This window comes from Dromiciops gliroides, chromosome 6, assembly GCF_019393635.1.
Source record: "Dromiciops gliroides isolate mDroGli1 chromosome 6, mDroGli1.pri, whole genome shotgun sequence".
Classification (NCBI taxonomy): Eukaryota; Metazoa; Chordata; class Mammalia; order Microbiotheria; family Microbiotheriidae; genus Dromiciops; species Dromiciops gliroides.
The window spans coordinates 278,722,399-278,783,871 of NC_057866.1; the positions used below are offsets into that span (position 1 = coordinate 278,722,399).

General features: G+C 39.2%; 1 pseudogene; it reads right to left on the reverse strand.

The window, feature by feature from the left end:
* Nucleotides 1–15,244: 15,244 nt before the first annotated feature.
* On the reverse strand, nt 15,245–48,435 carry LOC122732322 (annotated as a pseudogene).
* Nucleotides 48,436–61,473: the final 13,038 nt, after the last annotated feature.

Below are 61,473 nucleotides of genomic sequence, written 5' to 3' on the forward strand. Positions count from 1 at the left end.
GAAGAGACTGGATACGCTTTACTCTAGCTCCTTATGCTCCCCCAATTCTGGGAAATATACCTTAAACAACGATGAGGTGTTGTTTATATGGCACTACAAGGGGCAGTGGTTCGAGTGCTGGCCTTAGAGTCAGGAAGACCTGGGTTCAAATTTGTTCAGACATTTCCTTGCCTGGTGACCCTAAGTAAGTCACTTTAATCTTTATTTGCCTCAGTTTCCTCCACTGTAAAATGGTGATCATAATAGCACCTACCTTCGAGGGTTGTTATTAGTATCAAATAAGATAAAATTTGTACAGCTCCTGGAAGATAGTGGGCTCCTAATAAAGCCTTGTCCTTCCCCTCCCCCACTTCCCCCGAGGCCTAGGTTCTTTCCAAAAAGGGAGTAGTCAGATTCCTTCTAGAAAAGGGCTAAATGTATGAAATAGATATCAGGTATAAAACAAGTAGTGCTTTCAACAACCAAAAAAGAAATACATAAAATACAAAATTCCTAAGCAAACTTTAATAACCCCATGTAACTTATCATAATTTCTCCAAAAGGTAAAGGCACTTTCTGGAGCTGCTGAATAGATTTTTTTACTTTCACCCATGACCATTCCTATCTATGTAATTAGCAAATACAGATCCCCTAAACAACCGGGATTTCTAGCTTAGGCTTTCTTAGTCTTTTCAGCTGCAGCTGCCTTCTGGCAATCTCACATCATAGGGATGTGTTTTCTTGAAGAATGGAAGGAAAGGAGATTTATTATCATTATGGAGTGCCTACCATGTTATAAACACTGTGCTAAGTTCTTTATGAATATTATTTCATTTGATCCTCACCACAACCCGTAAGTTAATTGCCACTATTTTTTACATTTTATAGTTGAGGAAACTGAGGTAGACAGTAGTTAAGTGGTCAAGGTCAGATGGTTGTTGACAATATTTTATAAATTGTTCAGGCTGTAGCTGATATATAACTGTTACAAATTGGAAAGGCTCAATAGCTGTTGATAACGCTATACATTGTTCACATTAGCTATTGAGGAAAGGTTCTGATATTTTCCAATAGATACTGAAGGCAGGAGGTTACAGGAGAAGAGTCATCAGCTCTGCAGTTGAGAACCTGGACTCAATGACCATTTCAGATACTTAAACACTTGTGTGACCTTGGATAAGGTGTTTCTCTACTTCATTTGTGCTCGTAGTTTTGTTAACATATAACTGTGCATAACATTCTGATTATACTTTTGGTTTTCCCCGTTTTTCTGTGATTTCACCTTGCTCATTTTCTATCTTAATGATTTGATCATCTGCCTTCTTAGCTAAAGGTGATTTTTTTTTTATTTGTTCTTTGACTCCATTCATTGTTGTCTCCATTTGGGTCTGTGAGTTTTGTTTATGGTCACTGAACCAATGATTGCTTTTATTGTGTTATGTTCTGTAAAGCATATTTTTACTATTTCTACTTCTTCATATTTGTTTGCAATATCTCTGTGCCCTAATAAAGAGTCAGTTTTTGTAAAAGTTCCATGTGATGCTGAGAAATTTGTATTTTTTTTTTGTAGTACCATCTGGAAGATGATAGAAATATTTTAGCTTTAGTTTCTTTAGCAATTTGTTCAGGGATATAAGGGTGAGCATGGGAATTCTACTATGAAAGAGTGTCCTCTATGTCAAAGTTTCTTAAACTTTCCATCTTGACTCCATATGGGGTCATGTAACTCAATGTGGGGGGGTCGCAAAAATTTTGGCAATAGTAAAAGGTTATGTATGTTTATTTTATATACATATATACCTGGGGTCACACGAACATTTCTTGGGCAAAAAAGCAGTCGCTAGTGGAAAAAGCTTAAGAAGACTGCTCTATGTCACTTGCAGAAATTGGCATTGTTCTGGGAGTGAGGCACAATGGAAAGGGGGAATCTGAAATGCAAGGTTGACAAGGCAGTGGTAGAAGATGCCTGGGGGATAGCCCAGAATTAATATCTCAGAAGTTTAAAAAAATACAGAGACTAGAGAGGGACTAGATAATAGAGGGGTCATGAACCAAAGAACAAAGATCTAGAATAGAAAGAGAGGAAGAAAATGAAGAAAGTACGTGAAAGGGATGCAGAAAATGAAAAATTTAAAAGCAATGAATAGAACTAGTTGAAGTGGAGCAAAGGAATGATGAGCATGGGCAGTGGTGGAGGAGTGGGTGCTGAATGAGCTCAGGGTAGGTGTCAGTTAATTTTTTTAACCTTCTTTTAGGTTTTGGATGTTCTAGACCATTATAATGGCTGAAATTGCTTTATCTTTGGCACATCCTTTCTGTTTGGGAGAGGTTTGAAAGATCATGGAGATCAGAGAGATCTAGTCCTCCATTTCACTAGTCAAATGACCCAGAAGTCTGCAGCAGCTTTCTGATTGCTCTCACTACTCAAGTTTCTTATCATTCTAATCCATTCTACCCAGTGCTGCCAAGATATTTTTCCATGAGCACAGACTTCCCTACTCTTCTAATTCTAGTCCCTTCCTAATGGCATTAAGGATAAGAGATAGAACCCGCTGTTTAGCTGTCAAAGCCATTCATGATCTTTCCTCAGTCATTTTTCAACTTGGTTGAGCATTATCCCACCTCCTTTTGTCTGCAGTCTAAGCAAAGGACTCTTCTTTCTGTTCTTAACACATAACAGGACATCTCCGGTGACTGAGCTTGTGGATTGGCTCTCCCACATGCCTGGAATCCTTTCTCTTTATAGAGTGTCTTTCTTCTTTTACAGTGCAACCCAAGCACCATCTTCTTCATTAAATTTTTCCTGATCGTCCCAATTGCTAGTGTCTTCCTCCCAACCTCCATTGTATTTGAATACTTTGTATTCTGTATGTATTCATATATGCACTTAATTATCTTTCCCTTGAGATTATAAATTCCTTGGAAGTAGGGATTGTTTCATTCTATTTCCTTGTATCCTCTCAATGAGCACTGTACTTGGCACACAGCAGGTGCTTAATAAATACTTGCTGTTCATAGATTACAGACCTGGGAGGGACCTGAGAGGCTGTTTAACCCCACCTCTTTATTCTACAAATGAAATGCCAGAGGCTCACAGAGGTTGGGACTTGCTAAAATCTCAAGCTGGGATTCCAGCCCAGTCCCTCTAACTACAAATCCAACATTCTTTACATCTGCTGGAGTTGTGCTCCACCAGCTTAGACTTCAAGAACCCAGCATGGTGTCCACACCAGGAAGCCAGCATGGAGGAGCAATCAGGGGCTTGTTAGGAGCTTTTTGCTACATTGAGCTGAATATGCTTCCCTTTAATTTACAGTCAACACTCCTGTTTCTTTTTTTCTGGGTCCAATCCCTCCCTCCAGTGTGACAGCCCTTCAGACACTCAGAGACAACTGTCATGTCCTTCCTGGAGATGTCCTTTTTTTTTTGTTTGTTTGTTTGTTTTTTTTAGTGAGGCAAATGGGGTTAAGTGACTTGCCCAGGGTCACACAGCTAGTAAATGTTAAGTGTCTGAGGCCGGATTTGAACCCAGGTACTCCTGACTCCAGTGCCGGTGCTCTATCCACTGCACCACCTAGCTGCCCCGAGATGTCCTTTTAAGGAAGAAATTTCTTCAGGTCCTCAGATCATCATGATGTGGTTTTTGAGTGTTCTCTGGCTGAACATCATGATGCACTATAGATATATAGCCTAGACATGGGGAGAGTGTGTGTATAGAGAAACACTATAAATGCCCAGGTCTATTCAAGGAGACACATAGCAGATGAATTGGGGTTGGTTCATTCACTATTTAGGTGCCCAAATAGTTACTGCTTCATCCAAATTGGGCAACTTTTTGTCCTGTGGGCCACCTTTATACTATATCTGTCTCCACATCTTTACTCTTATTTCTCTCTCCTTGGCTAGAATATCCTTCCCCTTTTTGCCTGTTGATTCCTTGTAGTCTTTCATAAAACAACAAAAAAGCATCTAGACATGTTTTCTAGAACTCCCTGGTTTATCTCCACTTAGTATTACTTTTGTTTCACCGTTCTCTGATGCACTTATGAAATACTATCTTTTACAATTATGTTTGTTTTCTCTGTAACTCTGGATTAGATGACCCCTATCAAAGAGATGTTAAAATGGAGAATTGGTGTGCTGGAATTTGGGTATGCTGACATGTAAAATTTAACTCGAATTCTCCAAGTTTCCAGGGCTTTCAACCTTGACTAAACTTTTGTGGAGAAGCCATGTGTTGGCTCAGAAAAGGAGGGAGGGTGCCCCTATCTGATTTCAGATTTCCTCTGCCAATCATGGCAAGGAATGTGGGATGAAAGTACTGCCCTCCTGCCACAGAAAGCTGGAAACAGTGGAGACAATCAAACTGGGAGTGGAAGTAAGGTCAATCAGTCAGTCAATAAACATTTATTAAGTACCTATTATGTTCCATGCACTGTGCAAAGAAAGGAAAAAAGATATTCCCTTCCCTCAAGAAGATCACAATGTAATGGGAGAAAGGCAACCCCAAAAGTAAGCTTCAAGGCAGGGCCTGAGAAGTCTTGTAGCCAGAGTGGGAACTGATACAAGTGGTCTGAGCATTGGAGCTGAATACATCTTGCAGAATTATGAGTTTCTGAATTTCTTGAAATACAGGAAAGTAGTCAGGTGGGAAATGATGAAATTAATTCTTGGGGTGCCCTTTAGTTAGTAACTAGACCAGATGTAGTGAACCCTCGTAGACATGAATGGGTGCAGCCAGAGTGGTAGAGAACAGATTGGCCAAACCAGCACCAAGAAAGTCAGTGAGAGTTAAGTGCAGTTTATGAATCTTTCTTTCTCCTCTGCTTCCCTGTAGCATCAGGGGTGGTGGTGATGGTAGGAATGCTCACATCTAATGAATTTAATTTCTGTTCCTCCCAATGGATGAGGAAGAGTAGGAGAGAAAGGAAAACTCAACTCCAGGTACACTTCATGTTATAGCCTGCTATATTGTGTGTAATGTCTACCTCTATTTTCTCTATTATTGATACTATTAATAAATTATGTGGTCATTACATTGATTTTTTTCTAAGCCATTAAGTTCATGACATGAATGAGAGAGGATATGGGAAAAAGTTTCTTCTCATCTTCAACCAGAATAGAGGCAATGAGCCCATTAGAGAGTTTCTTTGATATTTAAGAATATCAAGGCATTCATACTAGACTGACTTTGAAGAGAAAGAGAAGAGAAAATAAGAAAAGAGGAGAGAGAAGGGAGATAAAGAGAGGAGAGAGAAGAGGGGGGAGAGAGAAGGAGAGATAAGGAGGAGAAGGAGAAGAATATAAGATGATAATGAAGGAAGGAAAGAAAAAGAAAGAGGGAGGGAGGGAGAGAGGGAAGGAGGGAGAGAAAGAGAGAGAGAAAGAGAGAGAGAGAGAGAGAGAGAGAGAGAGAGAGAGAGAGAGAGAGAGAGAGAGAGAGAGAGAGAAAATTCATAAGGAAAAGAGCCTGTAAGGAGAAAAGGGTATCACTGTGGTTCTCCCTGACTGCCCTTTTTGGCACCAGTCCTGCCACCCACCCTTTCTCGGCATTAGGTGACTCACCACAGACACTCCCATGGGCACCCCTATAGGATTCCTTCATTTGCATCTCTTATTGGATTGTAATGTCCATTATGGCAAAGGCTTTGTCTCATCTTTGTACATTCCCCAAACTCACTCAGTACAGTATTCTGACTATAGTAGGCACTTGATATATGTCATTTGAATGACTAATTGAATGCTCTATCCCAGTTTTGCTACCTTAAATGAACTGTCTGCAATGATGTTTTCTCTTTACATAAGTCTGCTGTGACCCAGTAAGAGTTAAGGTGAGGGTTTGCTATCCTACTTCTTTTTTTTTTTTAAATAAAAGTGTTTTATTATTTTCCAGTTGCATGTAGAGATAGTTTTCAGCATTTGTTTATATAAGATTTCCAATTTCAAATTTTTCTCCATCCCTCCCCTCCCTCTCACCCTCCCCTAGACAGTAGGCAATCCAATATAGGTTTTATATATATATGTATGTATATATGTATGCATATATATGTACACACAAATATATATACACACATATATATGTATGTATATATGTATGCATATATATACACACAAATATATATACACACATACATATGCATAACAACATTAAACATATTTCTGCATCAGTTATGGTATAAGAGAAGAATCAGAGCAATAAGGAAAAACTCAAAACAGAAAAACAACAGCACCAAAAACAAAAGAAATAGTATGGTTCAATCAGCATCCATATTCCACAGTTCTTTTTTTTTCTTTCCTGGATTTGGAGAGCCTTTTCCATCATGAGTCCCCTGGAACTTTCTTGTAACATTGTATTGGTGAGAAGAATCCAGTCTATCACAGTTGATCAACACATAATATAATGATATAATAATATAATGTTCTTCTGGTTCTGCTCATCTCACTCATCATCAGTTTATGCAAGTCCTTCCAGGTTTCTCTGTATCCTACTTCTTTTAAAAATTACTTTTTCTTTTCAGGGCAATGAGGGTTAAGCAACTTGCCCAGGGTTACACAGTTAGTAAGTGTCAAGTGTCTGAGTCAAGTGACTCAGGTCCTTCTGAATCCAGGGCTGGCGCCCTATCCACTGTGCCACCTAGTTGCCCTAAAAATGACTTAATTATCACATGGCAGGCACCTAAAGACAACTGACTGTCAACATGCTCACTGATTTTTCTCAGTGTGTCCAAACTGGACATTTCAGTTTAGTTTGCAAAGATTCTCTTGGCACTTGGTTTTGAATAATGACATTAGGAACCATCTGGATGACATTACCGTATTCAGAATACCCAGTGACACTTGGGTTTTTTGTTCCATCAAGAATGATCCACAAAATTGATGACTTTTTGGCTTTGTAAATATTTGGCGATAATCTTTGCAAGCCAGAAGCATGCCCAGCGGGAGGAAGGGGCAGAAAGATCGAGGGATAGAGGAGCTTGGGAGCTGTTTTTAGATCTCACAAACAACCATCATTTCATCCTTTTGGACAGAGGCTGTAGGTATACAGTTTGCCATCTGGTAGCTGCTTCTCTGTACTTACCCAGATAGGCGGGCTCAGTGCTCCAACACCACCCATTGTTAGGCCTGTACTGCATCCCATCCCTTTGGTAGAACTTGCCAGAGCTCACACTCCAAGGATAGACTTGGAGAACACAGGGTCTCTTCTGTACCGAGGAGGAAGTACTGGGATAGAAGGCCAGTGGAGGTTGTGACAAAGAATTCAGGTCAAAGATGCAGCCATAAATGGCAGCCACCACACAGAAATGGCTTTATTTTCTGCCCAGTCATTCCCCAACTGGGCTTCCTTCTGGGCTCTGGCCTCATGCCTTTGATCCTTCTACAACCCAGAGCTCAGATGGTTGAGCTTTACCTTACCTTGCCAAGAACCCAGTCATTTCTTTTCTCTTTTTTTGGTGGGGCAATGAGGGTTAAGTGACTTGCCCAGGGTCACACAGTAAGTGTCAAGTGTATGAGGCTGGATTTGAATTCAGGTCCTCCTGAATCCAGGGCCAGTGCTTTATCCACTGCGCCACCTACCTGCTCCCTACCCAGTCATTTCTAAAGCACAGTTCCAGGCACATTACCACCTCCTTCCCCATTAAATTCCCCTTTGTTGATTGTCTTCTCATTAAAATAAAAGTTCCTTGATGGTAGGGACTGTTTGGGCTTGCCTGCATTTATATCTCCAGGCCTAGCAAAACTTGGAACATAGAAAGTGCATATATATATATATACACATACATACATATACATATGTGTATGTATATATATACATATACATACATACATATATATATATATATATATATTGCTGAGGCAATTGGGAATAAGTGACTTGCCTAGGGTCATATAGCTAGTAAGTGTTAAGTGTCTGAGGCCGGATTTGAACTCAGGTCCTCCTGACTCCAGGGCCAGTGCTCTATCCACTGTACCACGTAGCTGCCCCATGCTTCAAAATATTTTTTCATTGATTTCATGCTTGGGGGAGCACACTGTGTTATGAGAATTGTGGAATAAGTGACCTTGAATAAGTATATTTCCTTAGTGTTGCTTTCATTTAAGAGTATTTCCTTTGAAAAGTGTCCTCAAGGCAAAAGGACGGAGCCCAGGAGTGGAAACTCCCAAACTTTACTTTTCATTTGGTGTATGTGACTCAGTCAGACAATTAACAAGCATTTATTTATATATGATAAATTGGAGATAATCATCAGAGGGAATGTACTAGAGTAAAAAGGGGCTGGGAAAGGCTTCCTGTAAAGAGTAGGATTTTAGTTGAGACCTGAAGGAAGCCAAGGAGGTCAGGAGATGGAGATGAAGATGGGAGCATTCCAGGCATGGGGAAGGGGCAGCAAGAGAAAATGCCTGGAGTCTAGACATGCAGTGTTTGTTTTTTTCTTGTGAAAACTTTTTTTCTTGGTTGTGTTTTATTTTTTTTTCCAATTACAAATATGGTTTTCAACCTATATTTCTGTAAGATTTTGAGTTCCAAATTTTTCTCCCTCCCTCTCTTCCCTCCCGACTCCTCCTCAAGAAGCAAGCAATCGGATATGTTTTATATTGTATTTTATGTAACATATATTTATAATATATATTATATATAATTATGTTATACATATTTCCATATCGGTCATAGTGTAAAAGAATTAAAACAAAAGGGAAAACCACAAGAAAGAAAATATAACAACAAATAGTGAAAATAGTGTACTTTGATCTGTATTCAGAGTATATATAGTTCTTTTTTTGGATGTGGAGAACATTTTTCATCATAAGTCTTTTGGAATTGCCATGGATCATTGTATTACTGAGAAAAGCTAAGTCTTTCACAGTTGATCACCACACAATGTTACTGTTACTGTGTATGGTGTTCTTCTGGTTCTGCTCACTTCACTCAGAATACATTTAAGTCTTTCCAGGATTTTCTGAAATCCACCTACTCATCATCTCTTACAGCACAACAATATTCCATCATATCCATATACCACAACTTGTTTAGCCATTCCCCAATTGATAGGCATCCCCTCAATTTCCAATTTTTTGCCATAAAAAGCAGCCAAAATACTTTTGTGAATGTGGGTCCTTTCCCCCTTTTTATGATCTTTTTGGGATATAGACCTAGTAGTGGTATTGCTGGGTCAAAGGGTATGCACAGTTTTATAGCCCTTTGGGCACAATTTGGAATTGTGCAGTACCTTTTTAAGGCTATCCAGGAGGAGGCTGGTGACACTATATCAAAGAAGGCATTAAGGGAAAGGTGCAAGAAGACTGAGATGGTAGGAGATAGCTAAGTTGTAAAGGAAACAAACTCCTGGTACTCCTTATGATTTCCATGGTCTCTGAATTCTGCCAGTTTCATGATCACATCCTGCTAAAGAGCCAACCAATCCTTCCTTCTCTTCTCCCTCCAAGCCAAAATGAGGAAAGAAAGGTAAGACTTGTAAAAACAGATTGATGTAATGAATGAGTTAATGGCATTTGTTACCTGGCCAGTGAAGTATCTAATCTATGACCAGAGACAGCATTGCATAAAGGGACTGAGAGAGGGTGAAACTCATTGCCATGGGGTATCAACCAGTTTATCTTTTGAAAAAATCACAAAAGGGTAATTTTGTAGAATTGGTTTGAAACGCTTAACCTGAAATAGCTCTTGGACGATTATCATAAATGTTCTCTTGATTCCATTTCCCCGGTGTGGATAAATCATGCCCTTGAATGGAAAGAGCCAGCACCACAGAAACCAATGTGGATTTACAGTGAATGTCAGGGCATTTTCCTTCTTGGCCTTTCCTAGATTTAATGTCCCCAAGATTCTCCAACATCTAATTTACTGGAAATATTTCCACCCCTGAGTGCAGACTGAGTGTGTGAGATCAGCCACTTAGATCTGTGGGATTTATTCATGACAATCCCATCTCTAGCACCATCTCCAGGCTGACATGTGGATACAGTGAACACACTGTTATCCGGGGTTTGCAGAAATCTGTGCTGAATTTTGAACAATTTCTGCTCTTTTCACATGAGTTCAGAGCAGATAAGGGTATCCACAAACCTCTCCTGAGATCCCATTGAAAGGAGAATTTAGAAATCTTTTGTTTCAACCAGCTGGCATAGCCTGCTTTTCCAATGGATTCCATTCATTTGTGCAAGGGGACCTATGCTGGATGCTGCATATATAAAGACAAAATTGAAACAATCTCTGGCCTCAAGGTGCTTTGATTATCTTGGTCCTTTAAAAGTTCATAAAAATCTAAGGAAGCATACTATGGAAAAATACATACACATATAGACATTACACATTCCCTTCTGCCCTCTATCAGAATGGTAGATTGGCAGACTGTTTCGGCTGAATATGCTTATCCATTCTGGGAAAAAATTCCCAATGGCCTTTCACCTTCCTCTCAGGAATGGAGCCAATAGAAATGCTCCTCTAGGGAATATTGATGCATTCAGTCCATGTACCCTGAAGCCTTTGGTTAATACCACTATGCCATACACTATCTCCTGCAACTCTTCCCAGACCCAGGCAGATGGCCACACGGAGAAGTCCTAGATTCTATTGAGATGAGTAGACTCAGTGGCTCACATCATGTCCAAGTAAGGAGTCATAGCACTAAAGTCGGAAGGGACCTTAGAGGTCATCTGGCCAGTCAGTATTGAGTATCCTGAGGGGCCAATGTCTAATCAGTCAAAGGAATCCATGACCTGAGGTATCTTGGCTGCTCTCATATTCCACTCTTAGGGCAACCTGTAGCAACTGAGATTGAGAGGCTGAGCATGAGCTGGCCAGGAAATCTGCCACAGTGAAGACTCAGAGCCAAAATACCACTTATGGGCTTTAGGAAAAGGCAACTCCATGTTGGTTGAGGGCAACTTCTTCTTGTATTTTTCTTCTTCTCCTAATTAAGGCACACTTGTGACTCCTGGGTGGCAGCAGCCTGTCTAGAACCCACTCCCCTAAGCCCATTAGAAGATGGTCAGAAGAACTACCTATGTTTGCAGCAGGTGGAAAGTGGCTTTCCACAATCCTGCCAAACTTTGGTTGCTCCACCAACTTTGGAAAAGATACATACATTTCCACCCATTTTGCATTTCTAGATAGTTTCTATGGTGGTTAATGAATCTACCAAACAATATTCCATCTCCCACTGGTATTGGGTAACAGCCATAACGGGTCCTAAAACTTGAGGGTTTGTACACAGTGTGGGTGTTTGTACACCATGAAGTTTGAATCAAGGTATCTTTATAAAATCATGTTGTTAAAAAAAGCTATAGGTTGGAAGTGTTGAAAAATAAAAAAAGTTAGAAATATTCAAAGATATAACACTTGGGGGGGATAGTGATTTTACGAGGGTATAGGGGTTTTTTGTTTGTTTGTGTGGTTTATTTATTTATTTTGGGGGCAATGAAGGTTAAGTGAATTGCCCAGGGTCACACAGCTCATAAGTGTCAAGTATTTGAGGCTGGATTTGAACTCAGGTCCTCCTGAATCCAGGGCTGGTGCTTTATCCTCTACACCACCTAGCTGCCCTGCGTATAGAGCTCTTTGTGAAGTGATGCCCTTTATCAGTACAGTTTGGCAACAGCTTTGTGACTTTAATCTTGTTATATAGCCTAAGGCATGGAGAGGGTAAGTGAAGTATCCAAAGTTCCACTCACAAATGGTGTGTGTCGAAGGGAGATCTTGAACCCAGAGCTTCCTGCCTCTGATGCTGGCCTTTCGTTCCCTGTGTCACATCACCTCTTTTGTTATAGACAGGATCTTTTTGAAAACAAAATTCTTCAGAATCTTGGACTCTCACATTTGCTACAGTCAGTACTAAATAACCAATTTTTACTGTGCAGTCAAGAATCATTCCCCAAGGAACTGGGTATGCACATCCAGAACCACTTCTATGTAATTTGATTTATTCCTGAAGAATGGCACATTTTGTTTCTTGATAGAAAGGAATTCATAAATACTCGAACACTGCTAAATGCCCTTGTCAGATCATATGAAATGAAATCAGTCATGAGCTGATAAATCAAGGAACTTGGACACTTTTGAAGATGCCCTAAAAGGTTCAGTCATTCCAAGGTCTTGCCTCGGTTATAATTGAGAGTGATAAAATCATTATGAGGGAAAAAAGGCTGACCTTGCAATTCCGAGTTCCTCCATTTTTATTCTCAGTCATTCCTGGATCTGCCTAACATGCTGAGTTCCAGGGCCATGATCCGAGGCAGTCAATGTCTCCATAGTTTAGCAATCCCCCCTCCCCCAACATCATGGATTCAAGTAAAAGTTCAGCTTCCCCCAAAGGGAAGATGAGGCTTATTGAGAACCAACAAATACAACCACGACTTTTTATTCTGTGTACTCAGTAATCAAGCCAAGTTGAAGGATGAAGAAGGGAGACCCAAACTTATTTGATCCAAAGTCTTTCTCCATGAAACCAAGAAAATGATATTGGGGAGGGAACACTGAATCTGGAGTCAGAATTCATGGACTGAAATCTTAGTTTCATAGCTGGCTACATATGAACCTTTGAGTCAGTTCATCTGTGTGTGCACAGACCTGTAAGACATGGAGTTTTCTCATCTGGTTAATGAGAGGGGCAGACAAGAGAACCTCCTATGTTCTTCCTGGCTCTGGAGATGTCTTGAGTAAGATGCCATTAAGAAGATCTGGGGGCGGCTAGGTGGCGAGGAGGATAAAGCACCGACCCTGGATTCGGGAGGACCTGAGTTCAGGTCCAGCCTCAGACACTTGACACTAGCTGTGTGACCCTGGGCAAGTCACTTAACCCCCATTGCCCCAGAAAAACAATAACAAACAAACAAAAAAAGAAGACCTGGAACTTAAGATACCTCAGAGGATCAGTGTCAATTCTAACAGTGTTGGTTTTTTTAAGCCATAAGACAGAGAAAATATAGAACGAGCAGAACAGAAAATTTTATTTCTAAGTAAAATGACAAAATCTGCTTGTAATTATTTGTATTTAAAGTGCATTTGAACAAGGAGGAACAATGGTAGATTATTTTAAAATTGTGTCAATTGACACTCCTGATGCTTTGAATTATGAATATATCTTTGAGTGTCTTGATTGTGACAAGTACTTCAGTAATCAAATAGAACATTTTACAGAGACCCCAAATCCTGGAATTTCAAGTTGAAAGGTACCTTGGACATTTTTTTAGACCAACTCCCACAGATCATAAACAAGGACATCCATGACAAGAGACTGCTCCAAAATTTTATTTGTACACATATATGTGCACATGTATACCCTATATATTCATTTATAATGCACATGTGCAAAATACATGTGCATATACGTATACATACATGCACATACACATGGACATATATACATATGCACTCACAATATGTACATACATACACAAGAAAGGTCAGATTTGAACTAAAGACTTCAATTTTAAATTCTATACTCTTTCCTCCCATACTATTATCTACCAACAACCCAGAAGGCACTTCTTTCAATGTTCTGTTATTTATTTGGTAAAGCTCAAGAAACTCTCATTCTAGATTTTCTGTAACCCAACTCAGTGATAATTAAGCTTCCAGGAAGGCTGTCCCATATGCTGAGGTGTCTTTTACACAGGCAAGGACAGTGCTACATCTAAAAGGCAGGATCCAGAGGCAATTGTTCATAGGATTATCTCTGGCCTTACTCTCTCAATTCACACTGAACTAGCAGGCTGAGTCCCGACAGGGTGGCTGGCTACTCCTCCACTCAGAATCCCGGGGGTAATTTTGAAGGGCTGAGAAGTTTCTAGTGCTATTGCTCATGAGCCCCCATTCATTGTGATCCCCAGTGATTGCCAGCCAACTAGAGTTAATAGCTTTTAGAAATGGCCATCTAGTAACATAGTAAAGAAAAGTTGCTTTAAAAGAAAACATTCACCTTCCCTTCCCCACCCCCTCCAAGCCAAAGTGTAATTCATATTCTTCCACATATACAGAATCTAGGGGATTTGGGCTCAAACTTAGAGAACATCTGTGGTTAAGTGGCAACTTATAGCTCCTAGATGGATAGAAGTCCTTTTCTCCTGTTGTGGAGTCCTCATGGAATTTCCCTTAGGTATAGCTCTTTGCTTGGCTCAAAGGGTTGATACTTTTACAGAATCCTAAAGCTGCCTTCTCTTTGCCCTAAAGAAGTCAAGCATTGAACATTTGTAAAATAATCCTCCCTCACACAACACAAATATCTAGGACCTAGATATAGTTATAAGCAAAAATGGAAAGGTTCACCATTGCCCTTATGCTGTTGGTAGGAGAATGGCTGAAGTCCATCCTGAACGTGTTTTATTTAGCCTCCATATTACCCAAGTCGAATCTGCAAAACTTTTAAGGGTTTGTTCAAATCTTTTCAGTTTTATCTTGACAGGATAAAATGGAATACTCAAGCAGTTCAAATATATATTCTCTTAAAGCATATGGTGGTCAGCAAGATTCCATCATGGCTAAGGGTAGGCACATAAAGAGGTCTTAGAATCAAAAGCATTCAAAGTATTGTCTCTGTTGAAGGTAGATAAAGAGAAAATAGCATTAAAATGCAACAGGAAGAATTTGGGAGATAAACATATGCAAACAAACATAGAACATACATAATAGTGAGCATTTTTATGTTTTACACATACCTGCAAAATACCTCACATGTATTAACATCATTTTTTCATTCATTCATTTATAGAGAGATATGGATGGGAACTATGATTGTATTGGTATAAGGAATCCAGAAAGAGGATGCTCCTTGTACCAATGTACATGAGCTTCTTCTCTTAAAGTCTTATAGTATTGTGGTTGTTCGGTCATTTCAGTCATGTCAAAAGCTTCTTCTTCTTCTTCTTCTTCTTCTTCTCATAGATTTTATTTTTTTCCAGGTATGGATGGGAAAATCATTGTGATACCCAGCAAGACTGGGACAATGACCCTTGCAGTATCAAGGATTACATCTATGTTGTGCCAGAATCCAGTATGTCCCACTTTAGCTGGCTAAGGTCAAGGAGCCCACACTCACTCATTCTCAGGAAACAGAAACCACTTGAACTACTTACTCATGGGTGTAAGAAATGGGAATTGTGGGTCTCTTTCCTTGGAGTCTCCAATTTCTTCATCTCTTTGGTGATGGAAAGATTTATTACCCTGAGTTAGCTCTTCTTTCATAGAATAGAGAAAAAGATCTCTCTGGTCAGGAGATAGCTGGTGCCTTCTTTTGTATCTATGGGAATTCTATCTGTGGTAAGCCTGAGCACTTGTGCCATTCAGATACACTCCTTGGTGATGGGCCCAATTAATATGGCCATGTTAAATAATTCATCCTGCACTGGATTCTGTTCATTTTTGAGACAAGTAAAATTCACAGTTATGTGGCTGTTTCTCTTGTTGGAAGGAACTGGAGGCTGAAGCAAAGTGGTGAAATCTATTTCAATCTACTTGTGATATTTTGTTTCTAAATTCAGACTGTATTTCAAGAGTGAAGGAGTTTGGTGATCTGAAACAAAATGGGCTGGAACATTCAGACTCCTTTACAACTAGGTGGTACATGCACTTAATGATGCAAGAAGAAAGTGAGTTGTTTAAAGTCTAGCAAAACAGATTTGAGGAAATGTTCAAGGGCAGGAAGATGGTCCAGGTTAAGCAGCAGATCCATTGATCGAAGGACTCCTGTGGCTTGGTCCCAAGAGGGCTGTTGATGCTGGGCAAATGGGGTGAAGAGATGGCCAGTGTTGCAGAGGTGACTTCTGTCAGGCTTACGACTTCCTTCCTTGGTGGCATATGCTTTATAAAGCCTCTTCATGTAATGCAGGGTCTTGAGTCAGGTTGTAGCCTCAGTGCCCCAGGAAGATGGTGGTTAGCTAAGACCTTGAGGAGGCTGTGGAAGGATACCAGAGCTATTTTCTCCATCTAGAGGCTGATCCCAGGGCAGAAGCTTAGCCCCAAGGGAGGCTTCCTCATTTGTTAAAGTTACAGCTTCATCCTCAAGAGTTTGAGACCCAAAGCTAAGGAAGGAAAATATCTAGGCAGAGAAGCAAAGGTAGAGTATGAATCTGCTGTTCATTTCCACAGGTTGGGGAGATTTAACAAGGTCCCACATCTCTCCATGCCTGGAGTGGTTCATAACTTCTCTAGGTCATTTTACAGATGAAGAAACGGAGGCAAAGAGGATTAAGTGACTTGCCCAGGGTCACACAGGTAGTCAGTGTCTGAGGACAGATTTGAATTCAGGAAGATGAGTCTACCTTACTTCAGGTCCAACACTCTATACACTGTGCCACCTAATTGTCCAGTTTTACAGTGGTGCAGTACATAGAGCTTCGGGATTGGAATCAGGAAGACCTCAATGAAAAAACAGCCTCATAAATTTGTGTGACTCCGGGCAAGTCCCTTTAACCTCTGTTTTCCTCAGTTTTCTCTTATTAAAATTTTAGATGAAATAATAATTTTAAAGTGTTTTGGACAGTGACTGGCACATAGTAGGCACTATATACATGTTAGTTATTATTGTTGTTGCTATCATTCATCATCAGCAGCAGAAGCAACAGCAATGCCTAGAGGATTAAGAACATTTGTTAAACAATCCTCACACAGTTACCAGGGTCAAACAGTCAGTATGGTTTAGAGGCAATACTTCAGCTCAGGTAATTCCTAGCTCTAAGAAACTAAGTCACTAAGCCATGTTGCCTCTTATCATATAGCTATATCTATATTTATATTCATATCTAGACATCATTTATCTTTCTCTATCTTTACACTTATACAAATATATTCAAGAGGTATACATGCTCATACACATATGAGCCTGGACATGACAATAACTTCCACCTCTCTCCTGACTGTATCTCTCTCTATCTCTCTGTTTGTCTCTCTCTCTCTCTCTGTCTCTCTTACACACACCCCTACCACTTCTGGAAGTTGGGGTATTTTTCTGAAGGAGAGCCAAATGGCCACTATTCTAATTCTCAGGGTCCTAGGTGTGACCCTTGTGAATGACAGTATCCACTGATGTTATAGTTCAGGAGCCTCAACAGTGTATTTCCTACTAGCAAATCTGCCAATAATATTAATTTAACCTTAAAATATTTCAAGAAAAGGGAAACAAAACACAATATTTATATAACATTCCACCCATAAACCTCAATTATACTCTTCCACTAATGTACTTAGTGCCTGTGGGGAGAGTATGTGCACATCTGAAGTCCCAGAGAGGAAAGAACATGTGGTAGGAGAGGGTAAGTTTGTTGTACATATGGCCTAGACATTTTACAATTCTGGGACAATAGAATTTGGCATCCTCTTCCTGTCTTAGGAACTGTCCATAGAAGTTCCTTTATGAACCTCGGTTTTGTGTTGAATGGGTATTGCCTCTGCAAGCTGAGGTGGTTCATACTGTGAAGTATTGTCTGACACCTCATGTGTTAGTATGACATCTCATGGACTAGTCAGTCCTGTGGGCTTTTGCTCTGATGCTCTGCTTCTAAGCTCTTCCTCTGTTCAACTGACTGTACTCTTTTTTTTTTTTTTTTGGTGGGGCAATGAGGGTTAAGTGACTTGCTCAGGGTCATACAGCTAGTAAACATCAAGTGTCTGAAGCCGGATTTGAACTCAGGTCCTCCTGAATCCAGGGCTGGTGCTTTATACACTGCGCCACCTAGCTGCCCCCATAGCTGTACTCCTAATAGCAATTACTGTTTCTGAATATCTATCATTTCTAGCCTCACACTTAGCTGATGGATTAGCTGATGGATTGTTTGGTTCTTTAGGAAACGGCAATAATCACCCTAAAATTGGAAAAATCTTCTCCAACTCTACTCCTTTGTAGGATTACAAAATATAATTTGGGCCCTAATAAGGGCCTAATAAGGTAATAACCTCTCACCTGAACTATTTCAATAGCCTCCCGTTTGGTCTCCCTGCCCTAAGTCTTCCCCTTTCTCCAATCAATCCTCTATACACTTCCAAAACATGTCTAGCCACATCATTCCTTGCTCAATAAACTCCATGGCATCCTCATTACCTCTCAGGTCAAGTGTAGACTTGTTTGCTTGGCATTTGAACTCCTTTATAACATGGCTCTCACCTGTGTTCTGTCTTTATAGAATAATTGTACGTTATTCCCCTTTGTGTACCCTTTGGTCCAGCCAAAGTGGTTTTGACATTCACCCCTCATTTCCCAAACTCCATTACCCATCTCTGTGCCAGTGTAGAAGCTGCCCCCACCCCCATTCCTGGAATAGTCTCTTGATTCCTGACTCCTTTTTAGAATTCCTAACTTCCTTCATCTTTTCCTTTAATCTTTACCTGCCTATCTCTTATGCAACTCTCATCCATGTTCTTCCATACATCCTTCACAGACACTGGGCCTACTTGAGGTTTTGGGACTTCTTCTGGATGTCTGAACATTTTTGTGGATACTGATGGAGCACCTGGTAGTCACTCTCACCATTTGACTGGCCCATCTTTTTATTTCTATTATTTTTTTGTGGTGCAATGAGGGTTAAGTGACTTGCCCAGGGTCATACAGCTAGTAACTGTCAAGTGTCTGAGGCCAGATTTGAACTCAGGTCCTCCCGAATCCAGGGCTGGTGCTTTACCTACTGTACCACCTAGCTGCTCATCTTTTTATTTTTTAAAACATCTTTGGTTATGTATTTCTTCCAAGACATGGAGAAACCATCCCAACCAAACTTTGTATTTCCTCCAGGACTGTACTGGGTGTTCCCTTCAAAGTAGGTTCATGGCTTACTCACTGCTTGTCAAATTGAACTGAATTCAAATCATTCCTTATTGTCTTTCATTGATTTGAATATTATTCAGAATTTATATGTTGTGCAAAAATGAAAGAAAGAAGTGAAAGAAAAATGAATTAAGTTTAAAATGAAGCCAGGGCACTATAAGGAATTAGTAAGTGAAAGCTTTAATTGGTTTTAAACTCAAATGAGATAGTTCCCATAAATCCAAAGTTATTATTAATAAAAGAAAACTCAGCAGACTCTGAGAACATTGCCAATTTACTTTTTGACTTTTAACTTTATATCTTTCATAATATGGATTTATGAACTCAATTGCCTCTTTTCCATGAGTCCATTTGGAGGCAATGAGATATGGTAGAAAAGTGCCAGTCTAGGAAGGAGGGACACCTGTGTTTGAAACCTATCTTTGACATTTACCAGGGGGATGATCCTGGACAAATTACTTCACCTCTGGGACATGAGTAGGAATGAGGGACCAGGTGATCTCTAAGGTCTCTTCTAGGGCAGCTAGGGGGCACCATAGTACATAGAGCACATCTTCCTGAGTTCAAATCTGGCTTCAGACATTTACTAGCTGTGTGACTCTGTGAAAGTTAATTGACCCAAAATTTCCTGATTTGTAAAATTACCTGGAGAGGGGAATGCAAACCACTCCAGTATCTCTGCCAAGAAAACCCTCAATGGGGTCACAAAGAGTTTGACACAACTGAGAAATGACTGAACAAAAGTGTCTTATACCCTTCCATCCTGTGATTTTAAGTATTAGAATTATTAATCCAGAAGAAACAACAATAAAAAAACGCAATAAAATCCCCATCTCTTTCATCTACAGTGTATTTGTGTTTACACTTCATGCATTGAAATGGCAGCCTTGGGGTTATCAAAACATTTGAGTCTCTTTCTTTTCTTCTTAAAAATGCCTCATTGGACCATATTAATCAATTATGAGCTCCCACCAGGAGACATGAGTGTCCATTATTTCATGCATTTTTCAAGTTTCATATAATTTATACTGATATTGTTGGCATAAATATAACAATTCCCTTACTTTTAGCAGAGGAAGGATTTGCAGTAAGGGAAGAGAGATATGTTGGACATTTTATTCTAATTACCTGATGAAAATGCTTCTATAACCTCTTTATTATATCTTTAGTCACTCATTCAACTAACATTTAACTAACATTCATGAGACAACTTCTATATGTAGAGCCCTGTGTTCTGTGAGGGATGGGTGATTTTGTCTGTGGGAGAATTCAAAGTGTGAAAATTCCCTCTACTAATATAAGAGTGTTGGAAAGGAGAGAAGGAAGGGAGAGAGAGAGAGGAAAAGAGGGCATGGAAGAAGAAAGGCAGGAAGGAATATAGGAAAGAGGAAAGGAAAGAAGGCCAATGGAAAGGAAGGCAGGAAAGAATAAAGTAAAGAAAGTGGTCAGGAAGGAGGAAAGGAAGGAAGAAGGAAAGAAAGAAAGGAGGAAGGAAAGAAAGGAAGGAGAAAAAAGGAGGAAAGGAAGAAAGGAATGAAGGAATAAGGGAAGGTAGGAAGGAGGAAAAGAAGGAAAGGAAAGGAAGAAAGGGATGGGAGGAAAGAGAAGGAAGAAAGAAAAGAAAAAGTCCATGTCTCTCAGGGAGGATGAAGTGAGAAGGGGTTAGGGAGGTATAAAGAGATCTCTTACAAAATTCTTTTTCTACAGCATAGATCTGACCATGTCACCCCCTACTCCCATTAGTTCTAAGAATAGATATAAAGTCCTCTCTTTGGCATTTTGAGCCCTTCACAACTTGGCTTCTTCTGACATTTTCCAGCCCTTTCTTCTTTATTCCCTTCTAAGTACTCTCCGATCTGGTGACACTAGCCTTTTTGATGTTCCCTGTGAGCCATTTCATCTCATGCATCTGTACCTTTAAACAGGGATTTCCCCATGCTCCCCTGCTGGGAATTCCCTCCTTTCTCCTTTCTACCTCCTGGCTTCTCTTTGAGAGTCAACTCAAATCTTCCCTTCTTTCCTTTCCTTTTCTTTTCTTTTCTTTTTTTTTGGTGAGGCAATTGGGGTTAAGTGACTTGCCCAGGGTCACACATCTAATAAATGTCAAGTGTCTGAGGCTGGATTTGAACTCAGGTTCTCCTGAATCCAGGGCCAGTGCTCTATCCACTGCACCACTTAGCTGCCCTCTTGTCTTTTACTTTCACTGCTGGTGCCTTCCCTGAGATTACCTTCCATTTTCATTAGATATATCTTGGATGGTTGGCTATTTGCACATTGCCTCCTCCATTAGGATGGGAACTCTTTAAGGGAGAGGGACCACATGTTTGTCCCTCTATCCCCAGCACTTAGCTTGGTTTCTGGAACAAAGGAAGGAGTTAAATGTTGTTTGTTGAAGGAAGAAAGGGAAAGCAAGATGAATAACTAGGCCACATTTGATCGTTGGATTCTTTCTGGTGAATTGCTTGCTACTTGTATAAGACATAGAAGGAATGTACCACTATAAGTGGTGTCCTAAATATAAGTATAATATGTATTAAAATATGTATTAATATAAGCATAACACAAAGCCAATGTGGCAAAGAGTACCATTCCATTGGGAGAAAAGGCTGGAATTTCACCATAAATAAATTAAGCCTTGGTTGACCCAAGACCCCAGTCAGCAAACAGACATAACAAACAAGTTAGCCTAGAGTCAGAGACAAATGACTAAATGACTTTAAGTAAATGTGGAGGAAAGGCAAAATGTTGCAAAGAACTACAGCGAGTATGCTATGCTTGTATTCCTGCCACTGCCCAGTAAATTCTATGTATACACCAATTGCAAATTGGTCTACAATCCAAGAGGAAAAGAAGAAAGGGCTGGATGTGCACCTTTTTACTCGGATGAATTATTATGGTGAATGGAATCTTTCATACTTAAATTTCTGCCTCATTCATATGTGAACAGTTTGGTTCCTGAAAGGGGCAGAAAAAGATCTTTTGTGGTGAAAAAATCATTAAAACCTCAGTGTAGGGGCAGCTAGGTGGTGCAGTGGATAAAGCATTGGCCCTAGATTCAGGAGGACCTGATTTCAAATCCAGCCTCAGATGTTTAACACTTGGAGCTGTGTGATCCTGGGCAAGTCATTTAAAAGAAAACAAAAACAAACAAACAAAATCCCTAAGTGTGAAGATACCAACTTTCACAGATAAAAAATGTGCAGACAAAGACTGTTAGGAAAACCATACAGAAAACTACTCCTCTGATGAATGTTCAGAAGGGCCTAATTTGAGGTCAGAGAAAAGACTGAGGTGGAAGGACATTGTGGCTCCACAGCTGATTTTCATATGCCTGTGTTTGGAGTTCTAAAGATGTTAACTGAAAAGATTATAAAGAGAATAACTGCTTGGAGCCTGTATGAGAAATAAATAAGGGCTACTGAGTTTATGACTACAGAAAGAAGCATTTCTTGGCTTTTTCCTCCTAAGGGAAAGAGGAGACATTAACAACCAGGAGATTCTGATTTAGGACATCAGAAACAATTAAGAATCCAGCAGGAGAGACAAGTGACAAGAAGGCTACATCTGCTGTGGTGGGAACCTGCTGATTAAACAAGGTGAATTGGCATGTATCTTGGTTTAAAAAGATTCTGGATCAATTTCTGGGAACCTCATTGGATTCTACTGTAGTTTGAGCTATCAATTTCTTGTGTCATTTATAGGGTGAGAGATGAAAAGCCTTTTAGAAGTTCCTGGTAGCTCTCTACTGCGCAGTCTAGTTTGAGAGGGAGAAACAAAGGGATTTTGAGCTGTTTAAACAAAGCAGAATCCTGTTGAGAGAGGAGCCAGCTAGGCTTCTCTGTTTCCCTGAGAATCAATATGAAGAATTTTGTTAAGATCTTCTTTGCTTATAGAAGAAGCTGAGGAGTGATTAGACAAAGCAGAATTCTCTTGAATTTAGCTGAGTTTGTCTTCTTTGCCCAGAGACCCAACCAGAAGAACTTTGCATTTCTCTAACTCTCCATTTTCCAATCTGAAAAAAGTTAGGATCCTCGATTTAGATTAGGTTTAGAACTGAAAGCTATGTAATCCCAAATCATCTAATCCAATTCCCTCATTTTATATATGAAGAAATTGACACTGAGAGGAAGAAAGACCAGTGAACACTTGGATCTGAGTAATACATATGATGATCTTCCAGGGAGAAAGCTGAACCATCTCATAGGAAATAGATTTTTTATATTTCAAGGGATGATAGGGCCAACCACAGATGCCAGTATGTGAGGGAGTGGCCATCTAGTAATGGTCAGAAGAAGAGGGAAGTCATAGTAGATAATGACTTTTTGAAGAGGTAGCTAATTATCAACATATCATAAACAATAAGGGGTCTGCTAGCTCCCCAAGGCATTTGTCCAAGACAGGACAGAGAGTATCCAAAGTTAATAAAACCTGATGATAACGATCCACATGTTTTTGAAAAGTGAATCCATCAGGAAGAATTCATATTCTATTGCAAAGGACAATGGAATCATGGGCCAAAAAATGAAGAGCCTTAGCTAAATTCACAGGTAGGGTTTTAATCATTACTGTCAATGGATGGTAGGAGAATAATGAGAGATTAAGGCAGTTTGAGAAATAAAGAACTTGATAAAATGAGCCCATCTGAGAATGGGACATGGACTTCCATAGGTCTACAATATAGAAATAATAGGCTCTTGGTCTGGGATAAAGCACACTTACCTATCAAGGACCAACAAAAATATGGAGCCATGTGAATCTGGTTTACAAGGCTGTAAGCTGAAACTGCAGGGAGAAGGGGGGAAACTACCCACAAAAATTTATAATGCTTAATTGTGGAGGAAAGCATAGGTGTCATCTAGAGGCAAGAAGAGAATAATATAAGACCACGAATTCATAAAAGACAATAAGCAAGAAGAAAACCATTCCCTAATTGGTGGGCTTTGTTCCCAGTTCTTTTCAGACACAAAAAAGTGCTGCTACAAATTTGGGGACACCTATGAGGTCTTTCCTTCCAAAAGTGGGAGGCTATCCTTTACTTGATTCCTGTAATCTCTCAGGGATACCAATGCAGCCCTGACACTGTCCATCTGCCATCTTTTGCTCTGTTAACAGTATCTGCTCCGTTCATTGTCTAGTTATGCATGATCTTGCTAATAAGCTTTTTGTGGCATTTTTGGTACACCCTCACCTATACCACACACACACATACACACACACACATCATCTCAGAAATGTGCTACTACCTGCTCACACAGACCATGTCCTTATTTCATTATTCTGAACTTCACCTCTATTCTTCTGAGATTGAGTGACAAGAGGTAGTATCACTAGGAGACTCTTACTTTTCAAAAGGTGCTGTTTTGAATCATTGTTTGATTGTGAAATGTGAAATGTGAAATGTGAAAAATAACTCAATTCATTCAATAACATTAAATGTTACATCTTACTCCTGTTTTCTTTTCCAAAATTGCAAAAGCAATTTCTGGGGACATTTAAATAAGTCTGTTTTTGGTTATGAACTGACACCATAAATGGTAAATAGATGACAAATTATGTGTTTTCTTTTAGGTTCTTGTGATTAATCTCCACTCTTCATGTAAGGGAAGAGAACCATTTTCTTTTAGTGAACTGAAATCTGATGCAAAGGAATGGATTGTTATTGTCAAACTGTCCACATACAGAAAAAGGCAAGTACAGGGCTCCATGAAATTTTTATGACATGAAGAATTGCCAAGACCATTGCTGTAAGAAATGTGTATGCTTTTTCTGTATGGGAATTATGTGAGCACACTACAAAGAAATCCAGTGTTTTCATGAGTGGTATTGGTGAATTCTTCTAATTCAATTCATTGGACACTCATGTTCAGAGTAAAATAACCTTAAGTGAAATATTGGCTTTAGTCATTTAATTGGTCATTGGCTCATTTTAAGTTGCCCTTTTTTACCCTTGATTTCAAATGTTCATTCATCACTTTTATGTGAAATCATTAGAATAATTTTCAAAAAGTACTAAAAATTACAAAATTAACTGAAAATTTATAAATCTATTCAACATATATATGGTCTCATCAATGTGGGCACCTCCTCCCATGGAACAGATTGCAACTCCAGTCATGGCTTCCCATCTTGCACAATTTTTGTCCATATTGGCCCATAGGTTTTCCCTGGAGGCTGTACCTAGCCTACAAGGAGCATTCATCTCAGCTTCATTCATTTTGAGCCACATTGGTTTAGCACCTTCTATGTGCCAGGAACTGGAGATAAAAAGGTAGAAAGGAGAGAGTCCTTGATCTCAAGGAGATGTCATTCTATTGTGGGGCCATAAGTGATGCATATGAGAGTGTAGAAACCTGGATATATAAGTAACTAAGTAACCACAGAATAATTTGAGGATGGAGAGGTTTCTATCATGTTGGAGAGGGAAGGGAGAAATATAATTCTCCTGCATACTTAGTGGAGATTTTGCAGTCAGTGACTTAGTCACTAAATACTGATTAAGTACCAGCTATGTTTCAGGCACTATGCTAAACTCTGGGGATAAAGAAATCTCTCCAGCTCAATCAAACAAGTTGAGTGGATTCTACTTACAGGTCATTTCATGTATCCATTCTCTTGGATACTTGGATGTCCATGACCCAAGCTGAAGGCCTCATCACCTCTCACCTGGCTATTGTAATTCATTGACTAATTGACCACAGGGCTTTGAGACCCTTCCCTCTCCAATCTACCCTGCACCCAGTTATCACAAATCAGCTTCCTAAGGCATAAGTCTTTATGTCACTCACTCAAAACACCAAAACAAGACTTCTTCAATGTCTCTAGGGGAAATTCACCTACAAAAAGAGTCCATTTCTTCCAGGTCATATCTTTTCATATCTTCCTACAAGGCATAAAAAATTATAAATAAATGTAAAAAATACTAATCACATTCTTTAAAGATGATAATGCAATAAAATAGTACTTCATAAAAATATACATCTTAATTCAGACTTAATAACAACATCTTGAATGAGTTAATGAATTAATTATTTTTTTAAAAAGGCTACATGAAAGAAAATGATGATGAGAGAACATACCATGTTTGGGGGATGCACAATCCTCAGAGGAAATGTAACTTTGAAAACATTTATTATCAAGTAGTATGAGAAAGAAATGTGAATTTAAAAATATAGACTATGTATAGAATAATATAGAATATATTATTCTCTATATACCATACTATAGATTATACAATAGATTCTCTATATAGAATAGAATATATAGAATATATAGAAGACTAATAAGTAGAACAAAATGAGCAAAGCCAAGTGAACTTTGTATACAGTAATAGGAATATTATTTCAAGTACCACTTTGAGTGAAATAAGCTATTTTGACTATTTCACATACCCAGATTAGTTACAAAGGGCATATTAAGGAAGATACAAAAGAGGAAATCTTGAAAATAAGGGGCCACATAAATAAAATGGAAAATAAAGAGTGCATAATTCATAATTGAAACTAAAATATGTTTCTCTAAAGAGATACCAAAATGAAGAGCATAGCCCCTTCCTTGGCTTTCTCATTGGATTAATCTCTTTTCTGCTCTTTTTAGCTGCCTAATTTCAAAGTAACCATATAAATCCTACTCCTTCAAATATGCCATTCCATTTCATTCCTTCATTTGGAAACCTCCTCTACCTTAGAATCTCTAGGTTATCTCTTTATTGGCTGAACTGGTATAGCTAGGAGGTGCAGTGGATAGAGCACTGGGTCTGGAGTCAAGAAGACATATCTTCTGAGTTTTATTTTTTTTTTTAGTTTTGAGTTCCAAATTCTCTGTCCCCTTTCTTCCACCCTCCTTGAGGCAGTAAGCTATCAGTTATAGGTTATACATGTTCAATTGTATAAAACATTTCACTATTAGCTATTCTGTATAATAATACTCCAATAAAAGGGAAAAATTAAAGAAATAAAATAAAAAACTATCATGCTTCAGTCTGTGTTCAATTAATATCAGTTCTTTCTCTGGAAGTCTTGGCTCCTTTTTTGACCATGGCTTTTAGGTAGTCCAATAATTTTAAAATTATCTCTCCTGGATCTATTTTCAAGGTCCATTCTTTTTTTCCAATGGCATATTTCACATTGCCTTCTATTTTTCATTCTTTTGGTTTTATTTTATTGTTTCTTTATTCCTCATAAAGTTATTAGCTTTCATTAGCTCAATTCTAATTTTTAAGGAATTATTTTCTTCAGTGAGCTTTCATACCTCCTTTTCAATTTGGTCAATCCTATTTTTTAAGGAGTTTTTTTCTTTTTTGTGCCTCTTTTCCATTTGGCCAATTCTGCTTTTCAATGCATTCTTCTCCTCATAGGCTTTTTGTACCTGTTTTATCATTTGGACTAGTCATTTTAAACAACATATTTTTAAGGCATTATTTTTTTCAGTGTTTTTTGTGTCTCCTTTACCAAGCTGTTGACTCTTTGTTCCTGATTTTCTTGCATCACTCATTTCTCTTCCCATTTCCCCCTGAGCCCAATTCGTATTTTTCTTGGAGTCTTTGTAGGAACTTTGACTTTGTTGTCTTCTTTTCAGTGTGTGTTTTGATCTTCTTTGTACCATAGTAACTTTCTTTGGTCAGAATTTTTCTCTTATTTGCTCATTTTTTCAGCCTACTTCTTGACATTTAACTCTTTGCTAAAGTGGGGCTCTGCTTTCAGGGTGGAGGGTGCACTGTCCCAAGATTCAGGGTTTTTGTGACTAAACAACAAGTCTACTTCAGGGTCTCTAGGTTGTCTCTTTATTGGCATTGACAGAGATAGGACAGACCTTTCAGGGATAAATCTTTTTTTTCCAGTAACTCATCTATGCACCATGGATCTCTCCTGCTACCACCAGCCTATCTCTCCCAGACCTTCCCAAATTCTCCATTCTAGTCAATTTGGTCTCTTGCTTCTTCTTGTTGGATGTTCCACTTCCCAACTCTGACTTATACATGGAATGTCCTCCCTTCTCATTGGTTTCTTGAAACTTCTAGGTCCTTCAGTGCTTATCTCAAGCACCAAGTCCTTTTCTGATTCCCCCAGTTGTTTGTTTGGGCCCTCTCCCTCCAGCCTTCATCACTGCCTGTGTACTTTGTACATATTCTGTATCTGCTCATCAGAGACTGTGTTGTATCCTACTAGTTGAATGGCAGCTGCCTATAGTCACCTTTTCCATTCCCATGTGCCTAGCACATAGTAGGAGCTTAATGAATGTTCATTGATTGAATGATTGATCTAGTTTAACACATTCACAAGTCTTTCTTAAAGGCAGGTTTCTTTTTTTTTGTTTGTTTGTTTTGTATTTTCGAAAACTCTTCCTCTCTATTCTCCAATTCCCAAGATTCCCTTTCTAACTTTCTCTGAGATTTTGCTCATCCTGCCAGCATCCTATAAGGGCAGGTTTATAAAGTTCTCTTCAATGAGAAAGTGCTGTGGAAATTGAATCAATAAATTCATGTGCATTCAGCAACATTTTTCTCTCATGGCTTTATGGGCATTTATTATGATTCATAATTTAACATTTATTGAGCACAAAGAACCAGCCACCATTCAGAGTAAGAGGCAGAAATGACACCTTCCCAACAGAATTATGAAAGAAAGAAAAATTCAATTTAACATTTTTTTTTCCCTGAGAAAGTTATTCCTTGGGCTTTGGGTACATCCTGGAAGAAAGCAAACTTTGAAGAGTGGAAAGATAGCTTTGATGACTTGCTGCTCCATTAGCAGTGAAGCATTTCTCTCTCTGTCCCCTCCCATTTGTCCCCTTCTCTGGACAGTCACATCAGGTTTGTAACCAATGCAGCCCTGGTTTTGGAGGCAGTAGGTTGTACTCCAAGGGAGGGGATAGAGCCCTTCTGGTCAGCTAGGCAGTGTTTAGCCTCAGGGGTCTTAGACTGGGTGGGCCCTATCCTTTGGGTATCTTTACACAAGCAAAGGGATTGAGCAGACCAGAACATTTATTGAAATGGAGGCTTGTGCTGAAATGGTGGTTCTCATGTCAAGTGAGTGAAAATAAAGGGCTCTCATTTCTCTGACACCACAAGAAGAATGTTGTGAAAGGCTGACCAGACACTTTTTATTTTTAAAAAATTAAATAATTTTTTTTTGTGGGGAAATGAGGGTTAAGTGACTTGCCCAGGGTTATAGTAAAGTGTCTGAGGGTCAAGTGTCTGAGGGTGGATTTGAACTCAGGTCCTCCTGTATCCAGGCCTGGTGTTTTATCCACAGCCTCACTGAGCTGCCCCACCAGATGCTTTTTAGACACTTTTTAGATGCTCCTACAGCAGTGGTGTCAAACTCAGATAGAAGGGCCAGCCACATATTGACTTAGTTTAAAATAGAATGCAATCTGTGTTTTATGGTATTCTTATTTGTTTTGTTAAATATTTTCCAATTACATTGTAATTTCATTCTGAGCATGCAGGAGTACTGCACCTCCCTCCTAAAGGCAAGGTGTTGACTGGCATCTATTCTTTAGAAATGGACAAACTACAATTCCGGGCTGGGTTTGTTGTTTTGTGGATTGTCTGGACTTGAGAAAGTAATGGAGAAAATTGTAACACTGCAGATTCAATTTCTTTTTTCTTTCTTTCTTTCTTCCTTTCTTCCTTCCTTCCTTCCTTTCTTTCTTTCTTTCTTTCTTTCTTTCTTTCTTTCTTTCTTTCTTTCTTTCTTTCTTTCTTTCTTTCTTTCTTTCTTTCTTTCTTTCTTTTTTGGTGAAGCAATTGGGGTTAAGTGACTTACCCAGAGTCACACATTCTAGAGTCACCAAACTCCCTCCTCAATGCAACACTTAAATCTCCTATCTCCATGTTTTGCATAAACTGTCCCCTTTGCTTCCAATGCCTTTCTTTTCCACCTCTACATCTCAGAATTCCCCATTTTTTAAAATTCCAAATCAAATGCTACTTCTTCCATGTTATCTTCCCTGATCCCTGTTCCCCCTTCCCAACTGTCCTCCAGCTCAGCCAAGCTACTTTGAATTTATTTCCTATATCTTTTGCATATACTTACATAAAGGTGGAGTCACCTCACACTTACACTGGTAATGTAAGGGTACTTGTCTCTTCCTAGAGCACCTTGAGGGCAAGCACTGGCTCTTCTTTTATCTTTATATCACTTCCCAGCAGGTCCACGGTCTGGCACATAGTAGGTACTTAATAAAGGTTTGTTGATTGGTTGGTTGTTAGATGCATGGGCTTTTTATTTGAGGTCACTTGTTGCCTAGAGCATGGACTGACAGATATGGAATGAATGCAGGTCAGCAAAGACTGCTTTGACAGTTGTCTCCCTACTCACTCTAGAGTCAGATGAGCAGGTGACTTCTCTGAGTCATCCTCAACTCAGGCCTCATCTAAAGGTTAATGGACACCCTCCACCCTCCTCCTCTGCCAGGTTGAATCATTTCTACATCCTACACTTCTATTCTCTCTTCTCATCTTACATAGAAAGAGACATGCATTTATTGAGTAGCTTCTGTGTGCTAGGCATTGTTTTAAACATATTACAAATGTCATTTTATTTGATCTTCACAATGACTATGGAAGGTAGATGATATTATTATCCTCATTTTATGGTTGAGGAAACCAAGGCAAACTGTTACTGGCCCAGGGTCACCCAGTTAGTAAGTGCCTGAAGTAGAATTTAAACTCAGAATCCCGACTCCAGGCCTAGCATTCTATCCATTGTGCCACCTAGCTGCCTTAACATCTCACCTATCCAGCACTCTAATCCAAATGGTCTCTCCTGCTACTGAGTTACTTCTTAATTGTTTTCTATTCCTGGAGTACCTTCCCATTGTACATAGGACAAAATGTAAACTCCTCTAGCCTGGTATTCAAAATCCACCATAGTTTTGATTCCAAACCCAACTGTCTATCCTTATTACACAAGACTCCCCTTCTCCAGCTCTAAGCTGTGGCCAAAGTGAGCTTCTGGCTGTTCATTGAGCTCATCTTGCCCTGTTAGCATCCTCCAGTTTGATAGGGCACCTCAGCATCATGGATGTACAATACCACACTCCCTCTCCACCTCTTTCAGCTATGCCAGGGCAATACTTTTATTATTTGAAGTCAATGTTTTTGCCTGGGGACTGCTAGCACAACCACTGTTGACTACCAATTTGTTGGCGCTTGTTATAGGACATATAGGGACAAAGCTGAGGAATCTCCTGGCTTAGACTGAGCAGAGGTCCCTTGAGATTTGTGTAAAAATTATTGTAATTTAACTAGTGGGCCTACTCTGTGAACTGCTGGCTGGCTATCTGACTGCTTTTAGCTGGTAAAGCTATAGCTGGCTATTAGCTGCCTAAGTCAGTCTGCAAGGGCCTGCCCCTTCCTCCACTGCCTCTCATACTGATAAGCAAACACCCTTTTAAAAAATAATCAAAGCAGGGTTTATTCATAAGAAGCAAACTTAGAATTGAATACAAAGAGAAATACCACCTGATTGTGTTTTACACTTTCTCTCCTGCCATTTGCCCTCTCTCTCCTGAGGGTGTGTTGGTCACTGCTGGTGGCCTGCAGCCATGCCTCTCTCAGGTTCATCTTCAGTCCTCTCCAACCTTCTCAATCCTCTCCCTTTCACTCTTTTTCTCCTTCACTCCAGTTCCCTGGTGCTTCTTCTCTCACAACCTCTCAGCTTCTCTAGCTCTCCTCCACTTTCACTGTAAGCTCCCCTTATTCTAGAATTCTCAGTACTTCCTCTCCTTTCTCTGTAGCGTCTCCTTCTAGCATCCCCCCTCAGTTCCTCCTCTCTCTCACTCTCCCATGCTTCTTCTGACTGAAAGCCCCTTTCACTTTCACTCCTCTCTCTGTCTCTGTAGCATCCTTTTAGTGTCCTCTAACTGCAAGGCCCCCTTAGTCTCCCTGCATTTCTTTTTATTAACCTTCTCTCTCAGGTGAAACTCAGGCTGCCCCCCCCCCAGGACTGCAGTGGAGCCCTGAGCTTCATGAGCCGGGAGTTGGGGGCTGGGCGAAGCAAGCTTGTCCTTCAGGCCTCCCGAGCGCCTCCCTGATGTGCACATGGCCACACCACACCACCACCTGTGGCTCAGGGTTTCTGTGCCACCTAGCCCAGCTCAGAGGCCCCCCACAGCTAAAACAGAGGGGGAGGGGTGGCTCCACTTGGGGAGCCTGAGGCTAATTTTAACGCCTACATCTGAAATTGGGAAATACCTGTCATTCCACCAACCTTCATGTAAATCAACTCACACAAATTCCCTGTCAGCCCCAGGGTCACTTCCCCAATCTTGCATGAACACTGGACCTTTGGAGTCCCCAGAGGGGTAATAGCTACTCTCCCTTAAAGGCTCTCTAAGATAACCTAAGGGTTGGAGGGTTTTAGAATTCTTTCTTGAGTCCCGCACTGGTGTGCTTCATGAATTTGTGGGGTACATTCTCCCATATGTATAGACTGTGTCCAGAAAAAGGGGACTCAAATTTAGAGCATATTGTGAGGCACATGTGTAGAGGACACACTCAGAAGCTCCTTCCTCTCTTTTGTCTCTGATTTAGTGTGTCTTTCTCCATTCCTGCTTGGATGTGTTGACTGCTATTGGTCCCCTCTCTACAATGCTGTAGTCAAATTCAATAGGAGAGCAGGAAAATGTCACATCCCCTCTGGACACACTCTATTGCTCCTCACCCCCTCCCAATCCCCCTCACATTGCTGCCCTATAGTCTGCCTCCTCAAGGGGCACCTGAGCCTAGAGTCCTCCTCCAATTGACTGACTGCCTTACTGGGCTTACTATAGACTGTTTGTTTTAGATGTAGGCAAAGTGACAAAACTTGATCTTTTCAACCAATCATAAGACATTCTCAATGTGGCATCAACTGATTTTTATACAATGGCCAAAAGTCCTCTGAGCTTTTCAAATTATTTAAGGGCTTATCAATACATTGTGATGAGGTTATAGGAAAATTCCTCGATACCCAGTTACTCTGTTTATTGGTTGACTGATTTGATTAAGGCACCTCTGCCTTCTGTGATTATATAAATTGAGGTGTGGAGTAGAACACTTTTTTGAACCCCCATTCTTGCATACGTTCTTATGAAATCTCACAATGTGGCTCCAACCAGGCTGATGGTACGTTATTCTCCATAATGCACTCTGGCTGTTAACCATACACAAAAGTACATTCCCACCTCTGTGCCTTTGTGTTGGTTGTCTCCATCCCCCCCCCCCCATTTAACAAGTGTATGAATTTAAAAGAATTCTAACCATTGGGGTCCTTTGCCTTTTTTTTTGTGAGGCAGTTGGGGTTAAGTGACTTGCCTAGGGTTACTAGTAAGTGTTAAATGTCTGAGGCCAGATTTGAACTCAGGTCCTCCTGAATCCAGGGCTGGTGCTCTATCCACTGTGCCACTTAGCTGCCCCTCCTTTGCCTTTTAAAAGAAATATTACTGTCTGTAGAAGCCTCCATTACATTCTGGGTCATTAAAGCAAGCATTCAAAATGCTTTAAAAGGCCACTCTTCCCCATGGCTTTTCTGCACCTTTCTATATTCATTTAGTCTGAACCTTGAGCAAGGCCTTATTCAAACTGTTTCTGTGAGCAAGTATATGTCTCCACCTTCCTAATTCCTAGCTGCATCCCAATCTCAATGCTCAAGACATTTTCATTAGAACCTGCGAATGAGCTTCAGCCTAGTCTCTCCTCATCAGCACTTTGGCTAATACCCCAGTTCTAGCAGCCAAGATCAAACATCAGAAGAGCTGGCTTCTTGTCCAGCAGGCCTCAGGATATGACTCATTCTGATTTAGAGGAGAATTCCCATAAACTACCTCTCAAACTTAATTTCTAGCAAAGACCATGGATAATGCTTTTAGGGGAGAGCAAGGTTGGCCAGATTTCATGATGAGTAAGTCTGGTTTCTTTAAGAGATCTTATTATTTTTGAAATTTGTGCCAGAGACAAAGACCCTTCAAATTCATCACGTGGTTATTGCAGGGTGGGTGGCCTCAGATGGATCATTGCATCACCTCTATTGCTCAGACATGGGAGAATCTTGAATCAGCTCATTAAAGGAAGGGTCTGTGAGTTCACTATTGAAAGGACTCAGTCAGCCCTTTATTGCATCCTCTTCCCCTCACACCCCCAAGTACTTAAAAAAAAATGATGTCTGTTTATTCTGGCTTTGAATATCTTTAATTAATTAAAATTACTTCCTGCTACTGATCCATTAAAATGATAATACACTTTAGGGTACTGCAGTATTTGGCTGAGAAAGGGCAGCCAGGAAATCATATTTTCTTCCAGTTAATATTCTCTTATCTTGGAGTCAGAAGGGATGGAATTCAACTTCTGGCTCTAACACTTAACAGTTGCATATTTACAGAAGGCACAGGCTTTCTCTGAGCTGCACATTCCTCCCTTGGAAAAGGGGTCAGATAGTATTTATGCTGCCCATATTAGAAGACTGTTATTGTAAACCTTGAAGATTTATTGAATTCTTATTAATTATTATGGCTAATATGACAAAAAAGGAAAATGATAGCTATTGGAGAGGATGTGGGAAAATGGGACACTAATGTCCTATTAGTGGAATTATGAACTGATCCAAGCATTCTAAAGAGCAATTTGGAATCATACTCAAAGGGCAACCAAACTATGCATACCCTTTGATCCAGCAATGCCACTACTAGTTCTGTATTTCAAAGGGATCATAAAAAAGGCTAAAGGACCTACATGTGCAAAAGTATTTATAGTAGCCCTTATCATGGTAGCAAAATAAAATATTGGAAATTGAGGGGATGCTCATCAATTGGCAATGGCTGAACAAGCTGTAGTATTTGAATATAATAGAATACTGTTGTGCAATAAGAAATGAAGAGCAGGCAGATTTCAGAAAAACCTGAAAAAATTGTAAGAATTGATGCAAAGTGAAATGAGCAGAAATCACTGTAGTAGTATCAACAACATTGTGTAATAATCAACTATGAATGACTCAGCTCTTTTCAGCAAAACAATGATTCAAGACAAGTACAAAGGACTCACAATGAAAAATGTTATTCCCATCCAGATAAAGAACTGGTGGACTCTGAATGCAGATGGAAAACACTTTTTTCACTTACCTTTTTTTATGTTTTTTTTTCTTTTGATCTGGAAGGAGAAGGGGGGAAACTACCCACAAAAATTTATAATGCTTAAAGAAAGAAAAAAATTCAAATATTTTGGAGCCATAGTTATGATCACACAATATTCAGCAACTTCCATATTAAAGTTGTGGAGGGCTTGGGATATGATATTGCAGAAAGCAAAGGATCTAGGATTACAACCAAGAATAACCTACCCAGCAAAACTGTCTATAGTCTTTCGGGGTGGGGGGTGGGGAATGGATATTTAATGAAATAGAGAATTTTCAAACATTTCTGATGAAAAGGCCAAAGTGTAATATAAAAATTCATATTCAAATATAAGACTCAAGAGAAGTATAAAAAGGTAAACATGAAAAATTAATCATAAAAGACTCAATAAAGTTAAACTGTTTACATTCCTATAGGGGAAGATGATACATGTAATTCCTAAGAATATTTTTACTTTTTTAGGCAATTAGAAGGATTCTACATAGACAGAGGGCAGGAGCGTGAGTCAATAGTGTTGGAATTAGCTCCAAAGAAATTAAGGGGGTGAGAAAGAGGGATATATTAGGAGGAGGAAAAAATTAGAATGGGAAACATTTTCTCACATAAAAGAGGCTTTCAAGAAAGCTTTTATAATAAAGGGGAAAATTGGAGTGGTGGTGGTGGTGGTGGCAGCAGGCAATGCTCAAGCTTCATTCTCATCAGAAAGAGGGAAGGATATATATACACACATATGTACATATACACACATATGCATGTATATGTGTATATCTATTAATCTATACATATATACACACACTCAGTTGGGTATAGAAATCTAGGGTAAGGAAATAAAGGGAAGAGGATGAGATATGGGGGGTAGAGATGATAAAAGGAAGAGTGAATTAAGGGAGGCTGTGGTCACAAGCAAATTAAATTTTGAGGAGGGACAGGATAAAAAGAGCAAGAGAAAGATAAACAGAATAAAATGGGATGACAGGAAATACACTGCAATCATAACTGAATGTGAATGGCATGAGCTCTCCCATAAAACAGAAGCAGATAGAAGAATCCAACAATATGTAGTTTACAAGAGACACAACTGAAACAGCAAGACAAAGAATAAAAAATAAAGAGCTGATGCAGAATCTATTATGCTCTAACTGAAGTAAAAAGGGCTGTTGTAGCAATTGTGACCTCAGACAAAGCAAAATAAAAAATAGACCCAATTAAAAGAGATAATCAGGGAAACTACATTTTGCTAAAAGATACATAGACTATAGAGTAATAACAAGAAATTTTTTTTTACAGTGGTTTTCTTATAAAGGTTTCATTTCTCAAATATAAGAGGGGATGGAGGGGCGGCTAGGTGGCGAAGTAGATAAAGCACCGGCCCTGGATTCAGGAGTGCCTGAGTTCAAATCCAGCCTCAGACACTTGAAACTTGCTAGCTGTGTGACCCTGGGCAAGTCACTTAACCCCCATTGCCCTGAAAACAAAAAACAAAAAACAACAAAAAAAGAGGGAATGGAATCAAATTTATAAAAACAAGAGCCATTCCCCAATTGATCAATGGTCAAAGGGTATAAACAGGGAGTTTTCAGAAAAAGAAATCAAAGCTATTTATAGTCATATAAAAATTCTCTAAGTCACTATTGCCTGAAGAAATGCGAATTAAAACAATCTGTGGTACCATCTCACACCTATCACAAAGGACCAATGCTGGAGGGGATGAGGGAAGATGATGAACTGTTGGAGTTATGAAATGGTCCATTAACCCTGGAGAACAATTTGAAACTATGCCCAAAGGGCTATAAAACTCTGCATACCCTTTGACCCAGTAATATCACTACCAGATCTGTACCCTAAAAAGATCAAAGAGAAAGGAAAAGAATCTAAATGTACAAAAATATTCATAACAGCTCTTTTTTTTTTTTGGTGGCAAAGAATTGCAATTTGAGGCAATGTTCACCAGTTGGAGAATGGCTGAATAAATTGTGGCCTATGATTGTGATGGAGTACTGTTGTACTACAAGAAATTATGTGGGAAGGTAGTTTCATTTAAAGAGAAATGGTAAGACCTATATAAACTGCTGCAAAGTGAAGTGAGAAGAACCAGGAGATCATTGTGCCAATAACATTGATATAACGATGAACAACTAGGAAAAACTTGACTACTTTGATCAATAGAATGATCTGAGACAATTCCAAAGGACTCATGAAAAAATGCTATCCATTTTCAGAGAGAGAGAGAGAGAGAGAGAGAGAGAGAGAGAGAGAGAGAGCGAGCTGATGAACTTCAAGTGTAAATTGAAGCATAATTATTTCACTTTTTTTGCTTTATTTTTAGTTATATGGATAACATGGATATAGGTTTTGTATTATTTCATATGTATGATTAATAGGTATAATTTTGCTTGCCTTCTTAATGAGTGAGGGAGATGTGGGAGGAAAGGAGAGAATTTGGAACTCAAAATGTAAAAAGAAAAGAATGTTAAAAATAAATAATGATTTTTAAAAGTATCAGAGTATTACAAGGCATAAGAAAGTGGGAATGTCTCCAGTTTGGGTTTCTTTCTCTCTCTCTCTCTCTCTCTCTCTCTCTCTCTCTCTCTCTCTCTCTCTTTGCAGGGCAATGAGGGTTAAGGGACTTGCCCAGGGTCACACAGCTAGTAAGTGTTAAGTGTCTAAAGCTGGATTTGAACTCAGGTCCTCCTGAATCCAGGGCCAGCGCTTCATCTACTGTGCCACCTAGCTGCCCCCCTGAGTGGGGATTCTTGAAGGAGCTAGACCCCCAAAGGTCTCTGACTAGGATATTCAGGGCAGTGTGAAGCCTGCAACATGTTATGACCAGTACAGTTGTGGGGGCTGAATCCTACTGGCCCTCATAACACAGTGAATGGATAATTAATTTATGAAATTATAAAATGGGGGCACATACCTGGTTCTTTGGGTATTTCCCAGGAAAAACCACAATCAGAAGTGGGAAACAGCAGCAATCACACTTTAATTAGGCACAGATGGCACAAAGACAAGCAGGGAAAGAGGTACAGAAGCAGGTGGTATGGGAACAGGAGATGGTATGGTGAAGGGAGATAGGCAACATTGGGAAGAGAATGGGAAAGTGGACAGCCATAGATAATTCCACACGTAACGATGGGTTAGAGTTAGGTGCACTCAGTAAGGTTGTGATGGAGATGCAAGAGTGCCCAGGAGGTGGGAGTTTGAGATCTCATTTTTATAGGGTTCTGGGGGAAACAGACAAACTCTGATTTTTACCATGCTGGGGTTGATTATTGGTAAAACTTTCAAAGTTAATATGTCTACATGATTTTAAAGTTATCAGCACTTTTGTATGTTATGCTATTCTGGAACTGTGGAGTTTGGGAATTTGTCTGGGATTTACATATCAGAAGATCAAGAACCCTGACAATAGCACCTGGATGGCTTGTGATTCATCAGATACTACTAGGATGTGAATTTTGACTAATAGGTGATACAATTTATAAATCATACTCCTTTGATCTTTGGGACAGTTTGTACGTGTCTTCCAGGTTCCCCTTTGCAATCTCATTTCCTGCTATTGCTCCTCCATACTGGCTACTTATAAATTCACTTACTATACTGACTAGAAGGGGGTGGTTGTGGTTGACAGACCGGAACAATATCGGATTTTAACACACAGAGGTATGCCCAGGAAGGTGGAACCCAGTGTCAAGAGCCCTAAAAATCGAGGGAAGGAACAAATAAGGCCTGGCTACCCCATTCAGTAGTACAGAAAGGAGGAGAGTTTGCTTGCACTGGCACAAAGTACCAAACTAGGAACTGAGGTAGGACATAGTAGCAAACAAAAGACACAAACTCAATGAATAAGTATTGTGGGTTAGGAGATGTATTATTAGAAGAAGAGATGAACTTTACAATAACCACAAACGAAGTCATATAGAGCAAAAGAAAAACGTGTCAGCCACAATGGAGAGGCTCACACCCGCACAGGTGGGCCCTAGGAGATGAGTTTTGCTTTGTCTTGTTTTGGTTTTTGTCACTAAATCCAGGAGGATGTTCTTTTATGCTGTATGTTAGATACTGACTCTATGAGTAGAGCAGAGCTGGATTTGTAGAAATGTTTGGACCTAGCCAAGAACTGAAGTCATTTGGAAACCACTCATCCATGACTGTGTTATCACCATGGAGAAGGGCAGAGTCAGGCAGACAGCCTTGGCCACTGGTCTCTGTCAGGAGAGCTCAATTACTGGTCCTCTGGCATTTTGGAATTGAGTCCCATCAGGGTGCCAAGCAATCAGTGCACTATAAATGTGGGACTCAGATGAAAAAGTCTCTGTTCCCCTTACTCAGAGAGTAGGAGTCAGGGTGGGGAGCTAACAGTTTCATGATGTGGGCTGGGGAAATACACCTGGTATCATCAGAAGTCCCTACAACTCCTGAAAGGATTACAAGATGAAAGGGGAACCAGTGATGGAATGGTGGGAGAATGGTAGGTCCATCTGGGAGGGCTTTCTGGTGGAGCTGGGCTGGGCGTGGAGCTGTGACTTAAATGAAGGGAGCAGATTGGTTCCCTGCACAGAAGCAGCTGGGGCCAAGGTTTAGGGGTGAAAGGATGGGTTAAATAGCTTCTCCTATACTCAAAAATTCTATTCTCAGGGGCAGCTAGGTGGTGCAGTGGATAAAGCACCAGCCCTGGATTCAGGAGGACCTGAGTTCAAATCCAGACTCAGACACTTAACACTTACTAGCTGTGTGACCCTGGGCAAGTCACTCAACCCTCATTCCCCTGCAAAAAAAAAAAAAAAACAACAAAAAATTCAATTCTCACTGCCCCCTACTCAGTAAAATGCAGACTTTACATCCTTCTTGTTCATTTAATGGTATCACTGCCCTAAGCAAAGAGTAGTTAGACAGTTATAAGGGAGTTTCCAATAGCTCCTCAGGGAACTGAGCATCTTTTGAGTTTTATAATTACTTTGTGAAAGAAAGAGCCATTGAAGCTGGGGGAGGGAGGATTACTGGTGAGAAAAGAGTAGCTATGATAGTAAAACTCTATTGCTGTGTGTTGTGGCCTATATCATGACTCATCTAAACTTTGGATCATTTCTAGTCCCCAGACCAGTGTTCTCCACAGTCAGTGCTTAAATCATGTTTAGGATCCTAGAACTCTTGATTTAGAGCCAGAACTGACCTTGGAAGCTATCACAAACTACCCCATTATTTTTTAGATGAGAAGCTAAGGCACAGTAAGGTTAAGTGACTTATCCTGAGAGATATACCTAGTAGGTGTCAGAGGCTGGATTTGAACCCAAATCTTCTGTACTCCATTCTAGCATCCTGGATTCTAGCCCTCCATGATTCTTCAGGGAGGAGAGAAGGGCAGGGTCAATGAATCCCAGACTCTAGGAGTCAGAAAGGATCTCTGGAGCTACCCAGGCTAACCTGAACTTGAATGAGAAAGCCATTGCTGAGATGTGGTCTTCCAGGCTCTTTTAAAAATATATATATATGTATATATATGTATATATATATATATATATATATATTTTATTTTTTGCTGGGCAAGGAGGTTAAGTGACTTGCCCAAGGTCACACAGCTAGTACGTGTCAAGTGTCTCAGGCCGGATTTGAACTCAGGTCCTCCTGAATCCAGGGCCAGTGCTTTATCCCCTGCCCCACCTAGCTGCCCCCCAGGCTCTTTAAAACCTCTAGTGAGGCTGGATTAATGACTCATGGAATGCATGGGTGGTTTATATTCCCTTTTCCTTTCTCCCTTCCCCTGCTTCATCCTTGGAGTTTATTCTATAGTTCAGGGCATGTCATCAAAGTAATGGTATTTACAAATGTATGGTATCTCCCTAGTCCTTGCATTTTATTAGCTGTATGATGAAAGGTAATTTTTAGTTAGTTTAAATATTGTGCTTCTCACTGCCAATCAATAGTTCATCTTCACTTTTATTTTCTTTGCTGCTTTTGTGAATTGTCTCTTACAACTGTACCTGAAGCCTTTACTTGTGATTTATTGGTCCAAATCAAAGAGCTTTGACTCAGTGGTTAATGTCCCCTTCATCTTATTCTTCAAATGCAAAATACCCAAATCTAGCAGCAGGGGAAATTTGGGGGAGGGAGTGCTTTTTAGCAGAAGCTTAGGTCATGCATATTATTACCATCTTTATGGAGAAAATAAGGAGCTTAAAGTCTGATTTTTATTTCCCTGAGTGAAGGAAAAATTGGAGACTAGGCTAGGCTTTTATAAGCAACTCCACAAAGGGGCCCAGGAATTGGGTTTTGTTTCAAATAATGAAGGATTCGGTGTGTTTTACCTGAAAAAATCCATTAGATTGTAAGCTGCTTGAGGACAGGGACTATCTTTTGCCTCTTTTTGTATCTTTAGCACTTAGCACACTACCTGACCCATTATAGGCACTTAATAGATGCTTATTTATTGATTAAAAAGGAACAAATCTTTACAGTTGACTTATGTTCTTTTGCCAACTTCTAGGTTCCCTACTACTACCTTGAACAACAGCATGGTTTCCACAAGTAGGGTAGAGTTCAGGGTCTGAGAGCTGACACAGTGGCTTTTGATCTCTATGTGCAGGACAGTCTTCTATGGCCTGACCAACCCTTTCCATTCCCCCAGGGTGCAGATCACCCTTAGGAGGGGTAGGGTATGGAATCCATCCTTAGTGGTTTCTGGGCACAGATAATCAAGGTACAATTTTGAAAATCTCTTCTGGGTTCTTGAAATATGTTTTCTGGTTTGGCCTCATGAGGTCCTGATTCCTGATGTAGCCACTAACTTTACCCTATGTCTCAGTCTACCCTCAAGGAAGTGTTTTCAGTAGACCCTCAATTTCTGGCATGATCTTCCTTCCCTTCCATGGGCTTCCTTGACCTTCATAAGTCTTCATGGGCTTCTTTGTCCTGTCCTCTGGTGCTGACAAGTTCTGCCACCACCTGTGGTAAAAGGTGCTGCTGAGAATACTGAGACTGAATGACAGGCAGGTATAATGTACAGAAAGGCATTAGGCAAAAGCAAATCCCATGGCAATCCTACACCTTTTTGGGCCATCTTTTCGATCATCTCCCTTTTAAAAAAAAGAAACCTATATTTTATTTTCTTCCATGTAATGTTTTTTTAAAATTCATTGTTTCTTTGTAAGTTTTGCATTCCAAATTCTATCCCTCTCTCCCTCCTCCTCTCCCTGAGACAGTGAGCAATCTGATATAGATTAAACATATGCAATCATGTAAAACATTTCTACATTAGTCATTTTGTGCAAGAAAACTTGGAAGAAAGAAAGGAAGAAAGGATGCAAAGAAGGAAGGAAGGAAGAAAAAGAAAGGAAGGAGGGAAGGAAAGAAGGAAGGAAGAAAAAGAAAGGAAGGAGGGAAGGAAGGAAGGAAGAAAAAAAGCAAAAATATATGCTTTGGTCTGTATTAAGATGACATCAGTTCTTTCTCTGGAGGTGGATAGCATTTTTCATCATGAGCCTTTTGGCATTGTCTCAAATCTTTTTTTTTTTTTTTTTTTTGCTGAGAACACTTAAGTCATTCACCATTGTTTCAAGTTTAGAAGACAGTTTCTTTCCATTTCCCCCTCCCCCCAATCTTGTTTTCCTTATTACTCATTTCCTGACTGCTTCCCATCTGACTGTGCTTTCTTTCGGGGCTGTATCCCAAAGCATCTTAGCCTCCTCCCACAGATCACTGGCCTAGATCTCTGCCCCAGTCTACTTTTGGGTAGTCCAAACTGGCCCCATCTGGATGCTGTGTTCTTTCCTTTTAGCTTGATGAACTGCTGCACAGCTTCCTACATGCAGAATGTCCTGTCTTAGGGACCTCTCTTACTCCACTTATTCTTTAGGGTTCTGACCTGCACTGGCAGTTCAGAAACTTCTTTCCCTGGTATCAGCAGTTCAGAGTTTTGCAGCATTGGTGCTTCTGGGTTGCAGTCTCTGGTAGGCTTTTGTTCCTGAAGGACTATGCCCAAGCTGTCTGTCAAGGCCCAGGTAAATTTCCACAGTCTAGAGCTGGGTTCTTCATGGCATTGAAAAGAAGGAGGGGGTATGAAGGTGTAGTGGTGAACTTTATGAGCCTCTGTTGTGTACTTGGATCTCCTAGTGTGCCAGTGCTATGAGGAGGGTGGGTGGTGGAGATGGGGGCTAGGTGAGCTTAGGATCAGTGAACATCAGTTAGTTCCTGATTTTTTAAAACATTATTTTGTACTCTGGGTGTCCTAGACAATGGAAACAGCCAAATTTGCTTTATTTTTGATGCATAATTCCTGCTTTGGAGAGATTTGAGAGATAGTGGGGATCAGTGAAAATGTCTTCTTGTTATTAGGAGACAATTTCCAAAATTGTGACAAAAAAGGGGAAAAATTATTCTCTGGGGATGATCCTCTTCAAACTTGACCAGGCTGGGCCATACACAACAGACATGCCTTGCGTCTATCACTGGCTCTGTACTCGAAGCCTCATCCCCTTGGTAGGATCTTCCAAAGCTTGCCATCTGCTCATGTCCTGTGTGAGCCCAGGGTCATCTCTGAAGTATGATGAAGCATGATGAAGTATGAGGAATCTGGTAAAAGATCATAGAATTATTATGGTAGTTTGGCCAAGACCCTTGAAGCTTCATAAAGACTTAAGAAGACAGAAGGTCATGTAGTCATGGTTAGCTGGAATGTATTCAGAGAAACATTTCCTAGAGTCATCGGGTTTCTAGACATTATCCATGAAAAGGATGTTGGTGCCCTCAGGGAAAGAGAACAAGGAGCAGCTGCTCCTGGGCTCTATGCTTGTCTTACTCCAGGAGGGGAGTTGGAGCATGCTGCCCTGATGAGTGTAAGCCAGAGAAAGTGGCACTGAGAGTACCAAGAGCAGACCCAAAAGGCTACCTGGTCTGGGAGTGTAATGGAGGCATCAGGGGCAGTTGGAAAACCATCAAGTCCAGGCAGGTGAACAGGACTGGCTAGCAGTTGTCATCAGCGAGCAGACACCAAGACTAGTCCAGAGCTTCAAGCTCCCCTTGCTTCCCCAGAATACCATGGTCAGGAGATCCCTGCCTATGTTGTAATTCTCAATCCATGCCCCCTCCTTTCTCTCAAACTGGCTGGAAGAAGAGACAGGGAGGAAAGGGGGAAAAAATCAATCTGACCACCATGAGATCCCAGTCTGCTTTTAGAGGCATTGTTTATTCTTTTAATGTCAATTTTTGTCTACAGGATATGATTCTGCTAATTAGACAAATGTCATTAACAACAAAGTTCTGGATCCTTTGGGCTTAAGGATTTGTGAATGGGAGGGGCTCATAGAAAATGGGAGATCCAGCTAAGGGCAAGAGAATATTTAGCATTTACTTTTCTGATAACATTCCATAATATACCCAGATCAGATAGGTAGATAGATAATGACCCAGAGAGCAAAAAGAGAAAGCCAGAGCCAGAAGGACCAAAGGCAGAGAGACTGGGCAAAAGAGAGCCACACACACATGCATATGTATGTATGTATATATATAATATATATGTATGTATTCTCTGTGTGTATTCTATATGTGTGTGTGAGGGGGGAGGGGAGTAAGGGAAGGAGGGGAGATAAAAAGGAAAGGGGGAGGGGGAGAGAGAGAGAGAGAGAGAGAGAGAGAGAGAGAGAGAGAGAGAGAGAGAGAGGAATATGGTGGATGGTTATTAGCTTAGAACCTGACTCACAAATGTACACTATTACATTTTATAATTATGGACGTTTGTATACCACCACACAAGCACTTTCACATTCCTTTTAAAATGGCAATTCAAAGGAGGAAGCCCAGAGAAGTGTGTCCTTGGGTCATTTTGACATGAAGCTTTCACCTCATCTGCTCCTTACAATAACTCTGTAGGCACCAGGGAAGTGTTATTATTTTTCCTGTTTTATACATGAGAAAGCTGAGGTTCAAAAGGCTAAGAGACTCATCAAAGGGCACACGACAGCTGGCTGCTGAACTGAGAGGGCAGGCTTCCCCCCTCCCCCCTCAGAGTTCTCCCACTACCCTGCCAGATGCTCATGTTGTAGTTTTTCACTAGCCTTTCTGAAATGTGAGGACTAGCACTGAATACAGAAGCCCAGATGTAGTCTTACCAGGTCACCCTAATTCTGAATATACAATGCTTCTAGTAGGAAGAATAATGTCTGAGAGACAGTCAGATAGTGTCAATAGAGGGCCAGGAGGAGTTCAGATCTTGCCTCAGACACTTCTAGCAGCATGAACCTAGGCAAGTTACTCTTTCTGTGCCTTAATTTCCCCTTGTGCAAAGCGGAAATAATAATAGTATCTGCCTCATAAATGAGAAAAGTGTTTCACAGACTTATAAAAATATTCATTAATATTATTATTTGGGTAGCTAGGGGACACAGTAGGTGGAGCGCTTGAAGACCTGAGTTTGTGACTAGCTTTGTGACTCTAGGAAAGTCAATTCACCCTGCTTGCCTCAGTTTCCTCATCTATAAAATGAGTTGGAGAAGGAAATGGAAAACCATTCCAGTATCTTTGCCAAGGAAACCCCAAATGGGGTCATGAAGAGTAAGACATTACTGAAATGACTGAACAATTATTATTTATTATTGTTATTTATATTATCATTATTAAGATCATATTTGATTTATTGGCTGATATTATTGACTTATATTGATTGAGCTTGTAGTCCACTAAAACCCTCAGCTCTTTTGCATGTGAATTTTTTGTCTACCCAAACCTTGTCCATCCTATAGACTCTCCTCATGGTTCAGCTTTTTACTTTGTGGACTTCAACACCATATACCTCCACCCCCTTGCAAGTACCTCCCTCTCTCTGTCTCTCCATCCCAGTTTTTCAGTTCCCTTTTTTGATGTTGTTTTCCCCCATTAAAATGTAAGCTCCCTAGAAAAGAATTGGAAAATGAAGAGATGCCTGTCAAGTGGGGAATGACTGAACAAGTTGTGGTATATAAATGTAATGGAATACTATTGTTCTATAAGAAATGATAAGCAGGATGATTTCAGAAAAACCTGGAAAGACTCACAATTGATGGTGAGTGAAGTGAGCAGAACTCAGGAGAACATTGTACACAGTAACAGCAACATTGTGTGATGGTCAACTATGATAGAATTAGCTTTTCTCAGCAATATAATGATCCAAGACAATTCCAAAAGACTCATGATGGAAAATGCTCTCCATATACAGAAAAAGAACTATGGAGTCTGAATGAAGATTGAAGCATACTATTTTCACTTTTGTTGTTGTTGGTTTTATTTGTTTGTTTCTTCTTTCTTGTGGTTTCCCCCTTTTGTTCTGATTTTTCTTTCACATCACGACTAATATGGAAATATGTTTAACATGATTGTAATGTATAACCTATACCATATTGCATATTGGCTTTGGGAAGGGGGAGGGAGAAAAACCTGGAACTCAAAATCTTACAAAAATGAATGTTGAAAACTATTTTTACATGTAACTGGAAAAAAAACTATTAAAAAAAGAATGCAAGCTCCTTGAGGACAGAGATCATCTTTCTTTTTGCTTTTATCTGTATCCCTAGTGCCCAGCACAATATTTGGTAAGTAGTAAGTGTTTGGCCAATTCTTGGTGCCTGTCTGTGAGTTGGCTTGTTGAACCCAAGTATAGGACATTCTATTTGCCTCTATTATATGTCATTGCATTCCAGCCTGCCAAAATTCCTTTTGGACCCAGATTGTGCTATTTCAGCATGTTTCTGTGGCTTTGCGTAATGGTTTCTTGCCTCTTTCAATTCATTGCTAGAGTCATTATATATGTATGTATGTATGTATGTTTAAATTAGATATTTATATTTGTCTATATCCATCATCCATCTATCTATCTATCTATCTATCTATCTATCTATCTATCTATCTATCTATCTATCTATCTATCTATCTATTATCTATCTACCTACCTACCTACCTACCTACCTACCTACCTACCTACCTACCTACCTATCACCCATCTCTCTTTCTCAGTTGAGTGGCCCTCTAGTGGGTAGATTATAGAACATTATGAGAAAAATACATGTCAAATGCTTTCTTTTCCTTGAACCATATCCCTCACTTCCAAAGGGTCCCTTTCTGGCACCTCCTATGTGCTAGGTACTGTGCCAAGCACTAAAGATACAAAGAAGGGCAAAAACTTCATCTCTGCCCTCCAGGAACACCTGGTCTAATGGAGGAGACAACATTCAGCCACCCACAGATAGACAAGAGATGTGCAGTGCAAATGAGAGGTGGTCTCACAGGGAAGGAACTAGCATTTAAGGGGGTAGGGAAAAGACTTTTCCAGAAGCTGGGACCTGGCATCAGATGTCAGATCCATTTGTTCTAAGCTTTGGAGGGAGGTTGCGGGGGAGGGGTCTTCACTTCCTAAGTTTGTGCATTGATTACTCAAAAGGCCAGTTCTTGCATTTTAATTACTTTGGGAAAGTGAGTAGACAGGGAGAGTTGTGACAATTGCCTCTTTGGATGGAAGACCACGCTTCCACCCATCCTTTTTTCCCTTCATTTTGAGCCTGTGGTTGAAGAACAGCCAATAGGTGGTCATGTCCTTTCTTTTCAGATTATATGTCTATCAAGGTAACATTTGGTAGCTAAATATGCTGGTAGGCACTTCTGGAAACTGTTGTAAAGAATGCTACCACCTTGAGATTACAGGGCACAGCAATTTCAGTAGCTAGAATAAGTGGCTAGAGCAGGAGTTTCATCTTCCTTAGCACGAAATCAATGAATCCTGTTAGGGAAACGTGCCATTCCCCAAATTTGAGACAACACCATTGTCAGCTTTCCTTTTTATAGGGTCAGCAAACTCAGAGCAGGTACTCATAAAACCAGCCCAAATAAATTATTCAGGAAATGGGCCATAAAATGCCATAGTTTAATCAGTACAAAAGATCTGTCTCGGAGCTGAATTACTGAGCCAAGCATCCAACCCTGATCCTCATGTAGGGGACTGGAGGACATGGAGCTGAGGGTCCCTTACCCATCTCAAACCCAACATGACCAAATGAGGGTTCATTATCTTGCCTCCCAAACCCATCCCCATCCAGACTCCCTGACTTCTGTCAAAGTCACCATCATCCTTTCAGTCACCCACGTTTGCAGTCTCTGTGCCATCCTTGCCTCCTTACTCCCCTTCACCTTATTCACGTCCACTTCTTCCTACTAACAGAACCATTACCCTTGTTCAGGCTTTAATCGCCTTTCACCTTGATGACTATAGAGACCATTAGTTTCCCTGCCTCCAATTTCTCCTGCATTCAATGCAACCTTCATTCAGCCACCACAGGAATTTGACTAAAGTGCAAGTGTGACCATGTCAGCCCTCTCATTAGCAGACACCAGTGACTTTCCATTCTATCCAGGACCAAATATAACTTCCTCTGGTTGGCATTGAAAAGTCTTCACAGCATATCCCCATCCTACCCTTCCAGCTTCTTCCACATCACCTCTCTCTACACACTTTATGGTCTAATAAAATCGGCCCTATTACTTTTCTGCCAACACAATACTCCATGTCTTTGTACTGGATGTCCCCCGTGCTGTCAATGCACACCTGCTTCACCTTCATCTCCCAGCCTATCTAGTTTCTTTCAACACAGTTTGAACAACTCCTTCAGAATGTCTTTCCTGTTCCCTCCCCAGTTGTCTCTCTATATGTATATGTGTGTATATAACTATATACTTATACAATATATGCACACACATACATGTGAATATACATGAGTGTATATATGTTACATATGTATATAGCTACACACAAACGCATATCTACATGTACATTATATACACGATATGTAGCAATATGGGTAATTTATATAGACACCTATATGTATGTGTGTTTACATATACTATGTGGATATAGATGTATATCTACATGAAGAAACACATGTACCAATGTGTATACATTGAAAGGCAATCATTTGAGGAATGCAATACTACTTCCTCACAGTCTGATGGGGTGTGGGTGTGTGTGTGTGTGTGTGTGTGTGTGTGTGTGTGTGTGTGTGGACAATGAATTAGCTTGCTTATATTTCTTCACTACTTTCAGGAGTTATAACTCCATCCATCAGGGTACAACTTTTGTGAATTTTGCTTATGATACCTTCATGCACAGATGAGTTCATCGGTTTCTGTAGCTGGTCAAGTTTATCCCCAGGTGCACACTCCTTGGATGATGAGCCTTTTCATACTTCTTCATTCTGTTCCTTACATGATAACTGATATGTCCACCACCCAGCCTCCACCCAAATTCTGTTCAAATTGGTAGGATCTTGCCAGAGCTCATGCTCTTCTAGCTTTAAAGAGTGCATGTCCCCTGACTTCATGGGTGTATTAGAAAAGAACTTTAGTAGAGATCTTGTTTTGAATTTTTTAAAAAGGAAAGATTTCATCAAGTTTTCATGTTTCACTTCTTTCCTATGTAAAATGAGGTGGTTAGATAAAGTGGTCTCCAGCTCTAAGCTGTTGTAATATTGAGATCAGCATTAAAGATGTCAGTGTAGAACTAAAAAAATAAATCTGGATGAAAGTTTCTGGGCTTCATGGAAATTTATGCTTTATTTGAATTACAATGTACAGGATAGCAGGGGCATCCATGAGCTTAGTTTGTGGTTCTCTATGGGTGTTAAAGACCAAAGAATTCATCATGGGGGGCAGCTAGGTGGTGCAGTGGATAAAGCACTGGCCCTGGATTCAGGAGGACCTGAGTTCAAATCCACCTCAGACACTTGACACTTAATAGCTGTGTGACCCTGGACAAGTCACTTAAACGTCATTGGCCCACAAAAAGAAAATACTAAAACAAACCAAAAAAGGAACATCATAGGTTCCAATTTCTTAAAAAAAAAAAAAAAAAAAGAAAAGCATTCTTCATCTACTGGACAGAGTGATGAGAGGCTCACATGTAGCTGGGCCTAACCAGGAAGATGAGATAACATTTGCTGCTGTGAAGGCACATTTTTTTTTTGGGGGGGGGGGAGGTGAGGCAATTGGCGTTAAGTGACTTGCTCAGGGTCACACAGCTAGTAAGTGTCAAGTATCTGAGGCCAGATTTGAACTCGGATCCTCCTGAATCCAGGGCCGGTGCTCTGTCCACTGCGCCACCTAGCTACCCCAGCACTTTTTATATATAGGAGAAATCTCATATGATTTAGGCAAAGGAAGTAGGGACACTGTCAGCAGCCAGAAAAACTGAAGGACTGAGAAGAAAAAAAGGGTATGCACAATCAGAGCTCCTCCATCCCCATCTCCCACCATGTGGATAGAGCAGTCATTGCAATTCCATGCAATGAGGGTTGCAATATAGAAGCATAAGGAAGTAGTCTCAGTTACTTTTTCAGGGATATAGGCTTGGAATCTGGAAGTTATTGTTTTTTGTGCCTTCATTCTCAAAGAGGAACATGACATCAGAGTGATATCATGACTTGCAGTGAATCGGATTTAAGTGAAGAAGGACTGTGCAACCTCCCTCTCTCCTACAGAGCAATTTGGGTCAAGTGGCAAAATATATATCAGGACAACTGGAGATGGCCCTGTATGTTTAAGGCAATTGGGGTTAAGTGACTAGTCCAGGGTCACACAGCTAGAAAGTATCTGAGATGAGATTTGAACTCAGGTTCAGGGCCAGTGCTCTATTCGTTGAGCCAACTAACTGCAGATCTGGAAGTATGAAAAGGTGGTGGTGAGAGTGTGAGCTGGGAGTAGATTTACATGAGATGAAAGAGTAGAGGGTCAGAATGATATGTTTGTGATAGTAGAGATTGGGATTGGAATATTTTAAATGAAACAATCTGTAGGTATCTAGAGTTGATTTAAATGATAATTTAACAAGGTTTTAGAGAAAACCAAACTTGATAATGATAGCCTTGAATACTAATGGCTTTAATTAGCCTAATAGAGGAGTTAATTTATCAATTAATAAACATTGATCAAACACCTATATGCCAGGCAATGTGCTAAGTTAATGAATGTGTGAGAAAACAGAACTCAATAATGTCCTACATACCAAAAAAAAAAAAAACCCTCTCTACTCTCTAAATATTAAAACACAAAAAGAGAGAAAAGTTAGGTGATAAAATAAAATATATTATGCTTTGGTTGAATCCAAAAGTTGTTGATAAGTAGTATAGTTCAGTGGAAAGACCCTGGACTTAGAATCACAGAATCTAGAGCCAAATCCCAGCTTTGCCACTTTCTATTTGTGCTTCCTTGGGCAAATCATTTAACCTCTCTGGGCTTTAGTTAACTCAGCTATAAAAAAGAGGGTACACAAGATTACCTTAAAAGTTCCTTTCAAGTCTAAATCTATGGTACTATGACAGTGATTTTACATAAATCAATATTAAAATAGATGTTGTCAAGAAAGATAAAAGGAAGCTATACTGTTCTTAAGGGTACCATACATAATGAAATCATACACACAAATACAGACACACACACACACCTACACCATATATATGTATATATGCACAAAGTTGTTTGAGCTCAGGAGTGGGTTTTTTTTTTTTTGTCTTTGTATTCACAGTAGCTGGCAGCTAGGAGGCACAGTGGATAGAGAGCTGGACTTGGAGTCAGAATGACCTGAGTTCAAATCCAGTCTCAGTCGCTAGTTGTGTCAATCTGGGCAAGTCACTTAATTCTGTTTGCCTCAGTTTCCTCATCTGTAAAATGAACTAGAGGAAATGGCAAACCACTTAAGTTTCTTTGCCATGAAGACCCCACCCCCAAAGAGGTCATGATGAGTCAGACATGACTGAAAACAACTGACCGACAAATCCACAGTACCTGAAATACTTCCTAGCACATAGCAGGCACTTAATGAATGCTTATTGATTGATTGATTAAATATCACACAGAATGTTTATAAAATTTATCAGTATTCCAAGATTTAAAGACTGCATTAAGAAATGCTGAAAGGAAGAAATAAATGCATTCTTTACAGATGATATCCCAATGAAAAATTTAATCAATAAAAGAAATATGAATAAACAAAGCAGTCCCAGACATACTAAAGAATGAGGTGCTAAACAATGAATATTATGAGGGTAGAGCCAAGATGGCAGAGTAGAGGCAACAACCCAACTGAACTTTCCCAACATTTTCTTCCAAACAACTTCAAAATAACATGACAAATACAATTCTGGAGTGGCAGAGCCAATAAAAAGTCGAGGTGACACTTTTCTTCCAGTCCAAGACAACTTAGGAGGCAGGCAAAAAAGGTCTGTGACACCAGAGTGGGGATGAGCCTAGAACACATCCTCTGTTGGAGACAGTACCAGCAGTGGGCCTTGGAAGCTGCAATAGTGGCAGCAGCATGTAGACCTTGCAGTCCAAAGACAGTAAGGGGGTCAGGCAACCAGTCAGAAAGAGATTATAGGGGACCCTGATCTGACACTGGCTACAGGACTTTATGGTGTTTGGTAATTATCTTTCCCATACACAATTCTGGATCACAGTTCTAGGCTGGAGAGGAGTGTTTGTGGTTGGCCATAAGGGAGGGCCCTGGTCACAATTGCAGGGCAGACAGGAGAGCTAGCTAGTTAGGAGTCAATGATGACATGTAGGTTGTAAGCCTAGATGACTGGGAGTATGGTGGTACCCTCCAAAGTAATAGGGAAGTTAGGAAGAGGGAAAAGTTTGCAGCAGAGATGGGAAGGGGAAAGATAATGTTTGGTTTTGGTCATGTTGACTTTAAGAAGAAGAATGAATGATAAGAATGAATTCAGAAAAGAATTAATTAATGGAGCTTTCCTTCTCATTAGAGCTGATTCATTAGGTGTGTATTTTAAAGCTTTGTTTCAGTAAAATTAATATGTGGGTTGACTTAAGTTTGGTTCTTATCAAATGAGGGTTCTAGTTTCCAGTTTCCAATTCTTGGTCCCTACCCTTTGCCTAGATATCCTAGAGGCCTTATTTGTAGGAATATAATAGATCTGTGTCCTTGAATCCAATAATAATAAAACACCTTGATAGATATCCTCAGTCACCCTCACCATCCTTGTGAAGATCTGTTCTCCTTTTTGACGATACTTAATTTTCTCTTTGACATCCACAATTAGAACAGTTTCTACTGGGGCCAGTGTTGGCCCTTATAAATCTTACCTGGCACCCCTGACATAAGCAATATTCACTGAGGAGAGAGCATGCTCTTATAGGCTTGGAATAGCTCGCAAATGGGATGACTGCAATGTGACGGTGGCAGTGGGCCAGAAGGCCACTTTGTGTCATCTCAGGATTGATATGTAAGAGGGCAAGCCCAAATGAGAAGAACTTTGCCAGCATACCTTTCTCTCCTTCCTGTCATATCCCTAGCATAGCCATATCACTGTATGGTGGCTGCCTGACTACTCATGGGAGTCAGCCACCATATCTACCATACAAGACATCCTTGCTAGCCATTTTGTAGGTGAGCACCACCTAGGAGAAACAGAAAGAAAAATACACTTGTAAACCAGGTTCTTAAAAGAGCTATGAAGGACAACATCTAAATATAATCCAAATAAGTAGAAAATCAGTAAAGCAGAATAGTGAATATCCATGTGTAAGGGTGAGGTTGAAACCATTGTACCACATTTTAACCTGATTTCTTAATAAGATAAGAACTTGTATCAATTAATCAAACAAACAAGTAGGCAAGCAATCAATTAAGAGGCCTTAGACCAAATGCAAAAGAGTCTTGGAAGGCCTTTTGATGATGCCAAATAAGGTCTGTTTCAATTGCCTGTGGGACTTCATTTTACCCTCTGAGTATCATGTACCTACAAGCAGTGAGTTGTCTAGAATGAGAAGCTTTTCCAGAAAATGAAGCCTTCAGCTTTCCAGTACATTGAGGTATTGTAGGTGGGGGTGTGTGTATGTGTAAGAATTTAGCTTTCAGAGGCAGCTAGGTGACACAGTGGATAAAGCAGCAGCCCTGGATTCAGGAGGACCTGAGTTCAAATCCAGCCTCAGACACTTGACACTTACTACCTGTGTGACCCTGGGAAAGCCACTTAACCCTTATTGCCCTGCAAAAGAAGAAGAAGAAGAAGAAGAAGAAGAAGAAGAAGAAGAAGAAGAAGAAGAATTTAGCTTTCACCAGGTTTCCTACCTCCTGTTTTTGTCTGAAAGAGGACCTCCCACTTTCAAAGGGTCCAAGAGTTATTGGATTTTCTACCTTTTCATTAATGTTATAAATGGTGTTCCTAGATTAGCTTAGGGCCTGTTTACATTATTGGGAGTCAAGGACACACTGAATTTATAGCTGAGCTCAGGAAAGAAAAAAAATCACGCCCAAGGGGAACTCTTTGAGAAGCTCACAACTAGGAGAAGAGCACATGCAGTAACCAGGAGTTGTGTTCCTCCTTAGTCACATGCATTCTTCAATCTTGGGCCCACTTTCCCATGGACTCTATATGTACTTGAGGGAGTCACACACCTTTGGTAGGAGATATTTTTCATCAACTAATATACTGTACCTCCTTTCTACTTTTCCAGCCTTCATGAACATTTCTTGTCTCTACAGACTCTTGTCCAGCTATATTGATTTTCGTGCTGTTTGCCACATAAAACAATCCATCTTCCATCTTCATGCTTTTGAATTGCTCCTCTCTCATGCCTAGACTCTATTTCCTCTCCATTTCTGCCCCTTAGAATTCCTGATTCCTCTCAGGCCTAATCTCAAATGCCATCCTTTACATGAAGCCTTCCTTGATCATCCAGGCTTCTAATGCCCCCCTTCTCCAAACTTCCTTGCATTCATTTTGAATATAGTCTGTATATACTTATTGATGTGAATATTGTCTTCTATATTTGAATGTGGATTTTTTCAGAGCAGGGACTGTTTAGTTTTTTTTTTTTTTTTGTCTTTTATATTCAGCACTCAGCACACTCCCTGACACATAGTAAGTGTCAGTCAATAAATACTTGTTGATTGATTGGTTACTACCTGCTGGAGAGAAACTGGAACAGGGATAAATAAATTATGTTATTCTGATGGTCAAGCTGAGCAGTGCTCACGATCCAGTTGCAGGCACTGGAAATGAGAGACACTTATGATTAGAAAGTGAGCCAAGGGGGATAGCAAGGATTCTCAGGAATAGGTTCTAGCCAACAGCCATCAATGCTGATTCAGCACCACTTTCAGCATCTCCCTGAGTACCATGGAGAGGAAACAAGAGGGCTCAGGACTCATACTGGAGCAGCAATTCTCAGGACCTTAATTCCTGGTAGCATGGTAAGCTCTACCAATATATCACCAAGAATATTTGGAGACTTTTCAGATCATTTTTCTAAATCCTAGGTGGTTCAAATGTTTTCAGTGGAGATGATCTTATTCCCTGAGGGCCTAGATGAAAAAATAATGACATAGTTGGCTTTACACTCTGAGGTTAGAAGAGTATAGACAAAATTAGGACCCTAGTTTTGGGGCTTTAACACTATTTCAAGGTGAAATAGTTTTTGTCAAGCCCAGAAGTTATATATACATATAAAATAATAAAAGTATTTTATTATTTTCCACTTACATGTATAGATAGTTTTCAAAATTTGTTTTCATAAGATTTTTTAGTTCCAAATTTTTCTCCCTCCCCCTTCTCCAAGAAAGAAAGCAATCTGATATAGGTTATATATGTACATTCACATTAAACATATTTCTGCATTAGTCATATTGTGAAAGAATCAGAACACAAGGGAAAAACCTCAAAAAAGAAAAAAAAACAGCCCCCAAAGTAGAAACAGTATGGTTCAATCTGAATTCTGAATCCATGGTTCTTTTTTCTGAATGTGGAGAACATTTTCTATCATGAGTTCTTTGGATCTGTCTTGGATCATTGGACTACTGAGAAGAGCCAAGTCTATCCTGTGATCATCACACAATGTTGTTATTACTGTGTACAATGTTCTCCTGGTTCTGCTCACATCACTCAGTGTCAGTCCACTTAAGTCTTTCCAGGTTTTTCTGAAATCTGCCTGCTCATCACCAGAAATTATATTTCAATAAATTATCAAGGAAAACTGCCCTGAAATCTTAGATCCAGAGGATAAAATAAAAATGGAAAGAATAACTTCTTGGAAAAGATCCCCAAATGAAAACTCGTAGGAATATTATAATCAGATTCCAGAGGTCTTGGGTCAAGGACAAAAAATTGCAGTCAGAAATATAACACATTTATATATTGTGAAGCTACAGTCAGAATCATACAGGATTCAGTAGCTTCTTTGTTAAAGAAGCAGCTTGCAATACTATTCTGGAAGACAAAGGAGCTACAATTATAACCAAGAATAACCTGTCCAGCAAAACTGGGTATAATCCTTTATGATAAAATGTCAATTTTTAACAAAATAGAGACCTTTCAAGAATTCCTGCTGAAAAGTCCAGAGCTAAATAGAAAATCTGACATTCAAAAACAAGACTCAAGAGAAGTATTTAAAGGTAAATAGGAAAGAGAAATCATAAAGGACACAATAAGATTAAACTGTTTACATTCCTATATGGGAAGATGATACATCTAACTTTGAAGAATTTTGTCATTATTAGGGAAGTTAAAAGGTGTCTACTTGACAGAGGGTATGAGTGTCAGTTAATTATGTTGGGATTATTTTTTTTTAAATGAAGGGATGAGGAGGGACATACTGACAGAAAGTGGAAGGAAGAGGAAGAATGGTAAAAATTATTTTACATAAAAGAGAAGCGCAAGATTACAGTGGAAGTGAAAATGAAGGGGGATGGTGGGCCATGCTTGAACTTTACTCTCATCAAAATTCTTTCAAAGAAGGAAGAATAGATACACACATTCAGCTGGGCATAGAAACCTATCTTACTCAACAGGTTAATAGGAATGAAAGGGATAAGAGATATGAGGAAGGGATGAATAGAAGAATATAGGTTGGAGGGAAATACATAGTAATCATAACTGTGAATATGAATGGGATAAATTTATCCATAAAATGGAAAAGAAAAACATTAGATTAGAAACCAGAATCCCACAATATTTTGTTTCCAAGAGTTGCACTTGAATCAGAAAGACACATGCACAGAGTTGAAAGAATGGACTAGAGCAGAATCTTTAATGGTTCAGATTAAGTTAAAAATACAGGGGTAGGAATTGTGATCTTAGTCAAAGCAAAAGCAAAATTGACCTAATAAAAGAGATGATTGGAAAAATGACATTTTACTAAAAAGATACCATAACCAATGAAGTAATATATAAAAATTTACCAGTTTCTCTTATAAAGGCCTCATTTCTCAAATATATAGGGAACTGAGAAAAATTTATAAAAATAAGAGCCATTCTCCAATTCATAACTGGTCAAAGGAGATGAACAATTTTTAGAAGAGAAAATAAAAGCTACCTATAGTCATATACAAAAAATGATCTAAATCACTATTGACTGGGGAAATTAAAATTAAAACAATTATGACATACCACCTTATACCTATCATAATGGCTAACATCACAGAAAAGTAAAATGACAAATGCTGTAGGGAATGTTGAAAAATAGAGACACTAAAACACTGTTGATGGAGTTGTGCACTGGTTCAGCCATCCTGGAGAAAGATTTGAAACTATGCTCAAAGGACTATCAAACTGTGCATACCATTTGAGTCATAAATGTTACTAGGGCTATATTTCAAAGAGCTAAAAGAAAAGGGGAAAGGATGTGTAAGTACAGAAATATTTATAGGAGTTCTTTTTGTGGTAGCAAAGAATTGGAAATTGAGAGGATGCCTATCAATTGAGGAATGGCTGAATAAGTTGTGGTATGTGAACTGATACAAAATAAAGTGAGCAGAATCAGGAGATCACTGTAACAACAATATTGTAATGATTACTGTGAAAGACTTAGCTATTCTGATAAATACAATGATCACAGACAATTTCTAAGGACTTATGATAAAAAATGCTGTACACATTCAGAGAGAGAACTGATGAAACTGAGTGCAAATTGAAATATATTTTTTTCAGTTTATTTTTCTTGCTTTTTTGGTAATCTGGCTAATTTGGAAATGTTTTGCATTATTTCAGAGTAGCTAAGTTGTTCATAGTTGATCATAATTACAATATCGCTCTTACTGTATACAATGACCTGACTCTGCTTTACTTTCCATCAGTTCATATAAGTTCTCATGGGTGTTTCTGAAACCATCCTACTCATCATTCCTTGTTTTTCACCTCAATAATCATTTATTAAAGGTCTCTTATCTATATGCCAAAACACTGTGAAGGGTTAGGGAAGATGCAAATAAAAATAGTAAACCACCTTTGCTCTTAAAAATCTTACTCATTGTTTCTTATAGCATGAGTATTCCATCATAGTCATATACCACAACTTGTATAGCCATTCCCTAATTAATGGGTATCACCTCAATTTCCAATTTTTTGCCACCAGGAAAAGAGCTGCTATGAATATGTTTGTACATATATGTACTTTCCCCTTTTCTTTGATTTCTTTGAAATACAGACCTAGTAATGGTATTACTGGATCAAAGGATGGGCATAGTTTTCATTGCCCTTTTGGGCATAGTTTCCAATTGTTCTCCAAAGTGGTTGGATCAATTCACAACTCTCCCAAAAAGTTCATTAATGTCCTTATTTTTCAATATCTCCTATAGTATTCATCATTTTCCTTTCCCGTCATATTAGCCAATCTGATAGACGGTGCCTCAGAGCTGTTTTAATTTGCATTTCTGTAGTCAGTAATAATTTAGAATATTTGTTTTTCTGATTATTGATAGCTTTTATTTCCTCTTCTGAAAACTGCCTTTTCATATATTTTGACCACTTATCAATTGGGGAATGGCTATTTTTATAAATTTAACTTAATTCTCTATATATTTGAGAAATGAGGCATTGTCCAAGAAATTTCCTTCAAAATCCCCCCCCCCCCGCCCAGTTTCTTGCTTTCCTTTGAATTTTGGCAACATTGGTTTTTTTTTTGTGCAAAACTTTTTAATATCATGTAATCAAAATTACCCATTTGGTCCATAAACTCCTCCATAGATCTAACAGGTAATTTTTTCCCATGGTCCCTTAATTTACTTATGATATCACCATTTATGTCTAAATTATCTACCCATTTTGACCTTATTTTGGTATATGTTGTGATATGTTGGTCTATGCCTAGTTTCTTCCAAACTGCTTTCTAGTTTCTCCAATAATTTTTGTCAGATGGTGGGTTTTTTTTTTCTTCCAAAGACTTGAATCTTTGATTTTATCAGACACTAGATTTTTATGGTCAATTACTACTGTATAATGTTTATCTAATTTATCCTATTGGTCCATCACTCTTTCTAAGCTAATATCAGGTTGTTTTGATGATTATGAATTTACAATTTAGTTTGAAATCTGTATTGTTAGGTCCCCTTCCTTCGTATCTTTTCATATATTTCCTTGATATTCTTGAACTTTTGTTCCTCCAGATGAAATTTGATATTATTTTTTCTATCTCCATAGAACAATTCTTCAGTAGTTTGATTGGTATGGCATTGAATACATAAATTAATTTAGGTAGAATTATAATTTTTATTTTATCATCTCAACCTACTCATTAGAGATTAATATTTCTCCAGTTGTTTAGAACTGTCTTTATGTGAAAAGTGTTTTTTAATTTTGGCCACATAATTACTTGGTTTGTCTTGGCAGGTAGACTCCCAACTATTTTATATTGTATGCAGTCATTTTATTTTATTTTAGTTTTTTTATTTAACAATAAAAGGATTTTATTATTTTCCAGTTACATGGAAAAATAATTTTCAACATTTGTTTTCATAAAATTTTTAGTTTCAAATTTTTCTCCCTCTCTCCCTTCCCTCCCTCCTCCCCAAGACATAAAGCAATCTGATATAGGTTATGTATATATAATCACATCAAACACATTTTTGCATTAGTCATATTGTGAAAGAAGAATCAAACAAAAGGGAAAAACTTTGAAAAAGAGGAAAAACAACAACAAAAAGGTAGAAACAGTATAGTTTAATTTGCATTCAGAATTCACAGTCCTTTTTTCTGTATGTAGAGAACATTTTCCATCATGAGTTCTTTGGAATTGTCTTGGGTCATTGATTGCAATGCTGAGAAGAGCCAAGTCTATCACAGTTGATGTTCACACAGTGCTGCTGTTACTGTGTACAATGTTCTCTTGGTTCATCTGCAGTTATTTTAAATGGATTTTTTTCTTTCTATTTTTTCCCACCAGGTTTTATTGGTAATATATAGACATTTGATGATATGTGTGGATTTATTATATATTGCTATTTTGTTTAAGTTGGTAATTTTTTCAACTGTTTTTTAAAGCTGATTTACTAAGGTTCTCTAAATATGCATCATATCATCTGCAAAGCATGAGGATTTTGTTTCCTTATTGCCTATTTTTATTCCTTTGATTTCTTTTTCTTATTATTATAGCTAGCATTTCTAATACAATGTTGAATAATAGTGGTCATAATGGGCGTCCTTGCTTCACTCTTGATTTTATTGGGAAGACTTTTAATTTATCTATAAGTATCTTTTTGGATCCTTACCCTGTTACCCAATTTTAAAACTATTTCTTGCACATTTATGTCATCTACACATTTGATACGATGCCATCTATACTTTTATCCAAGTCTGATAAAAATGACAAATACAACAGGTCCATCACAGATCCCTGGACATCTATACTAGAGATCACCATTCTAGGAAATATAATCACTCTTCAGATTCAACTGTTCAACCAATTTCAAATCCACTTAACAACTAGAATCTATAGTGGCTCACATCTCTCCCATCTTGCATCCAAGAGTAGTATAATAAACTTTACCTAGCACTTGTCTAAAATCTATTGCCTATTTAGTAACTTTATTCAGAACGTGGATAGTAGTGGGCCACAATATTGTAGCCTATTTATTATTTTTTCCTAAACTCTGTATGACCTGTATACTCCACCTACTTCTCATTCTTGTCTTAGACAATGCCTTCAAGTCACAATTTGTGGTTGAGTAACCAATGGTGTTCTGGTGTCCATTAATATTTTTTCTATTCATTGTTTCTTCCCATTTCTTTTTGAGGCAGTTTTCATCATGATTACTCTGAGGTGATATTGATCAGGTATTCATAGCCATTGGACATCACCAGGAGAATATTTCAATTGAGTGGGAAAAAAAATCCAGGAGGAACATATAAATAAGCCACCAAGCAGGAAGGAAGTCTTAAACCTGGGGTAAAGGTCTAAATGCTTATCTTTGGAACTGAAAAGAACATGCATTTTTTTGGTAGCATTTTATAGAGATTTGAAAATTTTTATTTTAAATTTATGGAATAAAACAAGATTTTCTATAAAACAGTGTAATAAAAAAGATCATCATATATGAAATGTGAATCTACTATGTACAACTTGCTATTCCTTTCAAATATACAATAAAAGGGGCAGCTAGGTGGTGCAGTGGATAGAGCACTGGCCCTGGAGTCAGGAGGACCTGAGTTCAAATCTGGCTTCAGACACTTAACACTAGGTATGTGACCCTGGGCAAGTCACTTAACCCCAATTGCCCTGAAAAAAAAAAAACAACAAACAAAAACCAAACCAAACAAAAAAACCCAAAAAACCCCAAAACAAAATAAAACAAAAAAACAAAAAGATCAAATATACA